The 72,089-nt window shown below is 43.6% G+C and overlaps 3 protein-coding genes and 2 pseudogenes across 4 annotated transcripts; 2 read left to right on the forward strand and 3 right to left on the reverse strand.

The window, feature by feature from the left end:
• The first annotated feature begins 1,441 nt into the window (after positions 1 to 1,441).
• Positions 1,442 to 5,848, forward strand: LOC136541778 (peroxidase 70-like; annotated as a pseudogene).
• Positions 5,849 to 23,953: 18,105 nt separating this feature from the next.
• Positions 23,954 to 27,139, reverse strand: LOC136494194 (uncharacterized). 2 transcript variants are annotated; one of them, XR_010768539.1, is made up of 7 exons: positions 27,017 to 27,139; positions 26,701 to 26,943; positions 25,361 to 25,648; positions 25,054 to 25,215; positions 24,539 to 24,622; positions 24,207 to 24,434; positions 23,954 to 24,107 (listed from the first exon to the last, which is right to left on the reverse strand). XR_010768539.1 is itself a non-coding variant. In XM_066490359.1 (6 exons), exons 1-6 carry the CDS (start codon positions 27,044 to 27,046, stop codon positions 24,327 to 24,329), a joined length of 915 nt encoding a protein of 304 aa, XP_066346456.1. In that variant the 5' UTR covers positions 27,047 to 27,139; the 3' UTR covers positions 23,954 to 24,326. The 2 variants fall into 2 exon arrangements, 1 of the variants encoding a protein (XP_066346456.1); XM_066490359.1 differs by having other exon boundaries at positions 23,954 to 24,434.
• A 5,606-nt stretch (positions 27,140 to 32,745) lies between these two features.
• On the reverse strand, positions 32,746 to 35,690 carry LOC136463579 (uncharacterized). Its single transcript, XM_066462569.1, has 4 exons — positions 35,471 to 35,690; positions 34,377 to 34,691; positions 34,068 to 34,154; positions 32,746 to 33,953 (listed from the first exon to the last, which is right to left on the reverse strand). The coding sequence occupies exons 1-4, from the start codon at positions 35,688 to 35,690 to the stop codon at positions 32,746 to 32,748; spliced, it is 1,830 nt and encodes a 609-aa protein (XP_066318666.1).
• A 14,056-nt stretch (positions 35,691 to 49,746) lies between these two features.
• LOC136494205 (protein SHORT-ROOT 2-like) lies at positions 49,747 to 52,055 on the forward strand. The gene has a single exon (XM_066490373.1). The coding sequence runs from the start codon at positions 49,896 to 49,898 to the stop codon at positions 51,753 to 51,755; it is 1,860 nt and encodes a 619-aa protein (XP_066346470.1). The 5' UTR covers positions 49,747 to 49,895; the 3' UTR covers positions 51,756 to 52,055.
• Positions 52,056 to 64,762: 12,707 nt separating this feature from the next.
• The window catches only part of LOC136541784 (mechanosensitive ion channel protein 2, chloroplastic-like), a 14,743-nt pseudogene continuing 7,416 nt past the window's right edge, over positions 64,763 to 72,089 (reverse strand).

A 72,089-nucleotide genomic window follows, 5' to 3' on the forward strand; every position in this document is an offset into this window, starting at 1 on the left:
GGCTTGTATGCATAGCCTACTACACGCCACTAAAACGACTCAACCCTACTAATTATGGTAGTGGCTGGTTTAATTGCTGTATTATATGTGTGTGTGTGTGTGCATGAACGATAGCAGCGCTACTGCAAATTAATCGATCGGCAATGTGTCATTCCTCCTCCTCCATGTCCTATCTATATGCATCTTAATTAATTGTTTAGTTTGTTTCATTATCCTTCTGTTTCATGTCATCTTCAATTTCCTATGGACTATATATACAGCTCCTCATCACTAGATTCGTCTTTGCTTGATTGCAACGCAAGAGCATGGCCGGCGTTTTAAGGACCTGTTAGTTTGCCAACATGGTAGCTCCTCGCATTGTAGCTCAGTGCATCAGTACCTATATATATCAACCAGACAACCACCCTGCAAGGTTGGGTAGTAGTGCATGCAGTTGGACAATGAAGGATTCTTTTTTTTCTTTTTAGTTGACAAGCATCATCTGATGAAGTATTGTGGAGAACCACCATTATATATTGAGCAAAACAATACAGATGGAGATTGCGCCGCGGGGGAGAAATCAGTGGGCAGCGCGCGGTGGCGATAGTCTAAGGTAGGTTTAGAACAGCAAAGCAGCACAGAAGCCATGGTTTTTTGGACTGGCATTTCATCTAACACCATGTGGGCGTCCCTTGAGGAGTTGCTATTCTGAGCTTTCTTCGGTGCCGTGCTGCCCCACGCCACTGGTCGGAGCCACGACGGTGCTGGGAGAAACAGACAGGGGTGCGTCCCTGCGACCGCGGTGGTGCGGAAGGTGCGAGGTGACGCGGGCGGCAGACCACGTGGAGGTCGCGGTTCGACCGGCGAGGTGGCCGTGCACCGTAGTGTGGTGGAGAGCACGTTGCAGGTAGTAATGCAGACCAGAGCTCTCTTTCCTCTCCCTGACGCTCTCACCTCCCGTGTAATGGCGGTCGGTCATCTCCGGCGACGCATCCCATCGTGAGCGCTGGCGTCCCCGGCGTGGCGTGGTCTGTCTCAGCCCCGTTGCACGTGTGGGGCCGCAGGCGTGGCGGCCTCGGCTACCGTCGCAGCGGGTGAGGGGCGCTGGGATGGCGGGGGGGGTGAGACCGGCGCCACGCACCACGCCCGCGCCAAGAGGAGGAAGGGAGGTTCGGACCGGCAGGCGGAACGCAGCCGTGAGGACTGGAGGAGAGGAACGCGCGGCGGAGAGGCCGAGTCGTCCATGAGCCGGTTTCGCGAGGATTCACGGCCGCCCGGGTTTAACGCTTAACGGGTCAGAGACCCACTATAACCCCGATCCGACGGTCCATATTGCGACTTGGCCAGATCTGACGGCTAGCGGGTTTGCGGGGTGACGTTGTCCCTATCCGTTAGCCCGCTTTTGGTGCAGGATTCGTTTTACGGAGAATGTGTTTTGTCGACCAGAAGGGGTGGTGCCATCTGGTGTCATACTGTCATGCATTATTAAGGAGGCTAAATGCCGATATTCGTTGTTGCCTATATCTATCTATAAAAAGAAGCTCTGGCCTCTTCCACTGCTCTGCAGTCTACTCCGATCCCAATTCCCAAACCAGAGTTATTGGAGGACGGTGCATACCATGACACCCCTCGACTGCGACATGGCTCCTGCAGCTTCTCCCAAGAAGCACCTCTCGCGGTCGCGGCCTCTCCCTCGTCACTGCTGCTTGATGACCTTGACCCTTGCACTGGCGACGACCGCCGCGGTGGCCAGCGCGCAGCTGTCGTCGGAGGACTACTACGACGCCTCCTGCCCCGCCGCCCTCCTCACCATCAGGACCGCCGTTTGGACGGCCGTGCTGCTGGACCACCGCATGGGGGGCCTCCCTTCTCCGCCTCCACTTCCACGACTGCTTCGTGCAGGTAAATCATCATCTCCATCTATCACCGGATCGTCGTCGTCTGTCCTGCCTAGCTATAGCTAGATGAATTCATAGTAAGTGTAGATTACTAGTAGCTAGCAGAGTGACACGGCGAGCTTCACCGCGATAGAAGTGTGTGGATCTACTACGGCTTTGTTTATATATGCACGTACGTACGGCCGGCAGGGTTGCGACGCGTCGGTGCTGCTAGACGACACGGCGAGCTTCACGGCGAGAAGGGAGCGGGGCCGAACGCGGGGTCGCTTCGCGGCTTCGACGTGATCGACAACATCAAGACGCTGCTGGAGCTGCTGTGCCCGCAGACCGTCTCCTGCGCCGACATCCTCGCCGTCGCCGCCCGCGACTTCCGTTGCACAAGTAAGCCGCCAAGCCACACCACCCGCTACCATCGATCAATCAACTGTAAATGAAGGCACACACCTCTGTAATTTCGCCTAAACTGTTTACATTCCACTGAGTTGCTTTAGATAAATTCTTTTTCACTTGCACATAATTGAGTCGGAAAATATGGGTCGAGCATGAATCTGTCAGCTAGCAGCCTATATATAACAGATGAACTGAACAGACACACAGATGATGCTCAGCTCTCCGATCGATCCACTTTCCCACACGTCGAAAGTAGAAATGAAATGCACGATTAGTTTATATCGATATCGATCATAGCTGAGGTCGATCGAACAGCTTAAAAGTGATTCTCTGAACGTGCTGGTGCAGCTGGGAGGACCATCGTGGTCGGTTCCCTTGGGCAGGAGGGACGCCACCACGGCGAGCGCGTCCCTGGCCAACAGTGACCTGCCCGGACCCACCAGCAACCTCAACGGCCTCCTCAACGCTTTCTCCAACAAGGGTTTGAGCAGCACCGACATGGTTGCCCTCTCAGGTACTACACATGCATGCACGAGGTAGCTAGAATGCATCATTTTTGACACATGTTACATGACTGCGAAGATTGAAATCTGGCCGATCTCCTTTTTCCTGCTTCACATGCAATGCATGCATAGATTAGCAGCAGGCAGGCAGGCTAAGATGGCGGATGGCACGTCCCATCATAGATCTTTGCTTCACCACACTGCATTCGGCGGTGCAGCAGATCATCCACAGCTAGCTAGCTCGAGCACATGGTATGTCCTAGTAAAAAATAAACTAAATTGCATGCACAGGCAATTGATATCGACGCGGCAGCAAACTAGATCGATCTTGCACTCGTTCCAGGCCAGGCAGTGCGACCAAATGACTATATATACTTATATATATGCATATAACCAGATCATCTATAGTCTTGCACTCGTATAGATACTGGAGCCCGGAATATAGTCATTCCTTAATCTAAGAACAGCTCTCAAGATCTCAAGTACGTACCGGTACGTACGTGCACACGTACGCATGGATGCCAGTATTTTGTTGCGTTCTGTTTTCCTTTACTCGGTAGCAACTGTCTGCTTCATCTCGACTTCATATGATTGTGCAGCGCACATCATCTATATGCATATTTAATATACATACATCGTACCAGCAAGGAAAACGCTAGCTACATGCATGACGATGCATCATTGTTCGTTTGCATGCGCGGATCAATTCAACATGGTGATGCATGGACGACGTACACTACCGCAGAGTAGGAAATTCATGATGGCCCAAAAACCGTCAGGAAAAGGCAAAAAACCGTCAGGACTGGTCGTCAGGAATCGACCGACAGGAACGACTCGGCAGGAAAGATGACTGTTTCCTGACGGCTAGCCGACATGATATATTTCCTGATGGCATTTCCTGACGGTTCTGGTTTGACCAGTCAACCCAGAAACCTGACTGTCAGGAATTCCCGACAGGAAATAGCAACCGACAGGAAATGTCTTAACCATTCCTGACATTCAACCGACAGGAAAAAATGTTCAGGCCGACAGGAAATTGAATTTGGCAGTATAAAATTGATATGCATGAGGGACATAATCTATCAGTTCTACAAATTGATTTGTCCACTCACAAGACACAGTACACATTGAAGCAACAAGTAATCCATCAAGAACATGTAATTCATCACATTCATGTGCCAAAATCCAAACACCAACATATTAGTACAAGAAATAAAGCAAGAAAGCTCTTATCAAATAATAAACTAACTGATTACTTATAGCCAGAAGAAACAAATCCTTGGTCCAGTTGATACAATTTCCACAACACTTAAATTAGCACAATATATTATGGGATCAACAGTTTGCTAGTTCTAAATCTAAACCAAAAAATAGATCTCATCAATTTTATGCAATTGTGAACATAGATCCCATCAAGAAAGGAAATAGATAGCAGATCTGAGAGGGAGAGGTTGGGAGAGAGAGATCACCTGAGTGGCGCGGGCGACGGGAAGCCCCTGGGGTCGGCGCAGTGGGTAGCAGTTGTATTAGGTCGGGGAGGCCCTTGGGGCGGCGTGCGGACATCGAGGAGCCGCTCAGGGAGGCGACGCAGGCGTCGAGGAGCCTCCCAGGGCGACGATGGCGCGGGCGTCTTGGAGCCCCTCAGCGTGGCGGGAGCCCGTTGGGGCGGGGGCGATACGGGTGATGGGGAGCTCATCGGGGCGGCGGCAGCTTGGCGTCGGGGAGGCCCCTGGGGGCGGTGGCGCGGGCGGTGGGGAGGCCCCTGGGGGCGCTGATGGTGCCAGCGCCCGAGAGCTCCTGGGGCAACGGGGAAACGCTCGAATTGGAGACGGGCGCGATAGAAGCTTGGTGGCGGCAGGTGAAGGAGATGGGGACAGGCATATGTAAGCTAGGGTTTGGTGATGTCTTATATTATTTCTCTTGTGGGACCACAATACTGTAGCGTGGGGAAAAAGGAGCGTCCTGAATTTTTTTCGCTAGGCCTTGCGCGCGAAATTTTGTTCGCCTCAGCCGTGGGGAGGACTCTTGTCGGTTGGGCCGGGCCATCGGGAGTCATGGGCCTGTTCCTGTCGGTTTCAATATTTCCTGTGGGTTTTCAGCAGCCGACAGGAATATTTTTACTCAATCTTGTCGGTTTTCAGCAACCGACAGGAGTCTGCTGAAGTTCCTAACGGTTTTAACAAAGCCGACAGGAAAAATAGAAGCTGACAGGAAAAGGCTCTAGTCTGGTAGTGGTACACGTCCTGTTGGTCTCTGTTCAAGCTAAGTCACCACCTTTCTCCTTTCTGCTCGCAACCTGGCAACAATTGGACGCGTAGGCGACTAGGCGTCACCTACCGAGTACTACGTGCATGATTATCATCGATCACGCGATCGACAGCCCAACTACCAGCTGCTTCTACCGCCATGCAACAATCATGCATGCACGCGACAGCAGAGCAAGATTTCCGTCTCCATGCATGATTGCGTTGAATGCCTCACCGCCCACGGCTCACCAAACGTTGCAGGTGCCCACACCGTCGGCCGGGCGCAGTGCAAGAACTTCCGGGCCCGGATCTACAACGACACCGACATCGACGCCACCTACGCGGCGTCGCTGCGGGCCAGCTGCCCCGCGCAGGCCGGCGGCGCCAGCGACGGCGCGCTCGAGCCGCTCGACGGCTCCACGCCGGACGCCATCGACAACGCCTACTTCGGCAACCTGCTCTCCCAGCGCGGCCTGCTCCACTCCGACCAGGCGCTCTTCGGCGGCGGCGGTGGCGCGACGGACGGCCTCGTCAGCACCTACGCGTCCAGCGCCGACCAGTGGGGGAGCGACTTCGCCGCGGCCATGGTCAAGATGGGCAACCTTAGCCCGCTCACCGGCACCGACGGCGAGATCAGGGTCAACTGCCGGAGAGTGAATTAATTAGCGCTCACAAACACATTGATTGCATTTGTGTGTATATTTTTTTTATCTTGCAAAGCGGCAGAGAATAATTGAAATGGAGTCTAAGCTCCTATGTATACATACAACTATTGTTTACTATTCAATATTATTTCGTGCATAGACGTCTGTATCTAATACTAAAGAGGCATAATTTCAGCCTAATTTTTCCGTTAGTTTTTCGTCTGGCATCTCTTCCTCTTATATAAGAAGGGGTGGAGACTTAGTCCGCACGGTACATAGCCTCGGCCCTTGGACAAAGAGAAGGAAAGAAAAAATCGGCCAAAGATCGAGATCGAATCCAAAAGATCTCTAAATTGAATACAAACATATCACGGACCAAATCAAAACTGTCTTTAGTGTCTTTAGTATGCAAATGTACACAAGCCCTACCATAAAACTGCATCACACAAACAACGTTCCTCTTGCATGAGGATCCGAAACTCATGCCACACGGACAACAGATCGACCATAAATTAAATACCGCTAGGCAATAGATCGAATCGAACTGTATAACCACTCGAAATCGAACAATGACGGAGTGCAAAGAAGGGAGGGAAGGAGAAATCCGTAACTCAAATCTTGCACAAGGATCTGAAAATCATGCCACAACAACACCAGATCGAGAGGGAGGAGAGGTGGCGCGCCGAACGAAGCTCGCCGATGTAGTGGGCGCTCGTGCACCGCCGACCGGCCTGCTGACGCCACCACCTAAAAGGTCCTAATGGCTAGAGGGGGTAAATAGTCTATTAAAAATTTGACAACAACACTAAGCCAAGTGGTTAGACAATTATGAGGCGAAGCAAATATTGCGCTAGCCTACTAAAGATGCAAGCCTCATATCCACAATTCTAGTTGCAATGATCTCTATTTCACACAAAGGCTACATCACTACTCTCTAAGTTAGTGATCTCTCAAAGACTAATTAAAGAGTCTCACTAACCAAACTAACAAGACACAAGCTAGCTCTCAAAACTAGTTATATACTAAAGAGCTTAACTACACTAGAAAAATAAATGCAAGAGAGATAGCGAGGGTTATACCGCCATGGCAAGAGATGATCAATCAATCACAATGAATACCAAAAGAATTCCTCAAAGACAAGATGACACAATGATTTTTTTCACCGAGGTTCACTTGCTTACCGGCAAGCTAGTCCCCGTTGTGGCGATTCATCCACTTGGAGGTTCACGCGCTAATAGGCATTACACGCCTAACCCGCAATCGGGTGCCGCACAACCAACACAAGATGGGGATCACACAAGCCACGAGCAATCCACTGGAGTGCCTTTTGGCTCTCTACCGAGGAAAGATCAAGAACCCCTCATAATCAGAATGATCGCAGCCGGAGACAAGCACCTTCCTCTACTCGACGATCCTCACTGCACCAAGCTGTCTAGGTGGCGGCAACTACCAAGAGAAACAAGTGAATCCCACAGCAAAATACAACCACCAAGTGCATCTAGATGCAATCACTCAAAGCAATGCACTTGGATGCTCTCCAATCTCACCAAATGATGAATCAATCAAGTAGTAAGAGTGAGAGAGGATTGGCTAGGCTCATTAGGGTGTATTCTCAATAGAAATAGCCAAAAGTATGAGCCCAAGCCGGCAAACACATATTTATCGACACTCCAAATAATAGAGTTGTTGGCTTTATTATTGAGCTGTCTGCGCACTGATCGGACGTGTCCGGTGTGGCGACCGGACGCGTCCGGTGGCTCCACGAGCCATGTGTCCCTATTCAAATGAGTTAGCCGTTGGCGTCCAACGGTCGCTTTTGCGCACTAAGTCAGCGTCCTATCGAGTCCAGAGAGCTCCTAGAGCCGCTCGGACTCGACCGGACGTGTCCGGTATTGAAGACCGAACGCAGCCCTGCATCCGACGCTCACACCCGCACGTGCCACCTGCTCAGACCAGACACGACGCTCCGCGTTAGGTCACACAAATGCACTAGGCGTCCGATCTCGTCGATTTTTACACAGAGAGGTCCAGAACCGTGAAAACCATGACCGGACGCGTCCGGTGCGGCCGACCGGACGCACCCCTACGTCCGATCCTTTGTGGATCAACTCCTGCATGCCACATCATCACGACCTGATGTATGAACAGTGAACTATCGGTGTCAGGTCACTCATCGAGCCAAAATACGATCACTTTTGCCGCTGCTGCTCAAGTCTGGGCCAAATACCGGACGCGTCCGGTCCCAATACCAGACGTGTCCGATCATCTCTGCAACACTTGCTCGACCTAGGGTAACACACCGGACGCGTCCGGTCCCAATGTCGGACGCGTCCGGTCACCCAGCGACTAGCGCGATCAACTCCTTTCTCAACACCCTTCTTCCATATTGCCAACCACAAAGTGTCTCACCATAGTGCACGTATGTTAGCAATTTTCACAAGTATTTTCAAGGGTGTTAGCACTCACTAGAATCTAAATGCATATGCAATGAGTTAGAACATCTAGTGGCACTTTGATAACCGTATTTCACGATGAGTTTCACCCCTCTTTAGAGTATGGATATCTATTCTAAATGTGATCACACTCTTTAAGTGTCTGGATCACCAAAATAAAATGGCCCTATCAAATATACATTTGCGTTAAGCCTATTTTGTTTTTCTCTTTCTTTTTTTTCAAGCTTTGAGCACTTAATCATCATCATGGCCTCCACCATCATCATGATCATTATTTATTTGTTCCACCACTTGAATTAGTACTAACCTATCTCATATAAGCTTAGAGCTAAAGATTAATATTTAGGGTTTCGTCAGTTCACCGAAACCAAGAGCTTTTACCACTGGACACCGGCGACTCTAAACGGAGGGGGCGCCGAGGTCACCTACTTGCCTCTGGATCCTAGTGCGTGGAGTGGGGGAGGAGGCGGAGCGGATGCTGTCGGCGTCGGAGGACGATGGGTGACGGGTGGATGGATCATGGCCGGAAGGATATGCGTGTGGATATATGCAGTAGAAAGATGTGGAGCAGGAGGTGCCACGTACGTATTATCTCCTCCTCTTGATTTTCCTGAATTAATCTCCTCTTGATTCGGCTTATGAAGCTATAGGCTGTCATTACGTCTCCTCTTGATTCAGATTAGAAGTAACGATTTCTTATTTTTCTATATGGTGTCATTACGTGTGGTGTCTAATTTTAGCGACAAACTAATAGTCCACACCTATTACCAGAGATTAACAAAAAATCCTAATAAAAATTTATTTGCCATGAGCTCCATTCACATGCATGTAACCAGAGTTGATTTAATACTTACTCCCTCCGTTCCAAATTATAACTCACTTTGCTTTTTTTGGTACATCGATTTTACCATGTATCTGAATATAATGTATGTCTATATACATAGTAAATTAAAAAAGTCAAAGTAACTCGCAATTTGGAACAGAGGGGGTACATGCTTATGTACATATGGTGCAAAATCTGATCGAACTAAACACATCACTCTCTCACACCCCCAACGCAAAAACAAATGAATCTCCCACGACCCCAACGTATTCGGATGCGTATTGAAGTCTAATTCTAAGATGAATTGGAATAATGACACACTCTCTCAAGGCATACAAGTTAGAGTAGCGTGTGTTTATATGTATCTTGCTGGTCTAATTCTAGGATAAATTAGAGTGACAATTGTTTAATAAATCTCTAAATTGCAAATTGGCTAGATAACTGAACAACAAGTTATGTATCCCGTTGCAATGCACGGGCACGTTTGCTAGCATATAATAATATATAGCTTCTGAACTAGACTAATCGATCCCTGTATGCTAGAGGAAGCGAAAATCATTCTCCTACACATAAACCAACTAGAATTCTCGTTACATGCATCTAGCCTTTTAGTAGGCTTTCGTCGATTGAATGACAATACGATTAAAAGTCTAATAAGTTTACTAAGTATTAAATAGGGATTTAATTACATAGACTTGGAAAAGAGAGTTGTTTTAGTATAGTTTGAAGTGTGTTAAAAGTTCAACAAGAAGGCAAACCTAATGGTATTCCATAGTGTGTTGAAATGGAAGTGAACTTGTGTGTGTTGTTGTGTTGGAAGATAATGGAACAATCTAGTTCAAGTACAAGACAATAATGTAAATTGAATTGATGAGATGACTTATGTGTCGTGGGATATCATTGCATCATATGAAGCCAAGCATATTTATGAATGATAAATGAGACATAAGGATATGCATATGGAATGGTCTCACTTTGAGAACTTGCTTTGGAAATTAATGAAGATGAAAATGGTTTTTATTGTTGTTGACACGAAAATATGGCAATGTGATCAACACGTAGCAAGCCGGAAGAATCTGCTTGATGAAGCAAGGCTAGAAATCCGCTTGGCTTCAAACACAGGACCGATCGGCTTCGAGGCAGGAGGCGTGCCAGTCAATTTGACCTTACAATTGATAAGGAGAAGATAATCAATAGTTTAAGATGGAACATGCCGGTGTTGCACTAGACAGTTCCAAATATACTGCTTTGAAAGCCAATAAATAAGGCCATCGACTAAATAGTCGATATCCAGCATATCCATGAAAGGAAGATCTTTAAATCAAGGATGATTGGCTAATATTAAATGATAATGACGTGAATCAAAATAACCGATGTTCATGAATCATGGCAGATTCATGGTGACTAATTAATCGAGACAAAAATAAGTACAATACACCCAATTATAAAGATCAATGATTTCATCTTTGAAAGCACAAGCTATCGGCTAAACAGTCGATTCAGATTAAAAGGGAGATTATAACATGTATGTAATCAACTATCTAATAAGAATAAATTTATAAACAAACTAGATTTAATCTATTAACATCATCAATGAGGTTCGACCGGATCGATTGTAGCTATGGTAACGATAATAAACTAAAACCAAAAAGCTTATAGATCTATCCATATTTTTGATAGTTTAATGGTACAAGCTATGGATGTGAAAGCATACGCAAACGGCTAAAATAGCCAATTTCAAACGTAGTAAACAAGCAAAGCACATGTCTTAACCATAAACAAACTCATTAATTAATAAATTCTAATCTAAAGTTCCATCAGTGAGGTTCAACCGGATCGATGCAGCTATGGTAATAACGATAAATCAAACTTTATCAATTAATGAATCTATCTAAAATTAATTCATGCCTTTGAAAGCGTACTATGTATAGTTCAGATCGAGATAAAAACAGCTGATCTTAACAGAACGAGTCATCAAATTTAAGATCTGATTGTGACAAAGCCAAAATACGACCAATTGACATGATATGATACCGATCTATCTCTATCTTAAACCGGATAAATTGTGATATCATTATAACTAATGAAACATTAATTATAATAAGATCGATAACTAGATGAATTGACCAAAAACAACAAGAAGAATCTTACTAATCTTAGTCAAATTCGGTAACTAGTGACCTTGCAATTAATATAAGATCGATAACTTTGATCAATATTAGTATCTACAAGAGATCAATCGGATGATGCAGGCCTTGCAAACAATGATACGAATCGATAACTAACTTATATTATAATTCACAAGAGATTAAACAGCTGATGCAGCCTTACAAACGATAATACAAGTCATGACGGTACTCACAGACAAGCCGGAGGTTGATCAACCGATGCAGCCCTGTTGTTGAAGAACTCACCGAGATCTATATTACTCCTACTCCTAAGGGTTGACGTGAAGCCGAAAAGTAAAGATTACAATTGGCCGCAACCCTTTATATTATAGGGGTGCCTGGTCTATGGCAAGGTTGGTAACTATACAAGAGTTCTATACATGTACATGCTAATTAATTCTCTCGTACATAAAGCCTAATAAATATTAATAGATTTGGCCATCAACTTTGATAACCTTCCATGATTTCTCCTTGGTTGCCTTCTCCCACGTGAACTCCAGCGCAAACAAAAAAATGTATAATCTCCGTGCAGCACATTACTCATGCACGACCAATCATATTTGGCTATGTATGTATGTATGGATAAACCGAACATGCAAGTCTAGTGTTCACATGTGCATGCATATCTCTAATCTTCTAGCTTTCCTTCTCTTTTCCCTTATCTTCACGTGAAGAATTCTTGGACACGAGGCTTCTCCCAAAATATATTAAATAATATCTCCTAACTAGTAAAGAGCTTCCTAGACGTCAAGCGTTTATCCCAAAATATACAGAATAATTCCTTTCCTCCCTTGCACGTAGATGATACACCGTGTGTAGCCTGGCAAATTAAAATATATTTTCTTTCCTGTCTCCTTCTTTGCCTCTTTGACCATTGATCAACGTTGTGCTTTGCTTGGACTCTCACTAGATTCATACTCCTAGTTTGATGCTGTATAACTTCCTATTTTGGCCTCCGCAGAATATATACAGGACACCGCCTGGTAATTTCTCCTGTTTGTTTTCGGCAGCTGTCCGAAATACCACGTATGCACGCTATCTGGCCGATTCTTTCCTTTCTAGGGTAAGCTTGCCAATTTTTGGTGTAAATAATTATTGATTCAAATCAACCTATGTCTGGGATGGCTTGAGACGGTGAAGATAGTAAGGAAAATGTTTTTGAAAGACCAAGCAAGAGTGAAGGGCAAGCGACTACTTGGGTGCTGATGGACCACGATATGATTGTGGTGAAGAAAAGGTACTTGCATTGAGTCTTAGCACTAATCAAGCTATGGGAAGGCACATCGTGAGGAGAATCAAATCATTATAGCAGGATTTATTGAAAAAGTGACTTGATGTCATAAGTGAACTCACTATGGTTGGAAATGGTTATAAATCACATGTTGAGGTGGATTTGGTCAAGAAGAATGAGACAAAGATTGTTGCAACCCTTGTGAAGACATTTTGAAAAAATGGCATATGAAGAGTCATGTAAGCTCAAAATATTGAAATAGATTTTACCTTTTATCTCGAGTATGAGTATGCTATACTGTCAAGAGGGATACAACATTAAGTGTGTTGACAAGTCTCGATGCTCAAACTAACTAAACCCAAGTGCTAACTTGAGAGAAACACTTGTCACAACACTTGCATATGGTGGTCTTAGAGCTTGTTTTTAGTTGGCACCGACAACCCTCTAAATAAGCTTTCCATAGAGTCAAAGATCATCAAAATCAGAGTTTGGAGTAAAAAGTTATGGCTGTTTTAGCTGAGCTATTCTAATTATTCCAAGTAGGGTCAGAAAGACCGATTGAATTTATTATCAAGCCTTGCAGAATTTGATTTATTTTCCTGATCAGAAATTCTAGTCAGGATTTTAGGTTTCTAGGACTTCTGGGTTGGAAATTCCAAATGAATTTTCGACCACAGAAATCGATTTATTTTCCTAGATCAGAATTTCTGATCCGGGTTTAAATTTCTGATTTATGTAACCTTTTCATGTGTAGTTGTCCTGGTTTTGAACTTACTCTCCTAGGGATCAAAATTTCTGATAGGGGTCCGGATTTTTTATCATAGGTAGAAAAGTGACATAATGGATAGCTTTGGGGATGTGTATTTGTACCCCCTTAGAGGATCTCCAAGAGCCTTTCTAAATTTCACTCTCTAAATCATCATTTGAATAGCTATTTACATAAAAATCGATTTCTATATCTTTTCACTCTCCAATAGTTTTTCTATATCTCATGCGCTCTAGAGAGTCATTCTTGTCTTCTATGTTTGGCTAACGAAAAATCTAGAATAAAAGATGGATATATTTGGATAACCATTTAGGGAACCTGTTGGAGGATAGTTTTTTACTAAAATCTTTAACCCTAGCATTTAGGAAAGATATAGAGATTCTCTTGGAGGTGCTCTACTCCCTTTCACTCCATTTGGCAACTCTAACCACGAAGAGGATGCTACCACGACTCCTATACTTCAAGGGGCTAGTGACTAGACAATCATCATTTGAAGAAAACTTAGCCCTAGAATCATCCGGTGTCGCTGTGGGATGGCATTCGACCATGCTGGCACGCTAGAGGTGGTCGATGATATACTGTTAGTGGGACAAAAGCAAGCCATCGAAGAAGCACATGACGGATATGCCGAGGAAGTGGTTTATGGTGATCTCAAAGTGAAGGTGCCCCGGGATGCGTTGCAGGAGGGACGTAGATGACGCTATTAGGATGATGTCATCGACATAGAGGAGGTAGGCGATACTGTCTCCATCTTTGTGTACAAAGAGAGATGACTCAGACTTTCAATGCGATGAAGACATTGTAATAGATGTATGTGATGAAGCGTTGGCACCAAGCACGCAGAGCCTGCTTGAGACCATACATGGACTTCTGCAGGAGACAAACATAGTCAAGACCATGAAGAAATGTGTTCTCATGTCGAGATGATGAATGGGTACCTGAGTGCAAGGCAACGATGCTAATGGCAGAATAGATAGTCGTTGGTATGACAACTAGGCTAAAGGTCTTGTCGTAGTCGATGTCATGATGCTAAGAGAAGGCACAAGCCACCTAGTGGGCCTTGTGACAAGCAAGTGTTCCATTGGAGTGGAACTTATGTTTGAAGATCCATTTGCCCATCGCAATAGTGGCATGAGGTGGTCGTAGTACAAGGCACCAAGTATTGTTGTGAAGAAGAGCTTGAAACTCGTCTTCCATGGCAGTGTGACAGTTAGGATCAACCAAGCACCCGTTTGGATGAATATGAGACCCAAATAGAGTTTAAAGACCGAAATGACACACTTTCTGAGTTTGAGGACCAGGATAACACACCCCCACAAGTTTGAGGACCGGCCATGAACTTTACTCCTCAATATATATGCATTGTTATGTATGATTTTGAATGATAAGCTGGCCTGATGAATTTTGACACAAACTATGGTCCCTATGACCATTTCCTAGGATGATTCGTGCAATGGGAAAGATGCTGATGCAGAGGTAGTTGATAGTGTAAACATGTTGATCTATATCTTGTTCTGTTGTTCAGATTTCTGTGAGAAGTATAACATCTTGTCCTAGTCCATGATTTTACATTTTACAACTGAACCGTTACTTCCCATTTACTTTCTTCCTGCGTTTTGTGTTCTAGTATTTTGTTTCTTTTACTAGCACTCTTTGATCATTTTCGTCAGATCAGGAAAAAAAGCTTTTCCATTGGCTAACAATTGTCGGAGACATAGAGGTTAACCATGCAGCCACTAACGAGTTGATAGCATCCCAAGATTTCCATTCATTACTTGATTTATCCTATGGCTCAGGCATTTCTCCATTGACAAAGACTTCAAGTTTCCTAGCTTTCAGCAACAACAATGCTCTCCTAGACCATGCCAAATATTTTTTTATGCCTTCCAACTTGATGTCGATTGGCATCAATTCCAGTTTTTGGCTTGTGTCTGAGCATGGCACGACTTCTTTACTCGACGATGAAGCTTCATCCTTCTTTGTCGTCAACAATTCAACCAATTTTCTGAGAACCTGCTCAATTCCTTGATTTGTTCCCGATTGCCTAGGTGCTCTAGCTAGGCTTCTTGTATTCACAAGTGCTTCAAGATGCAGCAGCAAGAAAGCAGCAGCACCTCCAGTCTTCTTGCCTCCAACCAAGATCCCCTTCAAATCCCATGCAACAGCCAAATCCACTACTAGGAACAGTACACAAGGAACCTGCTGCAATCCTTCCTCCTCGCTTGCACAATCTTTCCTGCACTGCTTTCTTTCGTAGTTTCTCCGACAACAATCCACCCATGCTGCTCCAATCGAGCACCACCACACAGGCCCTGCACACTTTCGTCATTGCACGCTCGTGCTTGCAGCCCAGCCGGACGTCGATGCGCCGGTGCTGCCTTGACCTACGGACTATGGTCCACTAGCTCCACCACGCGCTCCCGAAGTTCCAGAGCAGCGGTCCTTCTCCTCGAGGTACACCGCCCCGCCTCTGCTCCTTCACCACCTCACCTCTACAGTAGCAACACACGCGAGCAAGTGCTACTGCCGCTCCTCTAGCACTACGCGATGCACGTAGCAGCGTGCCTGCAATCACTGCTGTCGCTCCTCTGGCCTTCCATGATGCTCAACGGGACACTCTACGTACCGCCATCTCCATTGGCGCTCTCTCAATGGCTCTGACACCATGTTGACTCAGATGGGGAAATTTCTAGAATCTGTCAATGATCCCTTCTCAGCCCTTCACTATATCTTTTATGTCTTTTACAATATAGTTCTTGTAGGGTCATATAATTTACAAACACACCAATCTCCATATATAACAATAGTTTTTAAATCATGTAGGAAACCTTTAGCAATAAAATTGGAGATAATCATCCTACCTTGGTCATCCACATCCTTGTAGCTTTTTCTTCGGATGACAATTGATTGTAGTTCAACCTTAGTATGGATAAAACATTATCCAAAAATGCAGCATTGGCTCTGATGTCAACTTTAGCAATCGCTTCCCAATCAGCTAGTCTCTCCTTTGTGCTCATAAGGCTACTCATTACTCTCAATGCTTGAGGTAGACCATTGCACATTTCAACAATTTTCCTACCAAGCAGCACAAATTCTTCCTGGTCTTGTATCCTATGGGAAATGCCCTCTTAGAGAAAACTTCCCATGACTCATGCTTTGTTAGACACTGCAACTGATATGCTTGCAATGTACTCACTATAGAGGCTAAAGGCGTGCTCCTACTGGTGAGTAGTATAGAACTTCCAGGCCTAGAAGACGAGCATAGAGCTGGCTTTAAGTGTTCCTCAAGCAGAATGTCTCCAGCAGCAAAATCATCAAGAACTAACAACAAACTTCTTTGAGAGATGGATTTACCAAGACCCTTTTGCAAACTGTTGGTTTGGCCAACAAAAGAGAGAGTGAAGGGTGAGAGAAAGAGAGAGAGAGTTGAACTAGTGATCCAGCCAAAGGTGCCTCTCCACCTTTTATAGGAGAGGTGGGAGAGAAGATTCTCTTTATGTGTAGCACCCGATTTTAAGAACAAAACCAGATACGCACCATATGTGAGCCTAGGAAGTCAAATCTCATATATAGCTATCAAAAGACAATGCTTAATATAACGTATTATTACAAGAGATATAACCGTAGATAGCACACAGCGGAAAGACAACTCCGATCTTTAGGTGAAGACTCCAATTCCACTGGGACAACTGACTGGTTGATCACAAGCCTAATTCCTCCAAACTCTAGCAATATGGTACCCATCCGGGATTTTTATCTAAATATTTGAAAAGTAAAGCAAGCGTAAGTACATGTCGTACTCAACAAATATAACATGGGGTTCATGAGGCTCAAAAGGCTGACACTGGTTTAACTACGATTAGCTTTTAATGAGTCATGATTTTAGCAATTGGGTGGCAACAAGTTTATCCACAAGCCCACATAAACACATGATAATGTAAACATGAACAATGAATAGCATAAACAGTAATCATTAGTGAACATCTTTATCATCAGTGTTCATCATCTATTCCATAAGGGTCCAAGGCCGCTCGTGATTATGAGCATGGCTGTTATAACAGTTTTACACTCTGCAGAGGTTGTACACTTTCACTGTGAGTCGTGATTTACCCTTTCGCCCGAGGTGATCAGCCTCTTAACCCACTACCAAGGAAGATCGGCAGGGTTCACTATGAAGCCTTTCAAAGGTTCCTCTAATAAGTTACGGCCGCTAAGGATTCCCCATCAACCAGTAAGATCCCTCCCCCAAGGGATGACTAAGGAAACCAAAGTGCACTCCCTTGGCACGCCAAAATCAAACCAATTGGAGCCCCTCTTGCGCCATAAAGGTAACCACTAACAAGTTAGAAAAGATTCTCATACTTGACTAAAGCCAGAGCCATGTAGCCCTCACAGCTATACTGTATGTCCCGGATATTCGCTTACAGATAAGTCCTTAGGGAGAGAAATCTGAAGCATTTAGAAAGTAGCTAAACACTCCAGCCCTCTATTTCTAAGTTGCTAAAAAGTCATGTTTTAATATTTATTGCATATACCATTAGTCAAGTTACAAGATCATGACTTTGGTTGAGCACTAGAATCATACTATCTAATGCATAAACCCATAGGAATCAAGGTACAAGATAACAAAGTACTAGGAAATTCTTAGTGGTAGTCAAGGTTGACACATGCAGCATGAATTAAATGATTAAAGGTGTATAGGTCAACAAGGATGATCCCATGCTATACTTGCCTTAAACTCTGATCCTTCTTCTATTGAATTGTAACCTCAAAAAAACTTCTAATCACCAACTTCTTTTATATCACCAACACAAAGCTCCCCGACTGGACATGATCATAAAAGCACCACACAAGCATCCATGCAATCATACACAAAGCAAACAATAGAACTAAATTAGAACATTAAACCAACATAATAAAACAACAAGTAAAAGGGTTTTAAAGATGTTCTACATGTTACTACGAACACACAGACGTGAAAAAGCACTTTAATCGGAGCTATAACGAAAAAGTTATGAATTAAACAAGATTTTCTTTAATAAAATAATAGATTAAATCTAACCTTGAATTCCAAAAGTTGAAAATATATTTAACAGTAGGATGAACATGTAAATTACGCAATTACGAATCTAACGCAACTTGAACAGGTCAAATCAGAGTTGAAACAGAGAAGTTATGGCCTAAAGAAAATAGTGGCAAAACTGTAAATAGATGAAAGCGTATTTTAGATCTAACCGAAGAAACTGCGTTTTCAAAAGAAGAAAACGTATTTTGAATCTAACAGAGGGAATCTACGCTTTCCAGAAAGAGAACGTATTTTGTACCTAATCCGAAGGAAACTACGTTTTCAAAAATAGAAAACGTATTCTGGGGAATACACTTTGGACCATGGGTTTAAACAAGGAAAATTTTAGGGGCTCTTTAGCAAAGTTACCAGCTGAAGGGGTACCGACCAATCTCAGCCATTGGATCAAGGATGGGTGGCAGAGATTAGATGGGAGGAGATGAGTGAGGAAATGGCCGCCAGAACAGTAGGGCCGACACGGTGGAGCCATGGTCGGCGACCGCAGAGCTCATCGGCGTTCTTGGAGAAGAGCCTGCAAGCCATGACAGCATGAAGAGAGGGCATCGAAAGAAAGAGGAAGTGAAGGCGAGCTCACCTAGGGGGTTATTGTCGGCGGTGGAGGCACGGAAGAGGCGCAATGTCGGATGGGCAGTCGGTGAGCACGGCAGCTAGGGTTCTATGGTGGCGCTGCGAGCTCTAGCGAGCTTACGACTGTGCTAAGGGTTATGCGAGGGAAGTGCGGGCTCGGTATTTAAGGCCATGGAGACGTGGGGCGCACGGCACGACGCGAAGGCAAGACGAACGTGGACTCTGGAGCGACAGAGAGAGTTTAGGAAGGGGACAACTAAAGGTGGAAGACGACATCGCGCTGACACACAGGGCCTGTCTATCAGTGACACCAAGTGAAAGAGAGGAGAGCATGGGCAACGCGATGCTGGGCCAGCCCACGAGCGGAGCGCGAGGAAGTAGATGGGTTGCGCGAAGAGGAGAGCTAAAGCAGCCACGGGGAAAAGGAAAAGGCCAGTGGGCACACTGAGCTGCGGAGGAGACAGGAAGCAGGTTGCACAGGGAAAAAGTGTTGGGCCACTTGGGCCAGAAGCCGAGAAAGGGAAAGCTTCCTTCTTTTTCTTTTTTCCCAAGCTTTTTCCAAACTCATTTTCAAAAGCAATTCAAATCATTTTAATTTAAACAAAGTCACACATTCCAATAAATCCAATGCACCAACATGTATGCACAAACAAGTTGCTAAACCTTATAATCAATTTTAATTTTAATGAAAAGATTTGTTTTCCTATATTTTCATGAACACATAAATACAAAATTAAATCACTTTAACTCTATTTCGAAAAGAGCAAGTTTTAGGGTGTTACATTATGCCCATGATAGGGTTTGTATTTATAGAAATCACACTAGAGGCTATAAATGGACCCCTAGTGTGGTTTGTATTTAAAAAATGCCACTAAAAGCTACAAATAGCCCCCCCCCCCAAATATTATTTTGTGAGCCCTAGGCTATGTAATTGGGCCCTGAACATGATAATGGGGGTCCCCAACATATGATGTACCCCCAACAGTAGCCCCTCAGCTATTCGGTTTTGATCGAAAGTACAAGACCTAATAGTTGAATACAACAAAGTGTGGCCCAATTACAACTTAGACTCGACACATAACTTTTGTCTTTTCATATCTCTAGTTAGCCTTCGGTATGTCTTTGGCTAATCTTCGGCGGCTGTCTTCGCTCTAACGTCAAAGATCATGTCCTTAGTAGCTCGCAACTTTGACCTTGAGCCCTTTGTATCCAGTTTTCGCGATTCAGCTTTTGCCAAAGACACTGATGTAGCTGATGCGGGTGAAGTAGTTGATGTAGGCGAAGTAATATGTAGATGATCGCGATATGTCTTCAAGCTTTCACTCACAGGCGCCAGGCAAAGCTTTTGTCTTCGGGCAGATTGCTTGCCCAATGCGTTCCTCACCAACCCCTCTTGGCTGGTGCTTGAGCGAAATTCTCTCAAAGATGTTGGTGACGGTCATCCCACTCCAAAAATTGGGCGAAGGCAAAGTCAAAGATGTCAATGGGGACACCTTGCCAAACTGTTGATGAAGTTGTTGTTGATGGCGTCGATGTTGTTGGCGTGATCCCTTGTCAAAATGTTGGCGAGGGCGTGGTCGACAGTGCGGGAATCGGTGGCAAAACCCCTTGTTAGAAAGGTGGCAAAGGCGTTGTTGCCAAAGTTATTGTCGAACCCCTAGAGTTTATGGTCAAACATCTCTTGAAGATGTTAGCGGAAAAAAAATTGTTGCTGGGTAGTCGGCCCTATGGGGAATCCTTAGGATCCTGGTCCATTAGTACTGATGATGGAGGTGACGTTGTGCGCTCCTCACCAAAGTGTTTGTTTTGAGAGAAATTCTTTCATGTATTTTAATTCAACGTTTGCAGGCATGGTAGGTCTTGGAAATGTCATGAATGGATATGCTCCTAATCTGATTGGCGGCGAGAGCTGTGCTTTTGGATTATTCCAGTGGCAACCACCATACCCTTTCAGGAGAAAGGCGAAAGGTTGCAAAATGTGCCCCTCGACGCTGACTTTTAGATTGGTTCAATGCTAACGCTCGCACCTTTTCAGGCGAGTGGCGAAAGGTCGTGAAATGGGCTCCTCGGCGCTAGCTTTTAGATTAGTTTGGTGCCAACATCTCACACCTTTTTGGGTGAGGGGCAAAGGGTCGTGAAATGAGCCCCTTGATGCTAGCTTCTAGATTAGTTTGGTGCCAAGCCCTCACACCTTTTCGGGTGAGGGGCGAAGGGTCACGAAATGAGCCCCTCGGCACTAGCTTCTAGATTAGTTTGACGCCAACCCCTCATACTTTTTTGGGTGAGGGGCGACACGTCACGAAATGAGCCCATCGACGCTAGCTTTTAGATTAGTTGGACGCCAACCCCTCGCACCTTTTCGGGTGAGGGGCGAAGGAAGGCGAAAGTAGCACCTCGACGCTTTTAGACTGTTTCATGGCCATCCCCATGCCTTTTAAGGAAATGGGGGCGAAGGGAGACTAAAGGAGCCCCTCGGCGTTTTTTAGATTATTTCGTCGCCAAATCATAGTCAATGTCACCTACGCGAAGCTTCTTGCCGGGATGTTGGTGAAAGCTTGGTTGATGACACACGGTGTTGACTACGACACAAAGTTTGTGAAACATTGATTTGAGTTTTGCTGTTGTCGCATTTATTCTCAGCAACGCAGTCACTGAGCTCTTCTTATGTATATCGTTGTGTACATAGAGGTCGAAATGGATGTAGGCGTTGCTCTGCGACTACTGACTATATTAGTACATGTGCATTGTGCTTATGTAATCGATATCAATATGAAACATGCATTACTTCTTATGAACTAATCTCTTGGGTTTTCAATTGAAGTCATCTTCCACTATGTGTAACTTAATGTTTACTGCTTAAATTTCGCAGGAAGCCATGGAAACTATATGAGCAGAACTAGTTGATGATGGGCAGGAACCAATAACTAGTGCGGATGTTGTTTCTAAGGTCCTCTGCCTCTCCCAGGGCAAGGTCCACTCCTAGAGCAGCAGCACACCCTTCTTCTGAAGAATGCTGGTATCCCGACAAGCTCCACCAGAACAGAGATATCGGTGGAGAAAATACTTCGGGAACAGCTTTATGCTGAACAGAAAAGTTTCGCTGCCCTCATCGAACAAGTGGATGAACTGAAGAGGAAGACAGAAAAGACTAAAAGGAAGTTTGAGGACTTCAAGAGACAGCAACACGAGGAGTACAATAAGCTACGTGAGGATATCATGCGCTTCAGCTACTCTTCTGGTAACTCTCAGTCTTCAACTCTGTGTGGTTTGATGTGTGGACTCGTGTGCAGGTCTGTTAGTGGCTTACTACTGATGTGTGAACTGTAAATTGTTTTATTTGATTGCCAGGTTGAATAATTGTGTAGTCATTTGTTGAATAATTATATAGTCAATTTGTGCAACAGTGACGATCTCGAATTATTTTTATGATGAAATGATTGTTGAGCACGTGGTAGAACCTGGACATGCCACGTGATCAAATAAAAATATGACACGTAGACGAACCAGTACATGACACGTGAAATAGCCAGGACACGACACAACACGGGCTATTAAAAATGTGAGACGTGGAAGTAAGTCATCAAGCCACATGTCCAAATAAAAAAACGAAACGTGGACGGACAGCATGGTGACGCGTGGTTGAATAAGAAACGGACACGTGGACCAATAAAAATACGACACATGACTAATGAAGAATTGACACGTGCTCCAACGCCAACACGACATATGTGCCAATAAAAAACTGACAAGTGGAACAACAGGACCTGACACGTGGTCCAGTAAAAACCTAAAACATGACCCAAAGCATCTCCAATGCAACCGGCTATAATATGTACACATAGAAAGCATTTCTAATGAAAGCACCCGCTAGCGTGGCTGCCCCCTACCACGTATGCCAAAACAGTTATATGACAATTAGTTTTTCGTCACAGATCGAACCATTTCTATGATGAAGTTTTCGGATTGGTCATGCATGTACCAATATGATGCGTCGTTTTTTATGAACGAATTTTCGTCATAAATTCGTCATAGAACTAAAATTATGGCGAATTTCGCTTTTTGATTGACGAAAGTTGTTCGTTCGTATACGTGCAGATTTCTACTAGTGGGTCCAACCGTCAATAAAAAAAGCCAGCGACCATAGAGGCTCGGGGTACCATCAGATTAGTCCGATGACCTCCCAATGGAGCAAGCGTTACAGCGTTTCAGCGTTACACTGAAATTTACCAACAAAAACTAGTTCAGACAAAGCAAACTACAATAGACACATAAGATGTCTCCAATCTCACTCCTAAGCACGAGTCTACAACGCAGAACAAGTTTTCTTCACATGTAATTGCATAGGGAGAACCCCATAATACTGGAAGCTCTGTGCTAGATGTATTGAGATAGAAACTGCTGCTAGCTTTCTTTTCTCGTCTATGAGTGAGTCTGGGTTCCAATACTCATCATCCCTTTAGATGGACTGATAGCCCTTCTGCCCATACTTCCAAGGAAGTCCTGGACGTACAGAACCTTCACGAGCATACTGATAGCCGTTTGGTTGCATGCCTGGCTTAGGGAGCAGAGGCCAAGCAGAAACGCTGACCACCAACAGAGCAAAATGAACGCTTGAGATCGGTTGGCTGGGCCAGACAAATTCTCAGACCACTGCCATGACCTGGCCATGGGCCTATAATAGCTTTAGGGAATGGGTCGTGGTTTTGGCCTGCGTGCCTTTAATTATGTTGGGCTTTGCCCATGTAGGGAACCATATGTCCATATATACTCTTGGCTGCTGTGGAGATTATATGGATGATGAAAGGAACTAATCTACTACCTCCAGACCTTATGTTCTTATCTCCTTCCCCATTCTTCTTTAGAGAAGGCCCTGCCGATCTCACCCCGCCGTGCGTGTCACCGGCATTTACCTCAAGGGTGGTGACCACCACGAAGCAAACAGCCTATCGATGCCTCCATACTTCCGAATTATATGTAGTTCTGCTTCTGTCGCAGTTTTTTTCACACTGTCAAATGCTGCTTATGGCCCAACTGCCAATCCATGATGCTGGGAAACAAGGCCTCTTCTCTTTGAAAATAAGGAAACGTGCATACAGGGACATGAACAAGGCAACGTGTAATGAGATAGAAACTGCCGAGTCACTCTACCAATGGAAAACATCTTCATACATACAGTGACAGGAACAAGGCAACGTGCAATTTAGAAAGACAAGTTACTACAATGGCAAATCCAAGTTACACATATACAGATATACTATTGTAAAGTTGTGAACCATGTAACCTTCTATGCTATTGATAAATAGAGTTGTACTTGATTATGTACTCCATCATCCCAATGGATTAGGCAACACTCCTGCCATTTATTTAAAAAAAAAACAAAAGAGAATAAAGTTCCAGGAAAATTACTTTCTATTCAATATATATCCTTGCATTGATAGGATAGGCCATGTACCTTGAAATATCTAGATTCCATTGTTGGGCAGGGGAGTCAAACATTTCCCCACCAAACAAGAGTACCTATTATTCCAGGGCGCAGTTACACATTCTTTTCGCCAACTATCGGGAACTGACTCTAGGCATGAAGGGTGCCAACCATGACAGTTATAGCTTCTCCACGGATTCGGACCCTCTGAGTTTCCTCATCCCACTGCAGACATAGTGTTCCACTCCTTGGAGAGGCCTGACAAGTGACAACATACAGACAAGATGTATGTGATTATGACACGTTGCAATCTGGAGGATGCTATCAATGGATCAAATACTTCCAAAGCTTGTGCTCAATACCATGAAGGCTGTCATGTCATATTTACCCAGCTTCTGACCCCAGTAAGGTGCCAAGGAGCAGTGTACGCTAGCACAGACCGGGTCCTGACAAAGAAAAAAGGGAGAAAATGAGACGTTACGAAAAAGCTTTCTTTTCATCAGTGGCTTACATAATCTTCAAAGCTTACACAGTGCAGGAAGATATTATCTCTTATCACATCAATTCTTTGAAGCCATAGTAACTTAATAAGTGGGAACTAGGAACTGAATTCGTTCCTCAAGAGTGTATCTCATGCTGATACAGAGTTTGTTCATATATCTCACAGCCAATGCAGAGATGGTTGTGGCTATTCATGAAACACTTAAGTCTTAACTCAGGATGATAATATGGTTATGAATGCATCAGTTGACCAGAACCTGTTGATGTAAGATTCCTAATTCCAACATTCCTTTTGAGGACAGATGAAAGATTTGTTACCAACTGTAAGAGAGACTATCTTAGCATGATAGAACACATGTTTATATTGCATTATTACCTCATTTATTCCATATTTTGGGCTGAAGAAACGAGTGACAAAATCATAACTAGATCCTTCACGAGCTGGACCTGTAATGGCAATGCCTCTTCCAGGGCACTGGACTAGTTCAGCAATGTTAGGACAAACATTTTCAACTTCATCACATGAACTAACTTCCACCTGACGAGTCCAAAAAGGTTAAAAAAGTGCAGCCAACTATTAGAATGAAAGAAACAAAGTTGGAGAGCTTGCAGTTAAAACAAGAGTTTTGATTATGAAATGAAATGGAGATTGGATTAGTGGAGAGAAGGATGAAAGGAATTACAATGAGGTCAGAAAAAGCAGAGATGGCTTGCAGCTCATTAATGACAGAAGCACCATTTAAAGTATCAGGAAGTGAAAACACCTCTGCAGAATTGTATTTTACCACCGGGATAACAGGAAAATCCAATTCTACAAAGAACTTTGCATCGCTTGCATCCTTCGATCCAACAACTTTCTTAGCTGTTAGACGTCCAGATTTTGCCACAAACTCTATAGCACCACGCTCCACAAGGCCAGATGAGATTAGGTAGTGCGCAGCAGCTAATGTCCCATGCCCACAAAGTTCACTCTGCACAATTAATAAAGTCAAATATGATTTCTCCAATAGCGTCAGATCAAGAGTATAGGCCCTGTTTAGTTCCCTCCCAAAATGCCAAATTTTTCAAGATTCCTCGTCACATCAAATCTTTGGACGCATGCATGAAGCATTAAATATAAATAAAAAATAAAACTAATTACACAGTTTAGACGAAATCCACGAGACAAATCTTTTAAGCCTAATTAGACTATGATTGGACACCAATTGCCAAATAACAACGAAAATGTTACAGTAGCGTTTTGCCAAATTTTTCGGCAACCAAACTGGCCCATAATAATAAAAAGACTGCTTCTACAGAAGTACCAGATGGAAATTCTGTTTCATGAAAAGAACACTGGAATACAGGATTATGGTGGAAGCTTGATGCAACTTAGATGGCACCAGGAACTACAGCATTATCGTGTAAATGATCTCGAATTTTAAATTATTCAAGTGCCAAGAAAAAAAAAAGTCTCATTTCATGTTAACTGAAGGGGATAAATGACCATAGTGAGAAAATCTCTTCAGTAGTTACAAACAACTAAAGGGATATCAGAAGTTGCAAGGAAACATATAATGGTATAATAAAAGTTGCAAGAGTACTTATTTAACACTATACCATACCATATATCAGTCAGAAAGCAACAAAGTTCTTCTTTGAAAGAAACATATAAACATATGCGCATCCATAACATCTTATGAAGGCCACCCTTTGCAGAAAGAATGGATTATATTTCCTAAGTACTACATTGAAATCCGGCACAAGACACTAAAGTGAACCATCGGTATTGCACAATGAGTAGCATCCTAAACTAATCGAACAACATAAAAATGGCATAGTGTTACTCTAGGATGTTAACTACCCCGGCCACTACCTACCTGGTGTCATAGAGCTCTGCACCAATGCGAAATCCCTGCCATATTAGCTCATGTGGTTCGTGATACAGGCATACAGCAGCTCAGTGATTCCAGTTCACTCAGGCACCCTAATGCTAGCAGGTTCTAAGATAAGAAAGTGGAAATTTTGAGACGGAAGCAATCACCTCACGAACCGGAGTGAACCAGCGGATACGGAACTGGGGAGTCACAGCCGTAACACCACCCCCTGCAGCATCCGCACCGGCACCGGAACGGACCAGGAACGCGGTGATGGGGGTGTTGAACTCTGCTGCCACCGCCTGCATCCACCGCTCGTCCACATGGTCTCCTGCGGCGCCAGCGTCGTCCTCCAAGAGGCAGACGGCTGCGGGGTTGCCCTTGAACGGCTCATCCGTGAAGGCATCAACCTGGAGGGACAGATCATCATGTTAACAGAAATGGAGCGAGCTAGTTGGTGATAGAGAGAGCTTTGCGACTGACCACGGCGTATCTGAATGCTCTCTTCGGCATCTCGTCGAGCACCTGGGGGGACGGAGGCGGAATCGGAGGAGCTGAGGAGCTGGAGCAGTGAGAGGCAGGACAGGAGGAGGGTTTGACACTTCGACTAGTACACCTACTTTGTTGACCCTGAGTCCCTGACTTCATCATGGATACTTTTGACTAAACTTGGACGCCAGGTTCTCTAATTATTGTGTTCGAAACTATTACTAAACTACACCCTTTCTGTGTATTCTACGGTGTAATACCAAACTACCCTTCTGTATATTCTACAGTGTAATTGGTTGGTTGTATATGTCCAGCTAAACGCGTGGGACAAAGTTCGTTCTTATTGTTGGTTGCACTGTCTTTTTTTTTCTTTTTCTTTTTTTGCGACTGGGGAGATTCATTCACATTCATCAAAATAGCACCGGGATTACAATCTGCAGTCAACAGGTTCGCAATGCAAGTCAGGCTGTCGAGCCACCACCCGTTCTGTGCATCACCTGTGACCTGTTTAGCTAACATATGGGCTACACTATTACAATTCCTACTGATGAAAGAAAATTTAAAAGCTTGGAACATCAAGCTCAAATACTTGTTGGTTTCAGCCAGGGCAGTGTTTTTCTCGCACAACAAACCAGCACCAGTCGAGCTTATCAGCCCAGAAACCAACCACCGAACAGGTCGAGAAGCTCGTGCTTCTTGGTTGCACTATCTTTTGGGTCTAGCTTGGATAATGTAAAAATGACCACTCAGTGTACCTCTACGTGGATACGTCGATTTCAGACATTTCTCTAAAGCTAGACTCGCTAGATGCATACGCTTACTTAACTGATGATATTATTAGTGTATGATTAGTGCATATCAAGTAATTAATATTGATTCAAATATTCTTAATACATAATAAGATAAATAAGGACCTTAAGAGTACAATAACACAAAATAAGAATTATGGCCCTAATTTTTTTTTTTTTATTCATGCAACATATTTTCGTACGGGGCTACGGGCAATCAAACATCATTTCTTTTCAATCCAACTAAACATTTAGCCTCATTGAATTGATGTGAGATAGGCTAGGACAAGCAAATAACCAATCAGGTCCCTAGATTCATTGAACAACATTTGTCGAGACGGGAGCTGGCCAAATGGCTATGTTAAGAGCCTATTTGGATCAGCTAAGGTTATTAGTAATTAGTTGGTGCTATAAAATAGTCTAAATTAGATGAAGTCGGCTAGCTAGTTAGTCAACAACTGGTGAGAGGTTTGGCTAAAAAATACGCCCGTGTTTAAATACACTAGGCTAACAATTAGCCATATTCATCAACAAGCCCTGATGCTAAGCCATCCAATAAGATTTGGATAGGCAATGTGGTCGTATGTTATATATATGTATAATAACCCATTTGGATATTGAAAGTACTTGTATTTGACCTCTAGACTTATCGAATGTTGGTTTATTCTAGAAATAACTAAGGTAATATTTTTTCACATTTTTTTAGTGTCTATCCACATTCACGTTTATGGCAATTTTAAACTTAATATACCATAGGCACGTATAAAAGTATATGCATGCTCTCATAGCCTGACGGGCACAAAAAGTAAGAGACAGAGAGTCATGGGCGGACCCAAGGGCCGGCTTCGTGAGCGACAGAAGAACAACACGTGTCGGGCACGCAAAGAAAAGGCAGCACTGCCAGCACACGGTGAGAGAGATGTGAAACAGCCCTTAGGCTTTAGCCACGTGCAGCATGACAGAGGACAAATTTACAAGATCGACTAGTATGTTACAGTTCTGACCAAAAATCTATAACCTTTGCGTACTTTTCCACTTCCAGAACATTAATTTTTAATCGATATGTTCGCTGGTTGGTTTCTGTGCTGGTTTGGGCTGGCTGGTACTAATTTATTGTGAGAGGAAAACACTATTAGCAGGCTGGTTTGGGCTGGTTGAAACCAATAAGCGAACAGGGTGAATGTATGCTCATTCATATACGTATTTAATGTTAGCTTTATTTCTAAAAGTATCGTTGTTATCGACTTTGCTTCTATTGGTATTGGTAGTTGATGTATCTGTCCAAATTTGGGCTCTGTTTGGTTCGTGTCCGCACAGTGCTGCACCGCACCTTTCGTGCCACAGTTTTGGCACGCGTTTGGTTAGGTGTCGCACTTGCGGCGTGACCACAGCTCCTCCATAGTTCATTTCGGCGCCACAGTTTGCCAAAACGTTGGGCGAGCAAATCGAGCACCGAAGTTTTGGCGTCGCCTATGTTGCGGCTCGACGAGCGAAGGCATGAACCAAACGCGCCCTTAGTATTCGTTGTTATGTTCGCCCAGGCTCTAGAAAATCTCTGGGTCCGCCGCTAAGACAGACATAGAGGGAGAAAGGGTGAAGAAAAGGGCAAACACCAACGATTTTGTTAGCATCACATATGATATATTTTGTCTTTGATTGATGGCACGGCCGGTTAAAGCGAGATGGTTCCGCGCATAACACACGACACAAAACATGATGATGGCGATGGGTATAGACTGTAGAAGACTAGTAGAAGCAGCACTGAAGCAGGCAGGCCCTTGCTTGGATTCAAAGGAAAGGAAAGGAACGGCTGCTAGCGCTAGCGATGGCCCGGAGGATAGGATGGATAGCATCATTTGGCTATGGACAGAATGTGGCCAATTCCCGGATGCCCGCATAAATCCACTTTGGAGATTCTCTTCATGATTGGAACGTCGAGCCGCTCACTTTACTACAAGTTTTTTTTTTCTCTCCCAGCAAACACAAATGGGAATAGACCCGCCGTACTTGTGCGACGTCTACGTGGGCCCGGTTCTTGTGCTGAGAGGAACAAATTAAACGACTGTGAAAGCAAAACTTGGTGGTGGCGAGGTAGCTGTGGATGGGAATTGGACAATTGGTCATGGAAGCATGAATGGTTCAGAACTTGAGATGAGCCTAGCCTGTCCTAGAACGGGAAGAAAAAACTTGGTTTGATAACTTACTCGGCTTAATTCGTTACAACGAGGTCAATAATAGAGCGAGTGTTTGACTATAAGCCAAGTTATACGATGGTTGTCTCCTATTTGCCCGTAAAAAGATTTCTATTTCTTATTCCCCCTCACAACACTCGCTATTTTGGCCCACTACTGTATATGCATTTGTGCCAAGCTCATCTCTCTCCTCTCTTCTCTCCTTTACATGAGCATTAGCTTGGGCTATAAGCCCATTATTATACTTGCACTTAGTGGCTCGACTCGAACGTCTCATTTACTTTTTCTAACAAGCTGGCCAACGGTTTATCTCGTTTAGTTAACGAGTATGCTCTAGCTCGCGAGCCAAATGGGAGCCTAAAGAAAAACCATGTCCTCCACCATGGAAGTCACCAAATTAAGAAGCTGGTAAAAAGCACATGTTGATCAAACCATCAGCCGACGTAAAGTACACAATGGCACAAATACAAAGCAAAATTAGCTCTCTTACTCATCCTTATTTGTGTATGTATTGATTCGTTTGTTCAATTAGCCAAATGAGCCTAAAGAAAAAACATGTCTTCCATTACTTGAATTCCTTAAGGGCCCGTTCGCTTGCTCCAGAATGGCCCCAGGAAGAATTACCGGAAGGAATCATTAGTTAATTTATATAGCTTTCATTGGCCGGAATATTTCCTATGTGATACTGCCTTAAACGAACGTGCCCTTACTATGTTCTAGATTTTCATACCCAGCTTGTCAGCCAAACGAGCGGCCTCAAGCTGGCCCTCTAATGGGTAAGTTAATGAGCTGAGCCGAGCCGAGCCAGCTCATTAGCTTAACAAGCCAAGTTAAGCTGGAACGAGCCGAGCCGGTATTCACCCCTCCTGTCCTATAGTTAGTGTACGTACTATTTAATTTGTAACATTGTCAGGGTTCGAAATTTCGGCGAAATTTCGGTGGTGGACGAAAGAAAAATTCGAAATTTTGTAATACACTAATACATGTGTTATATAACTTTAGACTCGATTTTTTATCGTTTATATTGCATATTTTTGTATTCAATAGATGTGTAGTCATAAATCATACTAATATTTGTTTAGATTTAAATGTTTTTTTTTAGAAAAAGCATACTTCATGTGCTAGTCTCTAAAAAAAATTCGCCGAAATTTCGGCCGAATTTTGCGAAATTCGGTAGTTTCGGTGGTGGCCGAAATTTTTGCAATACCGAAATTGAAAACCCTGAACATTGTATTAGCATCGTATCATGATCACGTACGTTCACCTTGTGGAGCTGGTGCCGCACCGATTTCTTATTCTTACTATTACTCGTACAATATTTGTAGCGAGTACGAGTGTAGTCGCTGGCAGCGCTGCACTCAATCAACTCAGAGACGACGAGGACTAGTGTACTAGCAGCGGCCGGTCAACAGAGACCGTGAAGGCAAGCGGGACATGTGGAAGCTGAAGCAGGAGGCAGGCGGAGCTGCAAAGAAGACATCCTTCAGTGCCCTGTCTTTTCTCTAGTCCAGCCCGCGGCGCGGCCGGCACCGGACCGGCTCGGCAGCCGCCTGCCTGCACCGCACCAGACAAGGCGCAGGCGGCCGAGGCAGCAGCGCGTGGAGTGGAAAAGGACCGGGGCGGCCGGGCGGTGCGTGCGTGGCCTGCCTGCTGACACCAGACTGGTGCCTCCTTCCTATGGTGCTGTATGGGGTTTCCGGGTTTGCGCGCACGACACGGCTCGACCGATGCGATGCCGATTGCCGAGGGGAGGAGGACGGGAGGTGAATGGTGATGATGCCCTGGGTTGGACGCCCGCGCGGGCTGCGCCAGCTTTTGTCGCCGCTATGCCTCCCGACTGCCTGCCTGTGCCTCGGACTGGGAATCTCGTGTGATTCTTCTTTCCTTCGCTTCTCCCACGTCGATCGACGCCTCCTGCGTCTGCGTGCGTGCGTGCCGGCCGCCAGGACTGAAAAATAAACTAAAATACTGATTTGGTTGATTGTTGTGAGAGAAAAATACTGTTTACATGAACAGTGGTTCCGTGAGTGGGCTGGCCAGCCAGCCGAACAGTGGTTCACGTGAACAATACTACGGCCTGCTAGCTGCCTCTTCCGTGTGTCATCCCAAGCTGCCAAATTCATGCTCGGTTCGGTCGTCTACATACTGAAAAAGTTTGTTGTGCCTTTACAAGGGCTTGTACTAAGGATTTGTTTTCTCTACTAGGGAAAGTTGAGGATCGGGTGATCATGCTATAGGATTTGTATAAAGCAGGATTCTGGGCACAAGGGCAGTGATGGAGATTTTACTTCAATTTGCCATCGTTGATTTCATCATCATACGGAAAACATATATAAATAAAAAGGTGTTCCAACGTCCACCTAGACATTTTTCCTCTTCTTCTTTGCAGATTTTTATTGCTAATAAGAGTCCCATATACTCCTTCCATCCCATAAGTCGTATTTTATGATCCTTTAGAGAAATTAGTGTTACAGAAAAATGATGCGTATGCTACCTTACAAAAGCTTATCTTGCCATGTAGAGCATGTTTAGTTGGTGGCCTCGTAGATGCCTACCAGGCAGTGGCGGACCTAGGATTTTTGCATAGGGTATGCGTCGCAAAAAAAAAATTATACAATTCGGTAAACCATTTATAATTCAGTAAAACCATATTATAATTCGGTAAAACGACGTTAAATCTTAATATAAATTGTTCAAATTAAATACAAATACTTTGAAATATAACAATAGGAGACTTACAATATTACTTGTTTATCCACCGCTTTCTCAATGACATGAATGTCTCCATTATATCATCTTCATTAACTTGGAAGAAAATATCCCGCTCAATAAATATGACTAGACAATCATCCAAAACAGTATCATCTATCTTATTCCTTGACTTTGTTTTCACTATAATCAATGCAGAAAATACCCTTTCAATACTCGCAGTTGCCACTGGTAAAAGCAATATCAATTTGAGAAGCAAGTACACCATATCGTACACTTTGTGCCTTTTTGTTTCAATAAGCTTAACTGAGAGATCAACAATGTTGTCTAGACCTTGGAAGCTAGCATCTTGTCGCATGTCATCAATATAATTATCAAGTTGCAATTCCAGTTTTAACAAATCATTGTTGGAGAAGTCCTTAGGATAAAATTCAGCCAATCTATGTACCTTCCGTGCATCAAAAGAAGCAAAGAAGTTGGAAGGACTAAAGGCTGACATACAAGACAGTAGCTCCATATTGATCTCATCAAACTGATTATCAAGCTCTTGACTAATTTGATCAATGACACCAATGTATACTTCTCTTCGGAAATGGTCATCATTTGTTTGGTTTCGGGCACGAGCATACCGTGCTGATTTTCCATAAGGCACATAAGCACCATCCATAGCAGGAACTTCAACACCATGTTTAATACAAAAAGAAGTGACATTCTGAAGAAAATTATCCCAACCATTAAACCTTAACTCCTGCATTCTGCTCTTTGCCACATTAACAAGGGAGATTGCATTAAGAATATCTTGATCCCTTCTCTGCAAGCACTCAGATAACTCATTTGTATATCCAAGAATAACATACATTAAGTGCACAAAGAAAACAAACTCAAAGGTTTCAAATGCTCCAAGCACAAAATGTATCTTTGTCCAATCTTCCTTATATGCATTATCAGCACCAAGTTCAATGAGTACATCATGAATTGAGGAATATATAGTGATGATGCTACATATAGTTTTGTAATGAGAGCCCCACCGAGTGTCACCAGGCCTAGGCAAACCCATCTCTTGATTTAATCCACTCCCCGATTCAAGCTCACCACACTCTAGTGCTTTCTTGACATTCTCAAGCCTAGCATTTTGAAGCATATCATGACGCTGGCAAGAAACCCCAACAATGTTCAACAAGATAGATACTTGATCAAAAAAAGTCTTGCAGTCAGTATTTCCTTTGGCAACAGCAACAAGAACTAGTTGGAGTTGATGTGCAAAGCAATGAATATAATAAGCGAAAGGTGATTCTTGCATGATTAAAGTTTTGAGCCCTTTAATATCTCCTTTCATATTGCTAGCCCCATCATAACCTTGACCTCTAATCTGCTGCATACTCAATCCATTACTAACAAGTAAAACTTCAATTGCTTTCTTAAGTGACAAAGAGGTAGTATCATCTACATGAACAACTCCAATAAAGTGCTCACATGGCCTTCCAAGTTTATCAACATAACGCAAGCAAAGAGCTAGTTGTTCTTTATGTGATATATCACTAGACTCATCAACTAAAATTGCATAGGGCTCATCACCAAGTTCCTCAATTATTTTCTTTCTAGTTTCTATGGCACAATAGTGAATAATTTGCTTTTGTATTTTTGGGCTAGTCAAAGTGCAATTACCTGGTGCATTGTTCAAGACATACTTGTTCACTTCTTCACTATTTTCTACAAGAAACTTTAAAAGTTCAATGAAGTTGCCTCTGTTACTAGACTCTTCACTTTCATCATGTCCACGGAATGCCAATCCTTGATGCAAAAGAAACTTGATACATCTAAGTGAATATGTCAATCTTTTCTTGTAAAGACGAAGCTCCTCCTCACTCCACTTGTCAATGTTATAATCAATTGCTACCTTGGGATTCATAAAACCAATGTACTTCTCTTGAGCTGCTTTTTGTGCCCTAGAACCAAAATGTTTGAGAAGTGCTGTGTTTCCTATATTCCAATTATTCCATCCATCAACAATAAAAGTTTTTGACCCACTGCCCTTCTTGAACAAGTAGCAAATGAAGCAAAATGCAGAATCCTTCTTGACACTATATTCAAGCCACTCATAATTATACAACCATTGTATACTGAATCAACGAGGTACGCCTCCAATGTTTCGGTATGGAAAATCATGGATATAAGGTTTGCAAGCACCTTTAGTAATATATGCTCTACGAATTGCATCTTGATCATTAACAGGATAATCTTCAATGGGCAGCCTTTCACCTAGATCATATGGTAGGTGATTGATGTCATACGCCGGTGGCTTTGATGCGGGCGGTGGCGGTGATGCTAGCGGGGGCGAGGGCAAATGATCTGCAATTTCTTCAACTTGTACTCTATCTTCTTTTTTATTCTGCTCTTCCACAATATTTTCATCCAGAGGTGGGTCAATAGCAGCCGCCTTCTTTGCTGCTTTCTAAAAAAGGGATCGAATGTCTCCGTTTCTTTTCATAATTCAAGACTCAAGAGTTATGGAAAAAACAATTGCTAATTAGCAAAACTAACGATCGGAAGAAAAAACCTGGAACTGAGGAAGCACAGGGATGGACGGGGAGTATCACCTGAGGAACTGAGGAAGGATTGGCGATCACTCGATCAGTCTTGCAGGCGATGGCCAGGCCAGGCAAAGCGATGGGCGATGATCTGCTAGAGTGCTCGTAGGGCGGCGGCGGGCGCGCTGGGCACGGCACCAAGCGGTCGAGCTGGAGCCGGCGCTGGCGCACGCGAAGTCGCGAAGAGCAGTCTGGACTCTGGACTCCTGGTACGACGCGTCATAGTCTCGTACTCGTAGACGAGGCCCAGGTCCAGCGCATAGTCATGGTAGCGCGTGCTTGCCTGCTTGGGCCGAATGTGGCCCGAGCCGTAGTCATGGGCCCCGCGACCGATCCACCTCCGAATGAAAGCAGCAAAGAAGCCGTAGTCATGGACCGCGCACGCTACCATCTGTATCTCGTAGAGCATGATGTATGGTTGACAGGTGTAGTGGACTGGTGGCCCACAGGGTGGTCGGTGGACCACCCTGACCACCCACTAGGTCTGCCACTGCTACCAGGCAACATATCCTAAGTCATTAGACTGTCTCCAACAAGAGACTTATATGGGCACCCAAACTCAAAATAGGTAGTAAGAGACTCAAAATCGGCCTCCAACAGAATACCTATATGGAAGACTCATTTTGGGTTGTCTGGGAGACACAACCCAAATATGAATATCCTCTCTCCTGGAAACCTATTTGCAGAAAAGGATTCTCTTTTGGGTCTTATTGTTGGAGAAGATACCGAATGGGTATTGAACCATTTGCATGTAATGGTACCCAAAGGTCGAATGGGTCTTGTATTTTAGGTGTTGTTGTTGGAGATAGGATCGAAATTGATGGCCTAAGGCTGTTGCTTGGATGACAACCAAACAAGTTGTAATAACTGCACTTTTTGAAACTGAAAAGTAGCTAAAGCAATTAGTTCTAGGTGGGCCAAGAGCTAGAATGCCACGTATTATAGGGCAAATTTTAAATCCTAAAATGTCACTTATTGTGGGATGGAGGGAATATCTTCTACTCCCTCCGTCCCATAATAAATGCACTTCTAGAGTTTAATTTTTTTTTCAAAATAAATGCACCTCTAGACATAAGAAAACTAACTTCACTTGTCTTTTTCTACTCTCTCTCTTCCCAAGATATAATGATTACACCTTTATAGGGACATATATGTAATTTCTCACTAACCTTAATCCTGTCACCTATACTCTAGAAGTGTACTTATTTTGGGACAGAGGGAGCAGGCAGTTTAGAAATTTGGCCATTGTGGTCGAAGAGCTAGAATGTATTCCAGTTGCATCTAGAAAATGCCTCCATTTCTATACCTTGTTGGCAATTTGGCACGTCTCTAAAAAAATAGGTGGCACACAGCAAAACTCATAACTTTTTAAAACTAATATAATGCTCGTGCTAACGCAACGGATTTATCTTGAAGACGCACATGAAAATAACCAATGTTTTTTTCTATAGTTCAACTTTTACACAATATCTTTGAGCATGTACTCAACATGATTTTGATCGAGGTAAACAATATCATTATCATTTTGAGTCAGTGACGCATCGTGAAAAAAAACAGTGCCTTTGAGGTCATGGACTCGTGAAATATTGTGGCCAAAGAGAAGACTTTCCATCACCGTCAAGTCGATCTTTATCTCCGTGACTTGCCTAATTTGCTTATCCTGAATAGGCAAGTGAGTCCAGATGAAAAAAAAGCTAGAAAAACAAATTGAAATCAAACACAAGCTCGATATAACTACCTGATAGATTCCCAATATCTTAGCAGGGCAAGTTTGGCTTCCAGTGTCCAGAGAATGGTAAACGTGCTTAAAGTAATCAGGGGCAAATTGAATAAATGATGACTAACTCTATTTTCTTGATCTGCTTTATGATGGACCTGTCATCCATTGTCTTTGCAAAATAGGCCTTCCTCTTGTTGTTAACAAGAAATACAGATGATTGTTTCTTTCCTATTTTAAGGGGTATCACGCAGAGCTTGTACTTGCAGTATGGAATCTATGGTTAACTGCGCAAGAAAATATCCAAGCATAAATACTTTCTTCAGAAAAAGTATTGACATGAACAAGATATGGCTGCAAACAAAATGAAAACACAATGTTTACAGAGGAAAATTAAATGGAGACACCAAACAAATAGAAGGTGTTATGAAAAAAACAAGCATTAACGATTGTAAGTTATATCTACCAGTCTAGAAATGAGCATTTGGGACATTGAGAACACAATTGTAATAAATTCCCAGAGAGCTACAATAACCCTACACATGAGGCTACTACACGATCGCCCGAAGCTACAATAACCCTATCACATGAGTGCTCCTATCTCCCGCAGAACACATCGCTCATGAGTGTCAAAACCTAGATGCAACCGCACTTACATGTTCCTAAAAAATGATTCATTTACAAATTCCAATTCCAATCTGCTTCTGATAATAGTATCCCAATAGCAAAGCTAGCATTCCAATGTTATCATAAACCTTATCTCACTGAAAACGTTGTAAAAGATTACTGTAGAAGCATCAGTCAAACTTTATGCACAAATCAAATTTTGGATTAGTACCTGTTAAGTAAACAGCCTGAACACTTCTAAAAAGCAAAAAAGACAGTTTCCCGATAGCTAAAACACTACGGGAAACACGGGCTTTGCCGAGTGTTTCCTACTTTGCCGAGTGCCAAATGTCGGGCACTCGGCAAAGATACACTTTGTCGAGTGCCACACTCGGCAAAGCCAAACACTCGGCATATCCTTCTTTGCCGAGTGCCAGGCACTCAGCAAAGGATAGCACTCGGCAAAGCCTCCCTTTGCCGAGTGTCGGGCTCTTGGCAAAGCTAAACACTCGGCAAAGGCTAACCGAGGTGACGGCGGCCACCCACCGTTAGGCTTTGCCGAGTGGTCGCCGTCAGACACTCAGTAAAGAATTTTTTAATTTTTTTTAAATTTTTTGTTTATTTTCTTTGCCGAGTGCCCTGTCTCTAGCACACGGCAAAGACCCCCTTTGCCGAGTGCCAGGTCTGGCACTCGGCAAAGAATTTTTTTTATTTTTGTTCCCAGATTTTTTTTAGGGTTGCTACCGTGCTTTAAAGTACATGTTAAAATTTGGTTGAATTTTGTGACTTTTTACTATATTTTTAGAATTATTTTTGTTTTGTTGATTTATTTCGCAAAAAGCAAGTTTGGACTGCAGGTGCATCGAATAATGAAATCTAATCATTCGAAAAATGATTGTCACGCTAGTGAGTGTGTTTTGAGGCCGTATCCAGGAATTTGCAGGATATTTTTCACATCTTGTTAACGAAACATGAGGACAAAGTTGCGGCCAAAGTGTTTTTAAATTGTATAAAATTCAAACGAATTCAGAAAATCACGAAACTTGTGGATGCATCGTTATATAGCATGTGGAGCCTATGGTAAAAAGTTGAAAAAGTTTCATGCACGTTGTCACGTACGGTGCTTAGAAACCAGGACATCTCCCGCGTGCGCCCGCGCCGCCGCCGCGCCTGCGCGCGCTGCCCCGGCGCCCCGCCCCGCGCCGCTGCTGCACGCGCGCGCTGCCCCAACGCCGGCATCAAGCCCCGCCCCGACCCTCCCCACCGCCGATTTGCGCCGCGCCGCGTCCGGCCCCACTTCCCGCCGCCACGACCGGCGAAGAGCGCCGCACCCGGCCCTGTCGGCCGCTACCCCGCCACTCCCCGCCACGCCACGCCCCACCGAACGACCAGTGCAGAAGGAGGAAGAAGGGGGAGAGGAAGGAGCAAGGAGAGGAAGGAGGTTGCCTTCCCGTTCCGTTCCCAGCGCCATCTTCCCCGTGTTCCTGTCTCATCGACACCTCTGTCGCCAAGGTATAATGATGTGCCATTGTGATTGTTGGCCTTTGAGCCGTTGTGATTGTCGGCCTTTGAGCCGTTGTGATTGTCGGCCTTCGAGCCGTTGTGATTATCGGCCTTCAAGCCGTTGTGATTGTCGGCCTTCGTGCCGTTGTTTTTTGTAGGTTTTGGAAACCTCCCTGTGCAGGGGAGGTGCTGCCAAAATTTAGAATTGACCCAAATCTATTTGTTTTTCATATAGGTGAAGGAACTGTCTGAGCGGAGCCGGAGCACCTTGGCTACACCGATCATCTTCCTCGGCGTTGCGGCTCTACCTGCACCGCGTCGCCTCGCCACTGCACCGACTCGCCACCGCCCCGCTAGCCTGACTCCACCGACACCCTAGGTATAACCCCTCTTTTGCGTACCTTGGTCGTAGATCGCGTAACCAAGTTAGGCGTCTTCCGTCCGAAAGAGATACGGTTGGTGGTATGCATATCTTTGCATATCTACGGTCGTATCTTTTTCAGATTGTCCACGTTATTTGGACAGCCCGTGGATGCGTAGATGAGTTTAGTTTCCATGGTCCGCTCTGATCCGAGACAAAGTTTCGGCATTACCTCCCCGTTGTTCTCCAGATACACACTCTCCCTGCTAGGATGTGTATTGGGAGAACAGCGGGGAGGTGCTGCCAAAATTATGTCTGGGATAGGAGCAGACCATGGTAACTAACCTCATCTACGCATCCGCGGGTGGGATTAGGACCTATCCTCACCTATTAGACAGTATGAAAGTCGTGTAGATGTAGTTGATGGTTGCATTACTCGCTAGCATTTTAGAGGATGGATGACCGTCAGTGGATGTACACGGGCTAGAAAAGTCACATGGAGTACATAGATGAATGGTTTCGCAAGACCGAGGCTTTTTTGAACAAGGCATTTGGCAAGGCTTCGTCATCACATCTGCTAGAGCCATGTCCCTGCTCCAAATGTGCAAATAGGAGAAGGATAAACAGGGTCAACATGGGTAAACATCTTGTGAAGAATGGATATATGCCGGGCTACACCCGGTGGATCTACCATGGTGAAGCCCATCGTACAAGAGAGGAGGTGGTGAGACCACACGTCGAAGCTTTTGATGATGATGCCGGTGTACCAGACTTGTTAGATGATGTTCACCAAGCACTCGGTGTTGACGAACGCGAGAAGGAGGAGATGGAGGCAGCCACAAAGGCTTTCTACGAGATGATGAACTCTGCTCAGAAGCCCCTTTACGATCGGTCCTCGGTGTCTGAACTTGACGCCATTGGACGCTTGATGGCGTTGAAGTCCGAGTTAAACATCAGTTGAGATGGCTTCGATAAGATGTTGATCGTGATTGGCACCCTACTTCCGGAGGGCCACATTCTGCCAAAGAGCATGTACGATTCACAGAAGCTCCTTCGGGCACTTAAGATGCCGTATGAGCAGATACATGCTTGTCCGAAAGGGTGTGTCCTATTCTGGAAAGAACATGTGGACACAAAGTACTGTCCAAAGTGTGAATCGTCTAGGTACCTAGAGACAGACTCTAGTGATGGTTAGAAGAGTCAGACGATAGTCCTAGTGAAGATCATACGGCGCCTTCCGTTCCTATCGAGGATCCAATGGCTATTCATGAACGAGGAATCCACGAAACAGATGACATGGCACAAAAATGGAAAATGGTACAGTCCAGAGAAGATGGTGCATCCAGCCGATGGTGAAGCATGGAAACACTTCGATGACATATATCGTGAAAAAGCTGGAGAGGCTCGTAATGTACATGTTGTGTTGGCAACAGATGGGTTCAATCCTTATGGAATGATGGCTGCCCCATACACATGTTGGCCCGTGTTTGTTATCCCCCTCAATCTCCCCCCCGGTGTCTCCTTTGAACGACATAACATATTCTTGTCGTTGATAATTCCTGGACACCCGAGGAGTAATATGGGTGTGTTCATGGAGCCGGTGATTGATGAATTGATCCATGCTTGGGAGGTAGGGGTATGGACATACCAAAATGCATGTTTGGTACCAGTACTCCATGCATGACTTCCTGGCGTATGGGTTATTCAGCGGTTGGTGTGTTCACGGGAAGTTCCCATGCCCAGTATGCAAGGAAGCTTTGAGGTTCATCTGGTTACGGAAGGGTGGCAAGTATTCATCGTTCGATGCACATCAGCAATTCCTCCCTTCTGAGCATCCATTCAGACAAGACATCAAGAACTTTACGAAAGGTGTCGTAGTGACAGACCCTCCACCACGGATGATGACTGGTGCCAAGGTTCATGCGCAGATAGATGCCCTCGTGTCCGCTCCAGATGGTGGGTTTGTGGGATATGGTGAGCAACATATGTGGACACATAAGTCAGGCTTGACGAGGCTCCCCTATTTTGATGACCTTCTTCTGCCACATAACATCGATGTAATGCACACCGAGAAGAATGTCGCCAAGGCACTTTGGGGAACACTCATGGACACTGAAAAGTCTAAGGACAACACTAAGGCTAGAGTAGACCTGGCAACGTTATGTGATAGATCAAAGCAAGAGATGCAGCCTCCTAGAGGCAATAAGACATGGAGGCGGCCTAAGGTCGATTTCATCTTGACCAGGGATCAGAGGAGGGAAGTACTTCAATGGATCCAAACGCTAATCTTCCCTGATGGGTATGTAGTGAATCTGAGGAGGGGAGTCAACTTAGGCACTCTGCGAGTCAACGGGATGAAGAGTCATGACTTCCACATCTGGATTGAGCGGCTTCTTCCAGCGATGGTTCGAGGCTATGTCCCTGATCATATATGGCAAGTGCTTGCAGAGTTGAGCTATTTCTTTCGCTAGCTTTGTGCAAAGGAGCTTGACCGGTCCGTCGTTCGTGACTTGGAAAAAGCGGCACCTGTGTTGGTCTGTAAATTGGAGAAGATCTTTCCACCCAGCTTCTTCTTGTCAATGCAGCATTTGATTGTGCACCTCCCCTATGAGGCATGTATGGGGGGCCCGTGCAGGCCCGGTAGTGCTATCCAATCAAGAGATGTCCGAAGACTGTTCGAACAAAATATAGAAATAAGGCCAAAATTGAGGCTTCCATTGTAGAGGAAATCGTTAGGGAGGAGGTGGGAACCTTCACATAGAAATACTACAAACCGAACCTCCTTCCTAGCGTGCATAATCCACCCCCTCGTTACAATGCTGGCGAAAATGAATCGAAGCTCAGCCTTTTCCAAGGGCAGCTCGGAAGCGCAAGTGCATCGACCACTAAGCAATTGAAAAATGAAGAGTGGCACAGTATCATGCTGTATGTGTTGACCAACCTTGTCGAGGTGCAGCCGTTCATTGGGTAAGTTCTCAACCCCCTTGTTTCGATACGCCGTCACACTATTTCGCATCCAAACCCCTTATTTCTCTTTGGTACAGGGAATTCACTCGTCAAACCTGGCAAGGACGAAGGGATCCAACTCCACAGGAAACTGATACCCTTCTTTCAAAGGGTGCGGGACCAGGGAGGCCCGATTTCATTTCTTGGTTCAAACAGAAGGCCCAAACTGATGTTACTATAAGTGACGAGTTAAGACAGGTTGCAAACAGCTGTACCATTAGGGTCAAGTCATTTAACGGCTACGACATGAATGGATATCGCTTTCAAACAACATGCTACGAGCAGAGTCGGCCCAATCGAAAGACCACAAATAGCGGAGTTTTAACACCAGGCACTGATGAGGTCCAATATTATGGAAGAATTAAGGAAATCTATGAACTTTCATTTCATGGTTCCAAAGCTCTTAATCCTGTCATATTCAAATGCCACTGGTTTGATCCTAGAGCAACGAGACGAACCCCTAATCTTGGGCTAGTGGAGATTCAACCAGATTTCATCTACCCAAGAAAAGATGTCTATATTGTGGCTCAACAGGCCTACCAGGTGTATTATATGCCATACGCGTGCCAAGACGAAGAGCTTAAGGGTTGGGCTATTGTGCACAAGGTATCACCACATGGTAAACTACCTGCCCCAAACGATGAAGATTACAACTTCAATCCAAGCACATATAAGGGAGAGTTCTTTCAAGAAGAGGGGCTATAAGGAAGCTTTGTGATAGACTTAACCGAAGCGATAGAAATGGAAGTAGACAATGAAAGGGTTGATGATGAGGATGCTGGAGATGAGGTCCAAAATGTGGATGACCTACAAATGCTTGAGCGATTACGTTTAGGCAATGACAATGAAGACAACATTCCTCCTTCAATTAGTGTTGATAATTTGGACAATGTTGATAGCGATGATGAGACCTATGATCCAGCTAATCCAAATAATGACAATTATTTCTAATAAATGTAATACTAAAGTTGATTATCATTTTGCATCTATTTCTAATTAAGTGTTTTGTAAGCATGAATATTATTTCTAATACATTTTCTTTTTTTCAGGTGATTCAACAAAGATGGTGGGTGGGCGTCACAGGCCCGTCAGGTCGCTTTACCAAGTGGGGGAGGAGGCCGAGGGGTCGAACGTGAGGAGGAGGAGGAACCCAAGGAGCAGGAGGCCCCCGGCACGTCTCCAGGTGTTGGAGGAGGCGGAGCCGGTGACGCCCGTGGAGAGGGCGCACGAGGAGGAGGAGCAGGAGGAGGAGGAGGAGGTTTCGCAGACGCCCCCCGAGGGCGACGAGGAGGAGGCATCCTTCGATGAGCAGGAGGCATTGGCGGGAGGCATGGGTTCCTCTTCCTCTGCTCCGAGGGTGTACCTATGAGGTCCCGCGAGCCTCCCTGCTTTTCCGCTTCCTCACTGCCGCCCAGTGATTCGCCATGAAGGGCAAAAGTAAGTAAACTTGACATTTTATTTGCCCCTACTTCATATGATAAGTTCAAACAAAGATGAACTACTAATTTTTCTTAATCACATATGCAGGAACTGGGTGGTTGTGTCCGGTGCTGGTGCACGCACCCCCAATGGCATCCTAGGTCTTCTATGCAGGCAACACTACCCCGGTGTCGTCACGTACAAGAACAACACGTTGGCGGCCTGTTCGTTTGACCACTACACCATCGCCGCTGATACGGAGCCATACCCCAACAAGGCAGCACGGGTCATTGGGGAGTTCTGGGTAAGTCTCCTCGCATAGCATTGCTTCTTTCATTGAACTTTTTCTTTAAAAATATCCATACAAATATCGTGTTTGTCTGCAGGCTTATTTCAAATGCGAGGAGGGATTTGAGGGCAGGAAGGATCAGGTGGCGACCAAAGCCTGCAAAAAGCTCGTCATCGACATGATTCACGAGGCGAAGATCCAGGCCGTTGTCACCTACTACGGGTCGAAGCTTGGACAGAGGGTCAAAAAGGCCGACGCCAGAACCATGGACCTGACCCGGGAGCAGTACATTGAGGTACATGAGAACATCTAGATTGATTTGTTTTGAGAATAAGTAGGTTTAATTCGATCATCTTATATGTCAATTACCAGATGACATGCAGATGATTCCCTGGTGGTGCGGATCGTATCCCAAGGCGTGGGAGAAGATCGTGGACAACTGGTTTATGGAGGGGTATGCCTCGACGCACAACGCTGCAAGGGAACGGCGTTTGGAGATGCAAGGACCAGCACACCATCAAGGCAGCCGCAACCTCGCCAGATACAGAGACGCATGGGTACACGAATTCATTTATCTATTCTGATGCTCAATTATGACTGATTTCTAATCTTCTTGATGTCTTTCTCGTAGAGGGCAGCACATCAAGGCCAGGAGTGCTCGGACTTCCAGGCATGGTGCATGTCCCACAAGGGAAACGCGACGTCCGACGTCTCCTTCAGCCTGGAGGACGGGCCCCAGGAGTACACGAACCCAAACGTCCACACCCGCATCAGTGAGTACACGTCGGCGGCAAGGTCAGTCCATGGGCCAGACTTCGACCCGTGCACGCAGGAGATTGATACGGAGCTCGTCATGAGGTTGGGAGGAGGGAAGAAGAACGACCGCATGTGGATTGCCGATGGCACAATCGACTCGACCGCTGTCCCCGACCTCTCCACGATCTGAGCCCGAAGCACGAGCGAGAGCCCAACCATACGCACACGGCCGACCATTGCACAGCAGCGGGTCGACGTCCTCAAGGTAATTTCAGTTTGACTCGTCGTATATTGACTTTTACACACCGTAATTAGCTATGCATTACTAAAACATTGGAGTGAAATATTGCAGGCCCGGCTCGAAGAAGAAGCTTGGCAGCGTCAAGAGTTGCAGGCGCAGCTGATGTCCCAGCGTCAGACCTATGAGAGTAGGTTGTCGAGCATCATGGGCTTTCTTCAAAGCCTTGGGCAACATATGGGTCTTGCTGTGCCACCTGAGTTGCTCGCTCCACCACCTCCACCTGCAGCCTCACCCTGGGATGGACCTACACCTGTGAGTATGAAAGTTAATTGTAGTCTCTTACATGCAAGTAATTTCTAATTAGCTAGCCAAGTACATGTCTAACACATAGAATATATACTCCTTTGTGCAGCCTTAGTCGGCGGGTTCCAATAATCCGCCTAATCCTCAGGATCCGTATCAGTCACCGCCCGATCAAAGGCGTATTTGGTAATGAGTTTGAACTTGTCCATGTTCATGGAATTGTGGTAATAAACTGGATGTTAGATGATGAACAGCTTTTGAACTTGTGAATTTCGATGTGATATATTCAGACACTTATGTTTGTGACTTCTAAATGGTGTTTGTGATATGTAAGTGATGAATGTGTGATGAATGTCATGGATTTGAAGAATGTGATGAATATCTGTGAAATTTTCTGTTTGAATGTGTGATGGAAGTGTTGGAATGTAAAAACAAGAAAAAAAAGGCAATTATAGACGCTTTGCCAAGTGTCACACTCGGCAAAGGCCTCTTTGCCGAGTGCAATGGCCACTGCTTGCACTCGGCAAAGCTGGCAAAAACTGGAGGAAAACACCAGATTTCCCAGCTTTGCCGAGTGTAATTGCAAGGACACTCGGCAAAGCTGGGCTCTTTGCCGAGTGTCAGGCCACAGCACTCGGCAAAGGGGAAGGCTTTGCCGAGTGTCACCGCAGACACTCGGCAAAGGGACTTTTTTTAAAAAAATAAAAAATTCTTTGCCGAGAGCCGACACTCGGCAAACAATTTCGGCAAAGCTGGGCTCTTTGCCGAGTGTCAGGCCACGACACTCAGCAAAGGGGAAGGCTTTGCCGAGTGTCACCGCAGACACTCGGCAAAGGGACTTTTTAAAAAAAAAATAAAAAAATTCTTTGCCGAGAGCCGACACTCGGCAAACAATTTCGGGAAAAAAATTATATAAATTCTTTGCCGAGTGTCGTCCTTGAGACACTCGGCAAAGCAACCGTCATGATAGCGCGCCGTTAATGGCTACTTTTCTTTGCCGAGTGCCCGACAAATGACACTCGGCAAAGAAGGCTTTGCTGACTTTTTTTCTCCGAGTGGCCTATGCCGAGTGCAGCGCTCGGCAAAACCTTTGCCGAGTGTTTTTAGGCCGGCAAAGTCTATGTTTCCAGTAGTGAAAGCAAAATGACAAAAATCTCAAATCACTTCTAAAAACTAAACTAAACGCATCTCAGAGCCTGTGAACATCAGATATATATACATGCCGGACGAAAGCCACTTCCTTAGCATCAATATCGTCAATAATCCTGTATTTCATGAAAAACTATCACATACTGTACAGCCTCAGTGCTCAATCTAGCGAAAGCATGAAACACTAATCTCGAGTTCGCGAACCTTTCTAAATAAATTGTAACAAAAAAAGAACTGCAGCCCGCAGGGCAAAGGCAGGAGTATTAACAGCACAGTAAGTGTCATCTTCTCTACACAACTTTTTTAATGACCTAACTGAAGTTGTAGTACTCGAAGAGATATGAAACTTTGTAGTTGACGATTTTTTTCATTTGAAATCATTAAGGCCTCAAAATTCTATTTTAAGATTAACAATTTTATTTTATTTTTTCAATTTTTCAAATGACCTCAGACGGAGGAACAACTTAAACTAAAGTTATAGTACTTAAAAAGATCTAAATTTTTTTAATCCATAGTCTTTTCATTTTAGTTTATTTAGGATCTCAAATATGCATTACAATTTTTACTAAAGTGAATAAAAAAATAATGTATCAAATACTTAAGACGTAGTGGTTAAGGAAGTAACGTGCGAGGCATGCATTTGATGCCTTGTGTCGATCCCTCGTGGTCGCATTCGCGTGAAAAATTACGCAACTTGTGCCATGCGATGGGCGGTTGGATAGTTGGAGTCTCCCGGGTTAAAATATTTTTTTTGCTATTGTTTTGTCCGATTCAAAAATCCTGAAAAAGTAATTTTTAGAAGCGGATGGATTTGGACTGAATCTAGAAATCGATCTCTACAGGTGCCAGAAACCTAGAAATGGTTTATATGTCCATATATTCAATATAGGTTACCGGATCGGATTTGAGTGTTGACAACGTTGAATGGAGACAAAGTCACCGTTAAATATGTAGTGCTCGATGAGATATATAACTTTGCAGTTAACGACTTCTTATTTGAGATTGTCTATAGTGTTAAATATACTCCCTCCGATCTAGCTTATAACGGATTCACGTAAATCAAGAGTCAAAATTTATAATCTTTGACTAATAATTTAGCCAATCTTTTTAACAATTGTAATACAAACTTGATACTATTAGATTTGTAATCAAATGTACAATCCAATAATCGTAATCTTATAAACAAAAATAATATAATATAAAATAAATAAATGATCAAACTATAATTTGGAATATTATAATATTTAACTATGCCTTATAAAATGGACCAGATGGAGTACAATATAAGATTCATAAATGTGTTAAAAGAATAGTATTAGTTATATAGTTACAAGTGTTGTGTGTTGTGTAGCTCGGATGATGTGAACGTTTGAGACGTTGAGGTCTAAGTTTGAATCCTAGAAACACAATATTTTTTATCACTGCTGGTTCGTGGCTAGACCCGACAATAATAGCATCCTATTGCTGCTAGGTCTACAACCAGCAATGATAGGGCAAGCCCATCACTTTCGATTGCCTTTTCTTTCGAATCTGCATGAATCTGTAGTAATGTTCTATCTATATATGTTTTTGGTATTAGATCATTTTTCTATTTCTACATTCTGAAGTGACCCTGAATAGTTAATTTCCTAATTTTGAAGGTAGTTTGAAGATCATCATCCTCCATAGATTTATTCTCATCATCCTCCATAGATTGATTCTTCATGTTTTCAAAAGAAGAGAGAGGATGCATATTATGCGAACTTAAAAGACCACTTATTTGATTGATTTATTATCTGAAACTTAGATCAATTAACCCACGCCTTTTGGCATGCCTTTTCCAACATATTGTTTTATCTTTGGTTGAAAAAGTATATTAAACGCCCTGTTCTGCAGCACTGCTTCAGCAGTACTTTTCAGCGAACGAACAGTGTTTTTCTCTCACAACATTTCAGCATAAGCATCAACATTAGCCAAATTTCAGTGAAATGAACAGGGCTGAAATGCCGCATGCTCAGCTTCATATTCATTATTCAAATGTTGTTGTAAATATCACATGAAGAAACAAACGAAGTACAGAGAACATACAGTGATTTTCCTATTCTTGTTGACAGTTACAAAATAGCGCTGAGCTAGCTGCTGGTGATCAAGTGTTAATTGTCAGGTTGTATAACTAATGGAGCAGTTTTTTTAATAAGGCCAATGAAGCAGGTTGGAAGGTAACTACTGCAGGAGGGTACAACATTTGACCCAGCGCACTCGTCTCTCTATCGTCTGCTCTGCTGAACGAACGTTCTGGTTGGCTAAACCCTGTGACTTTTCACCCGTGTGGGTGTCGTCATGTACATATCAGATGTTAATACTCCCTAAGTTCAAAAAAAAAAAAGAATATAATTAGTACAATATCATGTTTTAGTATCTTACAAGTTTGCTGAACCATATAGATAAAAAGTATTAATATTTATGATATCAAATAAGTACCATTAAATTAATATACAATGTATTTTTATAATAAATTGATTTAGAGTCATAAATATAAATACCATTTATTAGAAACTTAGCTAAACGTGAACCATTTTAACCGGTGTGCGCAATTTATAGTTACATTCTTCTCTAGATGGAGGGAGTAATAAGCACTGTAATTTTGTGGTGACAACTTTAATCGTGCCTGTACTGGTACTATATATATTCTGTGGAAATGCAATAACGGTGTTGGGATAAAGACACGGCTGTGGGGTGGGCCAGCAGAATTTTTCAAATGCATCCAATCGTCGCTATCTTATCTGCATCCGCCTGCGGCCTGCCTTTTGCGCACAATCCTACTGTCACGACCACTTTAGCCGGCCCTTTACTTCGCCAAAGTTGATCAACACCCAGAACTAAAGGCCAGCAAGAGGATGAAAAAGCTGACGAGGCACTACTCCACCTCAGCCGGTAGTAAAAAGGTCCAAGAAAGAAGAGAACAAGATGAGCAAAGCATGCGCTTTAGTTTCTGCCCTCACCTCAGTCATCTCATCGATCGCACAAAAAGCACCCAAAATTTACCTTATCTATCTATCTATCCAAGAACAGTGGTAGCAATAGTAAAAAAGAAAAGTGGTGGTATGGTAGCCAGCATGCATCCCCTCCTCCTTTTGTAGGTTATAACCACAACAAGGCCACCACCAGATTGCTGTGTTTGTGTAGCAACAACAGCACAAGCCCATTTGCTGGCACTACACCGTGGTATGCATGTTGTTGGCTCCTGGCGCGCCGGTGGTGGTTTAGATGGATACACTGTTTACGTTGGTTAGCCTCCACCAGCATCACCAACAGGCAGCAGCAGCAGCGTCCTCCTCGCCGGACCAGCACCACCAGTCCCCCTACAGCTCCCGCTCCACCACGTCCCGCAGCAGCACCACCTCCACCGGCTCACGCTCCTCCCCTTCCTCCTACCACACCCACAACCACCACTACTACTCCCACTCCCACTCCCACTCCCACTACAGCAGCAGCGGCGGCTACTACTACGACAACCCTGCCGGCAGTGGCAGCGGTGGAGGATCCGGCGGCGGCTACTACTACGACCACCACCAGCCGGCGCCGTACCAAGAAGAATGCGGCAACGACCACCGCTTTTACATGGATGAAGACTTCTCCTCCTCGTCCTCGTCGCGCCACTTCCAGTCGCGCGCGGCCCCGCCGGCGGCGCCGCCCTCGTCGTCTCCCGCGCCCACGCCACCGCATCAGCAGCCCGCGTCCACGTCGTCCGGCGCCGCCGGTGGCCACCTGTTCGAGGCGGCAGACTTCTCGTTCCCGCAGGTGGATATCGACCTCGACTTCAGTTCCCCCGCGTCGTCCTCGGGAGGCGGCGGCGCCGGGCGGTGGGCCGCGCAGCTGCTGCTGGAGTGCGCGCGCGCCGTGGCCGCCCGCGACAGCCAGCGCGTGCAGCAGCTCATGTGGATGCTCAACGAGCTGGCGTCGCCGTACGGGGACGTGGACCAGAAGCTGGCGTCCTACTTCCTCCAGGGCCTCTTCGCGCGCCTCACCACCTCCGGCCCGCGCACGCTGCGCACGCTCGCCGCCGCGTCCGACCGGAACACGTCCTTCGAGTCCACGCGCCGCACCGCGCTCAGGTTCCAGGAGCTGAGCCCCTGGGCGTCCTTCGGCCACGTGGCCGCCAACGGGGCCATACTCGAGGCGTTCCTGGAGGCGGCGGCGGCGGCCGGGGCGGCGTCCTCTTCCTCCTCCTCCTCGTCTTCGCAGCAGCCGCCGCGGCTGCACATCCTGGACCTCAGCAACACCTTCTGCACGCAGTGGCCGACGCTGCTGGAGGCGCTGGCCACGAGGTCGTCGGACGACACGCCCCACCTGTCCATCACCACCGTGGTGCCCACCGCCGCGCCGTCCGCGGCCGCGCAGCGCGTCATGCGGGAGATCGCGCAGCGCCTCGAGAAGTTCGCGCGCCTCATGGGCGTGCCCTTCACCTTCCGCGCCGTGCACCACGCGGGGGACCTCGCGGAGCTGGACCTCGACGGCCTCGACCTCCGCGAGGGCGGCGCCACTACCGCGCTCGCGATCAACTGCGTCAACGCGCTGCGCGGGGTCGCGCCGGGAGGCGCGCGGCGGCGTGACACGTTCGTAGCGTCGCTCCGCCGGCTCGAGCCGCGCGTGGTCACCGTCGTGGAGGAGGACGCCGACCTCGTGGCGGCATCCGAGTCGTCGTCGGCCGAGGAAGCAGCCAACACGGAGACGGAGGCGGCGTTCATGAAGGTGTTCACCGAGGGCCTCCGCTTCTTCTCGGCGTACATGGACTCCCTGGAAGAGAGCTTCCCGAAGGCGACCAACGAGAGGCTCGCGCTGGAGAGGGCGGCGGGGCGTGCCATTGTGGACCTCGTGTCCTGCCCGGCGTCGGAGTCCGTCGAGAGGCGGGAGACGGGGGCGTCGTGGGCGCGGCGCATGCGGTCGGCCGGCTTCTCTCCCGTGGCGTTCAGCGACGACGTGGCCGACGACATGCGGTCGTTGCTGCGCCGGTATCGGGAGGGATGGACCTTGCGAGAGCCAGGCGCGGACGACGGCGCGGCGGCCGGGGTGTTCCTCGCGTGGAAGGAGCAGCCCGTGGTGTGGACGAGTGCGTGGAGGCCATGATCGTGCATCAGAGATCGTGCTCGATCGGCAGAACAGCTAGCTATAGCAGCATAGCGCATGCATTGCTTCGCTTGCATTGATCGTGTGAGTGAGTGGCGGCAACACGTACTAGGAGCAGAGGTAGTGTGCTTTTTTTCACTTATTAATTGGAGGATGGATCTTAGCACTGTTTACCACATTACTTAGGTTTTTCCAGGGACGTAAGTATGTAGGGATCGGAGAAGCTAAAGATCAGATGTTTATTTTTTTAATTAGAAATTTGGGAGGAATTAATTGATCGACATTGTTTAAAGATCGGAGCAGCATAAACGCATGCATATTTGGGCGTAAGTCTGTAGGTTAGTTCTTCATATTCTTCTCTCCACGCATTTTTGCAGCCAGAGTAAGTTGCGTTGGTATCATGGTTTCATGTGTTATACTTTAGTTCCTTTATTTTTCTTCTTTTGATTTATAGTACTCTCTCCATTCACAAAAGTGCAATTTTCGTTTGTCGAGAAGTCAAACTATTTGAACTTTAACTGAGGTCATGTAAAAAGATTCTATAAGATTCTTATACAAAAGTACCATTAGATTAGTTATAGAATATATTCTTATAATAAATTTATTTGGAGATATAAATGATGATACTGTTTACTGTAAACTGAGTCAAACTACACGAATCCTATAATTGCATTCTTTAGTGAATCCTGTAATTGCATTCTTTTGTGAACGGATAGAGCATCTTTTAGTTTTTTACCGGTTAAAATTGACTCTTCGATCAGTCGTGCATGGATGGTTCTCGTCATGCCATTCGTTTGGACTGATGCAAGCAACCCGTAGTTTGTCGCCTCCATCTGATGTGTTTGGCAGCTGAGATCCTGTTTGCCGAGTCTTGACAAGATTTGCATGTAATGGACGAACAATTGCACGGATTACTTCTATTATTCTATACTTTTCAAACATCGTATCTCATAGAAACTAGGGAAAATAAAAATACTATGACAATTGGACACGTGCCCTTAAACCCGACTTGATCCGCTTCTTTTTTCATCCGGAACATTGTTTTTCTCTCACAAATTCCTCCAGATTCATCCAGATTCCTCCAGAATTCCTCCAAGCGAACGGGGCCTAACTTGTTCCTCATTAGCATTTCTCTCCTCTAGCATTTATATATATGTGCATGGTGCATGAGATGAAAAACGGAAGATATATATATGTGACACAATGGACTGCTGCCCAGGATTGTTTTAGGTTGCTATAACTTTAGTTGCAAGGATTCTCTCGTAGGCACGTCATATAATTCTCTCCCTTTTAATGAAACACGTTCTTGGGCACATTCATGAAAAAACATACAGATCATACAATTATATTAGGTACAAATAAAAGAATATTAAGCCTGGTTCATATATATCATGGTTTATATCCATGATTATGTTACGCGATGGGTTACCCAAAAAATTCCATACATACGCAATGTTCTTGGAGCAAATTAACCGAGGGTACTTATGTAGTTGTGCCTTTGACAAATGGCACCTATATATGTTTGCCAAGGACTAATTAATATAATGCTTCGGTTGCCAACAGCTAATATATAATCATCTGTTATCCTATTTTGTTTGTGTTGTTGGATCTTTCAATTTTGTTCTGTATAGTCGAGGATCTTTTTGAGTATATTGGTAGGGCGCCTATGCTGGCCTTGATAATATATATATATATATATATATATATATATATATATATATATATATATATATATATATATATATATATAGGGAGAGGCTATTCAGTAGCCGGCTACAAAATAAGTTATTCTGTAGCCACCTCCATTTACTATAAATTTATATACTAATTTACGATAATGTCAATACATATTTACGATAGTTGGGTTACTATAACACATGGGGATATTTACCATAACGTTATATTAAACAACTTAGTAAGGAGTTACTATAATCTCGTAAATTAACATAGTAATTATCGTAACTCAAAGTGGCTACAGAATAAGTTATTCTGCAGCCAGCTACAGGATAGTAGTATATATATATATATATATATATATATATATATAGGGAGAGGCTATTCAGTAGCCGGCTACAAAATAAGTTATTCTGTAGCCACCTCCATTTACTATAATTTTATATACTAATTTACCATAATATAAATACATATTTACGATAGTTGGGTTACTATAACACATGGGGATATTTACCATAACGTTATATTAAACCACTTAGTAAGGAGTTACTATAATCTTGTAAAATAACATAGTAATTATCGTAACTCAAAGTGGCTACAGAATAAGTTATTCTGTAGCCAGCTACAGGATAGTAGTTCTATATATATATATATATATATATATAGAACAACTACTCTATAGCTGGCTACAAAATAACCTATTCTGTAGCCACCTTGAGTTACTATAATTACTATGTTAATTTATGAGATTATAGTAACTCCTTACTAAGTGGTTTACTATAACGTTATGGTAAATATCCCTATGTGTTATAGTAACCCAACTATAGTAAATATATATTGACATTATCGTAAATTAGTATATAAAATTATGGTAAATGGAGGTGGCTACAGAATAACTTATTCTGTAGCTGGCTACTGAATAGCCTCTCCCTCTATATATATATATATATATATATATATATATATATATATATATAGGGAGAGGCTATTCAGTAGCCGGCTACAAAATAAGTTATTCTGTAGCCACCTCCATTTACTATAATTTTATATACTAATTTACCATAATGTCAATACATATTTACGATAGTTGGGTTACTATAACACATGGGGATATTTACCATAACGTTATATTAAACCACTTAGTAAGGAGTTACTATAATCTCGTAAAATAACATAGTAATTATCATAACTCAAAGTGGCTACAGAATAAGTTATTCTGTAGCCAGCTACAGGATAGTAGTTCTATATATATATATATATATATATATATATATATATATATATATATATATATATATATATATATATATATATATATATATACACGATATGTAAGTTATTAGTACTCTTAGTTAATTTGCTCCTTTTAGGTACTGATGCATACATCAAATAAGAGTTGTTGAAGACTTGTATTCGTTGAGATCTGTTGGTTCTGTCTCTCAGAGAGTTGCTTATATATATAAGGGTAGGGGGTGTGTATGTATCCATTGGAGTGGATATATATTCATATATATATGTGTATATGAGTGTCTGTATCAGTACTACTAATATCCATAAAAAAACCATTATGACACTAACCAGCAGCACCATTTCTGTTACAAATCACAACAGTAACACAACTGAATACTTATAATTTGAAAATAATTTATATATGCATCTGACCATAACAATCACAGTTGTTAGAGTCAAAGTCCATGTTTTTTTTGCATCTTATGGATGACCTTTAATTTTCGTATGGCTATACTAATGTTAAACATAGTATGTGTTGTCAGTTAGACTTTGTAATAATTTTGGACCGATATCTCTTCCTTAAAGGGGTCCGAAGCCAGACTTTATCCATTACTATCTAAAAAAATAACAATCACATGTTTTATGAGTTCCAATTCAAAATATTAGCATGGTAAGAACGCCACCTAGCTAAGTCCCCATGCATATTTGCATGCAATTATTTATGAGCTGAGCGGCCAACGGCTTTAGCACTGTTTAGTATGGCCCACTACTAGAAAATGATTTTAGGAGATAGGATCAAATCATTTTTTGGAGGCAGCCATATCTAGCGACCGTATCCATAAATAGTCAGGGGGCTCTAGGGAAACGTTTGTCACCGAAAACCATTTACGGAAACGGGTGTCCTAAGACGGCTGTCTTCGAAAATCATCGATCAACGGAGGCGTTCGTCTTAGAACGTCCATCTCCATAAATCGATTTTCGGAGGCAGGCACCTTAAGGCAACTGCCTCCATAATCGATGATTTTCGGAGGCGGTCGTTCTAAGCGTCAGTCTCCTAAAATCGATTTACGGAGGTAGGCATCTTAAGATATCCGTCTCTATAAATAGTTGCATAAAAAATAATTCATAACATTTTTATATAAATTTGGATGAAGACAAACTTTATATCAAATTGTAGCTCCTGACGCGATCCAAAACTTCGTAGTTAAAAAGTTTTTGAATTAAAACCGCTTAGGGTCCCAAAATATTATTGTAAGTTCATAGATTTTAAATTTTGAAATTATCAAAAAATCTCGGATGTTGACATGGTCTATACTAATAAAGTTTTACTTCTCAATACATTCTACAACTTTGTAGTTGAAATGTTTTTTATTTGAAGTCGTTTAGAGTTCCAAATATGTGTTCTAAGTTTATAGATTTTAAAATTCAAAATTTAGAATTCCTAAACGACCTCAAATGTTCACATAGTTAATATCGAAGTTGTAGTGGCCAACCTGAGCTACATGTTTTCTGTTGATAAGTTTTTTGTTTAAAGTCGTTTAGAGTCTCAAATATTAATTTGTTTTAAATTTACATATTTTGATATTCAATTTTTTGAATTTTTCAAACAATCTCAGATGGAGAGATATCCTATACCAAAGTGTTATAGTGCTTAACAAGATTTAAAACTTTGTAGTTAAAAGTTTTTTCATTTAAGTACATTTAGTAGCAAAAATATTCGATATAAGATTTTGAAATATTGATATAAAAGGATAGCATGTCATATATAACAATAAATGGGTGTGTGGTGTAGTGGTAGAGAGGTGTTATTACGGAACCGAAGGTCACCAGTTTGATTCCCTGAAGTGTGGATGTGTTAAGGCGCATGCCTCCGAAAAGCCAGATTAACGGAGGCACTGTCATGGAGGATAAAAAATGACCGTCTGCGAAAATAATTTATGCGATAATGGCCGACATATTTTCTAGTATGGGTTTTGCTACAAATCCTGTGAAATTCCTATGGAATGGCTTGTTTCAAAGGAATTTTGGAGGAAATCTACCATGGGTTTGAACCTCATGAAAAGTTTCTTTTGTGTCAAACACACTCTCCCATCGAATTCCTTTGTTTTTCCTATGCTCCATCTAAAAACATTTGATTTCCCCATTTCTATATTTTTTCGATTCATAGGATTCAAAATGTCAGGGCACTCAATTCCCACGTTTTTTCTCTATTCTTGTATTTCTAGAATCCTATGTTCCAAAGAGGCCCTGATACTTAACAGATTGATCACCTAGTGTATAGTAAAAACAGTTAGGTTTCAATTGTTTCATAGGAAAAATGGAGAGGAAAATATGAGATTGGAAATCCTATATATTGGGATTGCTAGGTTCCTGTTTTTTGTGTCACAGGAACAGTGTATAGGAATATTTTTTTCGAAAACGTAGGAAAGCTACGCTTCATTATATTAAGAAAAAATAGGGGGTAAAAAACCCTTAGTACAACACATACCCACACACCCTTATTTTTATCTCATAAGATACATTTGCGCCGGTAAAGAAAGAAAAAGTGACCCTGCACCTACATACAACAAATCAACTAACAGCTTGGGCGGGGACTGTCAAGTGGGATAGCCCACGAGCCCTTGCCATTGTCCACCGTCGACGCTCATCACCGACCAACTTCATGGTTTTAGCCAGTGCCGGCCCTAAGGGTAGGCCACCAGGTGCGACGGTCGAGGGCCCAAGCGGAGGAGGGGCCAAAGCCCAGGTATACAAACCCTCAGGTCATATAGTCTATTAGGCATTAGCAAACTAATAAGAAGAGAGACATAGAACTGGCTAGGCGGTCCAAAAAGACAACATTGACATTTCTTTCCTAGTTTCCTTTCCCCACGACCCTCGGATAGAGAGGAGGCGAGGAGTCACGCTGCACACAACACACTCTGATCGTGAGTTCAGGACGTGCGCCTTACACGCGCGGAGCTGGCGAGCCACGCCGCCGCGAAGAGCTAGACTACCGGAGACACGGACACGGCGCATGAGGACAGCGACCAAACAGGGCTCCACGACGACGACATCTTGATTCTTTACTTCTTATGAATTGCGATCACCGATTAGTTGTTTAGGCCCAAGGTTTTTTTTTCTTTTTTTCTTTTTAATCTAAATTAATTATTTGTATAGTATTCCAGACTTCTAGTACTTTGTACCCATATAGTCATATTTTTCTTCTAATTTACATGTTAGAATTTTATAATGTTACCTAAGAAACATTTGTCATGGGTGAGAAAAGAAAACGAATATATTATTTTTTTAATCTATATTATTTCTCGATAATTATCATACATCTACAAATATATTCCTTAATCTATATTGTTCCTCGATAATTATCAGACATATTAAATTAAAAATATGTTATTGAATTTGCTTTCGTTTTACAAGTAAAATTAGCGCCTATATATTATAAGATTTTATATAATTTTATATATAATCAAGAGGGGCCGTTACGACGAGATCGCCGGATGACCCTTAAAATCCTAGGAGCGGCACTGGTTTCAGCTATGTTAGGAATTGCTCCATCAAAGACGCAACTATTGCGATGATTCCAAATTATCCATGCTCCCAAAACTATTAGGGAGTTGAAGCCTTTTGTGTTAAACCAGAAGTTGTTGCACTTGCTTTTTCCCACCAATCATCGAATGAAGTGTCAGATGGTTGTGGAGCTAGAGAGTGGAGACTGACCTGTCTCAAGATATAGTACCAAAATTGCCTTGAAAATACACATTCGATTAGGAGATGATCGATGCTTTCGTTGGCTTGATCACAAAGTGGACACTTCTCAGGATGAGGCATGTTATCAAAGTTTTCTTCGCCTTCTATTTTGGAGATCTATTTTGGAGAAAAAAAATGTAGGAAAACTTAGTGTGCTTCCACTCAAAAGACCTCTATCCAAACAAGCGTTCTTATAGGATTCCTGCATATGTTGTTTTTGCATTCCTAATAAAATGGCCGTCACATATGCGAGTGCATAGAACGAAGCGGCACAGCGCGCGTTCCCATACAGCCATACAGGCAAGCAGAGGTACGTGCATGAAAAAGACAAGGTGTGCAAATAAAGGTCCCCATCCGCAATGGGACATCTGATGGAACAAAAAGGGCACTCCAATATACTATATGCATAAGAGCATCTCCAACCGTAGGAGAAAACTCCAACCCAAAAACTAGTTATCGGAGGAGATACAAACGTGTTTTGGGGTTTTAAAGGTCTTCTCTCTAACAGAACGAGAAAATACAACCCTCAATGAGAAAAATATGGGATTGGGGGAGGAGAGCTCTCCCCTTTATTTGAGGGCTGTGAGGCTAAGATTTGAGGGACTGAGAATTTTTTTTTCTCATTGAGGTTGGGTTTGAGGAACTGTTGAAGCTACAAAATCTCTAAAATAACAGTTTTTTCTTATTAGGGTTAGGAAAGAGGGAGCGGTGGTTAATGGAAAGTCACCCCCAATAATATGCAAGTGATAGTTGGAAAGGTAATGGTGCCTTCCATTGATGGATGGGCCAGCCACACGGTAGAAATAGATGGCAGTGTCGTTATCGCGCTGGGGAGACGAGAGCGAGAGAGGGCGAATCTATCGAATCTCATCTAGTCGACGATCGAACGCCGGCCGCTGGAATATAACAAAAGGAGGTGCTGGCACTGGCACCGGCACTGGCACTGCACTGGCACCGGCACAGCATAATTCCTAGCGTGAGTGCATGGCACTGCACTCTGCATGCCCACACACGCTACGTACGTACCCTCTGCCTGCATGCGCGTGCACCGTGCAGTGAGTATCGAGCCCACTAAAAATCTTTTATTTCACCCTTCCTCCCGCGCCAAAGTGTCAGGACGCCAAATTACACTCCAGTCTAGGTGTTTTCAGATGATACCTCTGATTGTAAGCTCTAAGAGTCCGTTTGGAGGGGCTTCGGCTGCTCGGGCTCTGTGAAGAAGCCGTCAGAGCCTCCAAATCCCAGCTCCGTCAGATTTGCAGTGCAGTTTTGAGGGAGCCTGAGCCCTGCTGGGTACAGTTTCCGACAGTGTAGAACAATGCCCAACAGTACCAAGGCAGAGGAGCCGGAGCGCCTGGAGCCGCGCCAAACACTGCCTAGCGTCTTCAAAAGTCTTTCTAAATCTCACTCTCTAAATCATTATTTAGAATGACTCTCCAAGAGTCTTTTATATCATGTTTGCACTCTAGAGAGTCATTCTCGTTTTCTATATATCTTTGGCTAGCGAGAAATTCAGAATAGAAGATGGTTATATTTAGACAACCAAATAAACAAGTTGTTGGGGATTTTTTTTCATCAAAATCTCTATTCCTAGCAATTAGGAAGGATATATATATATATAGTCTCTTAGAGTTGCTCTAACTCGAAGAGACTCTATATATCCTTCTTAATTGTTAATTAGGAATAGAGATTTTAGTGCAAAAATATCCTCCAACACCTTCTTTAATTATATATCTAAATATAGCCCTCCTCTCTATTCCGGATTTCTTGCTACCCAAAGACGGAGAGCGAAAATAACTCTAAGAGACTCTCTATAGTGCAAAGATAGCCTCCAACACCTTCTTTAATTAGATATCTAAATATAGCACTCCTCTATTTTGAATTTATCACTGGCCAAAGATGGACAACAAAAATATAGAAAATGATTTTTATCTAAATGATTCTCCAAATAATGACTTAGAAAGTAGGTTTTAGAGATATTCTTGGAGATGCTTTGAGCCAGAGCTTACTATTGCTTCTGTATATTACTTTGTCTTATTCTTAATGAAAAACATGCTTAGATAGATATGAAAAAACTTTATTCACAATTTGAACAAGTGACGCATGTCTCATAGATTTTAATCGACTGGATATTAGACCTGATCATGCCATTGCCACCCAACCTGGCCTCTGACTAAAAAAACTCTCATTTGATCTCACCCGCCAGTGTGTCAGGTTAAGTTTAGGTCATGATTTTTGACTCAGATCATGACCCAACCCAAAGTAGAAAAATCCAAGTAATAGCCAAACTCATTAGCGTGTCGGGTCATACTCGAGCCAAAGATTTTAATCTGACTTTTTTCCGATCTAACCCAATTCCAACTTGACTTGGCATTTGATCAGGCCCAATGGGCAAGGACAATATAATGCTACGAACAGCAAAGAGATCGATGCTGGAGGGCACAAGGTGAAGGTGACCAAAGCGAAGCAGGGAAGAGAGGAGGAAGCCTTGTGGCATGGGCGCCCCAAGCGTGGATGGTTTATATTAGCTGCATGTTCTAGCGAGGATATTATATATATTTTAGGGCGGGTAAAAGAAGGCTACAAAGCTTCTTATGCTGACATAATTATCTGTTATCATCACTAACAAAAAGCTGCAGCCGGCGGCCCGGAAAATTGGACCCGCCACGGCACGTCAAACGAATAAGGTGTGAAAAGTTCACATCTTGGATGGCTCTGCCTACATATAGTGTATATATATCCCGTGCGAACCATCATTAAGTACATGGTGTGTAGTTGCCAATTTGCCAATTGTAAAGGCTCCCGTACGTGTAAACTAAAATGAATCTAGCAACCAACCAAATATGGACAATGTTCGTATTTATTTATATATCGAACCCTCTTTGTCTCAAAACTACGTCCACAACAGCCAAGCATGCTGAGTCACAGACAAGGACACCGTGTCTAGTGGAAGATATAATGGCCATAGAAATCCGCATTAAATTGCCAGACTTATAAGATATCCTTACATTTGGATACTTTGAAACTTTGACTTGTAACAAAATTAATTAGATTTTTTATATTTCAGGACCAAAAAAAAGAAACACAATAGCCTCTCATTGGTTTGGAGATAAACTCGGATGAAGTGGGATAAGATAGTCCTGTCCTGGATTTTTGGATGCGACCGTTCCACCTTTTAGTGTTAGTTGACGGGATAGAGTCATCCTAGTTTTCTGTTTGGTTGAATGGATTGAGAGAATGGCTAACTTTGTGTTTTGAAATTGTTAACAAAGGCATCCATGGACCCATCTGTCATCCTCATGTACTTCTCTTTCTTTTCGTCTTCCCCGATTGCTTCTTTACCGCTCCGCTTTCATTTAACTTTGTCCACCACTACCGCCGTCGTCCCCATGGTCCCACACCTAAGGTCGTTGTGCTCCCTGCACCCCCACGTCAGAGGTCAACACCCAGCTAGGCCGGAGGTCTCCCCCTGCGGATCTCGCCTAGACCAGGACCAAGGCAGGGGCGAGTAGGCCAAGGGTGGTGGCACCAGAGCGGGATTTTGAAGCGACAATTTCGCCTCTCCCATCAATAGTTTTAGCGAAAGCATTTACATCTCGACCCAAGTAAGCCTCGCTCACGAGTATCTGAGCAATTCTTTCTCTATCTTTTACAAAACTTCCCTCTTGTATCATCAACTCATCGCCCATTAATACAATTCCAGCAATTTTGGATTCCAAATTCAGAGCAATACCTCCCATCCCTTTTGCAAATTCGGCTAATTCACTAGACATTATTTCACCAAGACCTATAATATGAGCAATCCCATCTCCCACTTGCACTATGCAACCGATATTTCCAATCCCTACTTTCCTATTGTTCAATACGTTCGTGGATAATTTTATTAATTTCATCGACCCAGAAGGTTGCCATTATTGTTTCTTTAATATTTTGGAAGCAAGGGAGACAGGGTGCCCTCACGGGTGTAAGCAGAGAAAGGGGCGAGGATGGAGCAGGAGTTAGGTTGGTTTCAGCGTGGAGATCTGTAGGGTGAGGATGGTGGAGCCAGGGCCAAGGCAGACGCCAGTGGCCGTGAGCTGAGTGGAGCAGGCGAGGGAAGAACACAAATGTGAAAGGAGGACGAGAGACGGGGTTTTTTTCCTAGGGACGAGCTCGGCCTCAGATCTCACTGAATATATCAGGTTGGATATTCCTGACTCCCAACCAAACATCTAAAAAATGGGCTCATCCCGTCCCTTCCCACCTCATCCCTAGAACCAAACACACCATTATTTATATGGAGAAAATAACATAATGATAGATACAGAGAATACATATGTAGTGCTCATATGAAATTACGAAAAATTGACGGGTACTAATAATTAATGATCGTAGGTGAAAGAGCAGCTAGCGAAAAAAAGGGACTAAATGAATGTTCCGCGAAAATGGATATTTTATGGAGGAAAATATTGCTGCCTACTACTAGAGGACGCCCTTTCATCTTTCTAGATACAAATCATGCTACGTACTGTTACCGGGCAAGTGTAGCATCAATCATATCACCATGAAGGTAAGGGAGGGCTCGCTTTCGAGGTTCTACCTCGCACTAGGTAGCAACAACAACGCGATGTATCGCTGGCTGGGTGCCCAGGTGGGCTAGAGCTTGGACCACGATACCCGGCCGGGATGCATGGGAGCCCAGAGCATGGTAACAGGAGGTAGTGGGAGCCCCTTTTTAGGTTTATTTGAGAGATCGAGATGTTGGGCACCTGCAGGGCATGCACGCATGCGTGGAGATGGAGGAGCTAGGCTTGGAGAGAGAGACACTGACAGACACAATGCAAGCAACTTGGTCCTTTCCTTTTTCACCCACAAGGATCAAGATGCACTTTGCCCAGCAGGATCTCTCTCTCTCTCTGTTATGGCGCATGGGCTTATTTGCTGCTGCTAGCCTCCTTGGGCCCATCGTCCACCACGCACCACCTTCTTTCTTTGCGCATCGGCACTGCTTATTTTTCCTTTCGTCTGTAGTGTGAGTGAGTGTGACCCACGCCATGCATCAGTGCATGCTTGTTTGCTTTTGCAGTGATATGCATGCATGGTGTGGCGGTGCAGTAGTAGTAGTAGACTAAAGGCTACTACATTTAACGTGCATGTGGCCCTATCTAGCTGTACAAAAATGCACGAGTAAGTTGCCACTTTTGCCCAGAACCTAAAATAAACATAAAGACATACTTGCACAAAGAAGGGGAGGAATTGCAATCCACCCTTTACTGTTAAACTGGAGTTTCAGTATCACAAAACAAATGTTGCAGGCACACGTTTCTGCACACTAGATATGGTGAGATGGAACATGCAAAACTTCCACGTACGTACTGGGCCGGGGTCGGAGAAAGTGAAGTTACAGCTGGCTGGCTAGGCGAATGTGTTTTCTTGCGAGTTTGCTGAAGCTACGGATGTTACAGTATTGGATTTTGCAAGCGCATTGCTATAAAAAAGAATGTAAGATATATACGGCAGCTAGACACGCAGTAGTGATCAAACAGATGCACAAAGGCACAAACAAATACTTTTAACTTGTATGCACGAGAAAGAAAAGGCTGACATCGTTATAAAGCTCAAGAGGCGGATCACACTTGTTCAGTGCAATTTTCAACTCAAGTAATAATGGGGACCACCGGATCGAAAAGAATCAAGGACGTGACGCCTAATTCAATTAACGAGGATAATACCATACCATCCAAAAGAGAATCGATGCCATGTCAAATGGAAACGGCGGAGCAGCGCCCGGTGAGGTAGCCAGAGGCCAGAGAGCAAATGCGCTTCGATAATGTTGTACCCCTGCACTGCAGCGCCACTCCAGTCCCTAAACCTCCAACCTACCTTAACTTTCTTCGCCAAACTTTCAATTTATTATGGAAACCTTTCAAATTGACTAAAACTCATTCGATTTAATAATAATAAGGCAATTAAAACCATTTATACGAAATTCAAAAACCTCTTAATTCCATGCCAAAAATGTTTTACACCAAACGCACACAGGCACCTCAACTCAACCCTCACCCTCGTCTTGATCTGCGCGCCACCAGCGGTGCGCGTCTTTGGCCACGCTGTGGAGCCCTGAGTGCCGGGGGCTAATTGCGATGGTCGTTTGCCGCCAGCCAACTGGCAGAGGTAAACTCAAATAAAATAAAATAAAAAGACAGAGATGTTTCAGCTCGAAGCAGATTGCATTGGCAACAAAACTAACGTAAGCCAAACCTGGAAACGGAGACGACAGTTGCAGCCGCGCATGCTGAATTGCCGATGCATATGCAAGAAGCCACTTAAATCAGAAATAGCAGAATCTATACAAAAATGCTTGTTGAAGCACTTGCTTCTTTCAAGCCTATAGCAATAAGACTGATATATTTCAACAGATAATGTTCCCTGAATCAGCATCAGTGGCAATTTACACCTTAAACATAGAACACTGATTGATGTGTGGTAGATTGCATTTGCACAAGCGCACAAAAAAGGTAGGCTTGGTGACAAATCTTCACAAGGATTACACTTTGAACTCGGATGACCTATCGAGATTCCTCTGAACGGCTTTTTTCTTGACCCCAAAGTTTTGGGCTTTGACCTATCTTATCCTTCGGTGATGAAGCGGCCTCTTCGGTGTCCAGTTCAGTCTCAGATAGTGATAGATAAGGATTTCCTTCTTCAATAGGCAGTGTCCTCTTGGAGCCCTCAAGGGCTACGCCCAGAACAATGTTATCTTCAAAAACTGGTCTAGATTCTTTCTTTGGATTAGCCACCGAGACTGACCCATGGCCTTGCCGCTCAGTGGGCTCTGGTTCACGTGTCTTCCCTTTACCAGCCTTAGAAGTTGACGTAGCAGGATCTAAAGACGGTGTTACTGGCGTCACATTATCACTCTTAATGTTCTTCACCCGAGCATCTTCAGGTACCACTTTTTTCTGTTCCTGCTTTTCAGAGTTGCTTAAACTAGCATTTTCAGGTGAAGCGGACTTGGTCTCTACCGAGCCATTTGTCTTGACTTTCGGCTCCTCACGTGATGATACAGGTCGAGGCTTGGGTTTGTCATCACTGATCCTTGCAGATGTATCAATCAGAAGTGGACGGCCACGGACGCGACTATACATGTCCTCTCCAAAAGGAATGTTATCAAAGTCTGCATTACCATATGATTTCTGAACTGTTCGAATTTGGGTAGCAAGCCTTGCTTTGTGATGCCCAACTATTCTAAGAAGATCCAACATAACAGCTTCCTGTGTAATTTGGAACACAGAAAACCCATGTTAATTATTTTTTAGTATGGTTTTTTTAGCATGGTGTGATGCCTCCTAGTTTAAACAAAATGCAGCCTAAAATCAAGCTGAAATTTTTCGATTCAAATGGATGTCATGCCAAAATGGCATCCTAAGCTTCTCCAATGAAAATTTGAATAGTTTTCCCATGTAAGGAAGTCCAAAATATTGATGCACAACAGGTCAAAAGCAACCAGATTAGTTCAGAAACCCTTGTTATAATCAAGGTTCAATGGCAGAGTTCAAGTAAAACCACATGTACTGGGCCCAAGATTCAAACATTAGGAGTTTAGGACATGCTAAAGTAGTCATGCAGTTCTATGCCCATTTATTTAAAATTTTCTTTTCTTCGAAAGGAATATGTACGGTTGAATGGCTAAGATTTAATTTGCTTTTTTTTTCAGTCATCTTGGCAACTGCTCAGAACACTAACACCAGAATGGAAGGAAACTGTAAAATCTAAACTAAAATACTCATAGTTCTGAAAGTTTCAACATAGTGACATTCAATGGGTGAAACTGTGAAAATGCTTTACTCTATAAGCATTCCTACTCACCTGAGTAATTTATTTGAACAACACAAGCTAGAAAATAAGGGTCCAGAGTGACAGACCATATATTTTCAGCAGACACCATAGGCGAATGCCAACATAACATGTTCCTAGGCTTTCTTGAAAGACAAATATCAAACAATGGAAAGGCATATTACCTGGACATTGAGATACTCCTCAAAATGTGATGTCTTCACAAAGCAGGATACTAAAATCTACAAGAAACACACAAAAAAAGGAATGAACTGAATTGGTGGCCAATATGAAACTCAAAAGCAATAGAAGGGAAGATAGTCTTGTATCCCAAAAATGTATACAAATAGATAAATATGCATGAAAGCAGGATATTGACACCAGTCGAATGCAAACAAGTGCACAGCTCAGTGTTTCAAAAAGTACTAGGCCCTAGGCAGGCGGTTGGGATCTGCCTAGCACCCAGGAATTGCTAAGCGTTTATACATTTTATGGACAGTCAGATTCATTCCATGCTAAATAAAGGAAATTTAGCGTACCAAAACAAAAAAAAATGGTGTTATCAGTATCTATGATTAATATCACCATAGTTCATCTTCTTTTCCAAGTAGAGGTATTCACACCTCGCTCCTTAGGAGTGCGTGGGTATGTGTTGTAAGGGTTTCTTTACAACAACAACATAGCCTTTCAGTCCCAAGCAAGTTGGGGTAGGCTAGAGTTGAAACCCACCAAGAGCCCCAAGTCATGGTTCAGGCACTTTAATAGCTACTTTCCAAGTACTCCTATTTAAACATAAATCTCTAGGTATATCCCAAGCTTTCAAATCTCTTTTTATTGCCTCCTCCCATGTCAATTTCGGTCTTCCTCTACCTCTCCTCATATTATTAACTTGGCTTAGGACTCCACAATGCACTGGTGCCTCTAGAGGTCTCCTTTGGACATGGCCAAACCACCTCAACCGATGTTGGATAAGCTTTTCTTCAATTGGTGCTATCTCTAGGCGATCGCGTATATCATCGTTCCGAACTCGGTCCATTCTTGTGTAACCGCAAATCCATCGCAACATACGTATTTCTGCAACACTCAGTTGTTGAACATGTCGAACCTTTGTAGGCCAACATTCTGCTCCATACAACATAGCCGGTCTAATCGCCGTTCTATAGAACTTGCCTTTTAGCTTTTGTGGTACCCTCTTGTCACAGAGAATGCCAGAAGCTTGTCGCCACTTGATCCATCCTGCTTTGATTCTATGGCTAACGTCCGCATCAATATCTCCATCCCTCTGTAGCATCGATCACAGATACCGAAAGGTATCCTTCTTAGCCACTACTTGACCTTCCAAACTCACATCTCCCTCCTCCTGTACAACTCCGCCAAAGTCGCATCTCATGTATTCGGTTTTAGTTCTGCTCAATCTAAAATCTTTAGACTCAAGGGTCTGCCGCCATAACTCTAGTTTCCTATTTACTCCCGCCTGGCTTTCATCCACTAACACTACATCATCAGCGAACAACATACACTAAGGGATATCGCCTTGTATGTTCCTGGTAACCTCATCTATTCCAAAGGCAAAGAGATACGAGCTTAAGGCTGACCCTTGATGAAGTCCAATTTTAATCGGGAAGTAATCTGTGTTATTATCGTTTGTTCGAACACTAGTCACAACATTGTTGTACATGTCCTTATGAGGGTCACGTACTTTGATAGGACTTTATGTTTGTCCAAAGACCACCACATAACATTTCTTGGTATCTTGTCATAAGCTCAGAAGCACGGACACGGCAGGGAAGGGGTGTATCCCGTATCGGATACGTATCCGATACGGATGCGCCTGGGATACGGCCCGGATATGTATGTTATTCTCTGAAAATGCAAGGACCTGCTTGATTTGGATCCAAATTCTTGGGATTCAATTTTAACATGCACTAAACACCAATTATTCCTAGAGAATCCCCCTCGTCTAAACAATCCTTAGGGGCTGTTTGGATGACAGGTTTTAGAGCTAAAACACCGGTAAATTGCATTCCCTGTTTTTTTAACTTGTGAGCCTGAAAATTTGTTTAGATGAATGGTTAGCACACTGAAAATTTAGCCTATACTGTTGTAAAAAATAATAGTCTCTGGAGGTTAGGAAATTAAAACGACAACTATCAGGAGCGCCGCCCATTCCCTCGTCCGTGCACGCTGGAGGCGACAGCTAGCCAATCGATCAAATTCCCAATCACCGCCATCACTGTTGAAGCCTCAATCCACGGCATGTTGTCATCTCAGCCTCCACCTGCGCTGCCTCCACACACAAAGGGCATAACGCTGGTGAAGCGACTTGCATTGGCCATTGGGCACCCTGAAGCGCTCGCCAATCGTCCCAAACAATCTGCACCTTAAGAGCTCCAATCTGAATTATTTAGTTCCAAGTCCAGTTTGATGCTTTAATCGTTTGTTGCGCCTGTAATCAAGATCTGGATCCCTCTTGACAGCTCTGATATGAAATTTCTTTAGTCCCAAGTTCAATTTAATGGCTTAATTGTTTGTTGCATTTGCAATCAAGATCTTGGATGATTTGGGAATCCATCTTGAGAGCTCCAATCTAAAATTTCTCTCAACTCCAAGTTCAATTTTATGCTTTAATCGCTTGTTGCATCTGCAGTCAAGTCTCTGTATGATTTGGGTATCAACTCGGGCACAAAAGGAAGCGCTGATGCAAAGGACTGAAGATTGTTCGCTACGGAGTCTCAGCGTGGTTGCTCTCCTCAGTTATACTAGCTATGCTAACCTACCTACCTACCCCTCCCTTGGTACTGATTATTTTGTAGTAGTTGCAGAACATGGTACCATGGCATGACCTCGGCCTCAATTCATATTGCCAGGGCCTCAATCAACAACTGCACTGGAGCTCAAGCTCGTTCTGTGTGGCATTTAGCTCATTTAGCTCGGTGGCAGCAAGCTCGATTCTGATGGCAAGGATGTGAAGCCTGTGGCTGAGAGGATCTTGAGCTAGGTGGCAGAGAGCTTATCTGGGCATCATTAAGTTCAATCCAGGTGCTTCCTAACAGCATTTACCCAAATGACATTCTACAAGTCAAAAAATTCCGGTTGTATCTTGTGCACAGAATATTATAACTGGAAGCTGATTCCGGGTGTGAAAAATAAACAAACATCCAAACAGGACCTTAAGAAAATAAGGCCAACATATGATCCATGTATTCATGTGGTTATGGATAATTCAAAACCAACTTGGTAGCTGCTTGAAAGTTAGCAACCGACGCCAATTCAAGACCAGATACCTATAGGCTACAGCCATCTAGAAACTAGCATCCCATCCAGCACAAGTTCTCAGAGTAAAACACAATGAAATGATTCCGAAGAACCAGGTATTTTGCATAGTTAACTAGCTAAGGTAGGTTTTATTAGGTAACATAAACGTAAAAAAGGCTAAATTTACATTAAACATCGGTGAAAAGGCCAATGGTAATAATATAGGGGAGGTCTTTGCCAGACAGCTTAATAAGGCTATGCCTAAGTGTTGGAGTATAAGTGAATTGCATCAGCTTAAGCTTTTGAGTTGAACTGGTTGGTGCATGCAACTCAATATGGTATCAAAACCAAAGGTCTCGAGTTCAAATCCTAGTTAGCGCAAGTAAATAAAATAATTGTTGCTCGCTCCTATTCCACGTGTGAGACCTGCGGGAGCCTCCACATGAGGGGGGAGTGTTGGAGTATAAGAGCAGCTCCAGTGTGCCAGAGAAACGAACCGAGGGGAAAGAGAAAGCAGTGAAAGTTCGCTTCATACGCTGGAGCAACCGAACCGTAGGAAAAGATTCCTTGGTTCGACGCAAGGGAATAGAATATTGATTCTGCGCATGCAAATGAGCGAGCCCCCACTCAAATGTGCTGTGATCTCTCTTTTTATTTATTGTTTGTTGTGGACCCCATGGAGAGAAAAGTGGAGCTTACACTGGAGCATGCTCGGTTCGTTCACAGAGGAGTGGAATCTTTGCATGTGTGGCCTGACAGTCGCAGTTCGGTTCGACGCGACACTGGAGCTGCCCTAAGTGAATTGTCCACCTCACCCCATCAGCTTAAGACTTTGGGTTGAACAGGTTGGTGCATGCAACTCAATACTAAAAAGATGTACCAATGCTGATCACATAGATCTTAGCGAGGACTGATTGTGCAATAGTACTTCAACTAAAAGATGGAATTACTCGATGTAAGGAATTACCATAAGTGCTTGATTTTTTGGATCAATTTTCTCAAAGAATACTCTTCTGTGCAGCTTTTGTTGTTCTATATGCGGATTTTTTGCCAACACTTTCCTCATGTCAGCAACTATAGTCTGCCAAAGAAAAACAAAGATGTATGGAAAGATAGAGTTTTAATACACTGGAAAAAAATCGAACAGATAAGAGAAGGGGATTATGTTAAGTAATTCCTTGTGGTACTTACCCCAATTTTTCCGGCATCCATGTGGCTAATAGCAAGATAGGTCTTAATACGCCAATGGGTCCTCTGAGTGTTATTCCTTAATATAGAAACTGTAAACTTATGGTTAGGAATGTATATTGCTTCTCGATCAACACCTCTAATGATTGTTGGAGACCACAAACCAACATGCTGAAAATCAAATCAAATAACTTCAAGTTAGAGAAATGATTCAAAGTATTGACCAAATCTTCCATGGGAAAAACTGATAGTACATACAAATAAAACCTTAAAGCATGTTACAAATAATATCATAACTAGATGGTGTAGTTTTAGCCCAAAGTTAAATCAAGGCATACCTCAACAGTGCCAGAGACATCAACACCATCTATATTTGCATCAATCCATTCATTGACTACAAATGGGCGTGTAGCATTGATCATGATACTCGAGAGGAAGTTAGTGAAAATCTGCAACAAATTATGATAGATATTAGCACCACAGCACAAATTAATCATATCAGCCACATGTTTTGTAGTACCTCACGACCAGCAAGTGTAAGCAACACTGTCCCAAACCCTCCAGCAGTTATCCACTTTTGGGTATTGAAACCCAGCAACTCCATAAAGAGAGAAAAAGCAGCAATCCAAACACCAGTATAAAGAGCTTTCATGGTAAAATCAAACCCCATCTGCCAGAAACAAACTTACATAAGTAATACTGCAGTTTGAAGGAAAAAATGTACTAATATTATTCTATGTGATTCAAATATCAGAACAATATCTTGACTTCATTACTTATTTCTAGACTTGGTAAGGTTAAGTAACAAATGGGCCCTCAGAAGTTTAGCAAACAGAGAATTTAGGGCTGCTGCCAAGTAACTGTTGGGCATCAAATTATGTGCTTCCAATAAACCAATCATTCAGCAAAAGTTTCAGTCTCTAATTCCATATTAAAAACTGAAGAAAAGAGTGGGCCAATAACTTCCTCAATGTACTCACATCCAATATATATTTCAGTCCCAAACAAACAGTGCCAACTGCACTAAATCTGGGATAAATCCATGAAACTTTTAGGTTCTAGCTGCAAAATCCAGAAGAGTAGAAACAACAAAATACTACACTGGAGGAAGGTAGTGTCGATTAGGGCATTCAGACACTATACATTGGAAGGGCTATTCTAAACATACATTAAATATATTTTTTAGACAGATGCTAGACAGATACGCTAGGCTTGGCCTTGTTGGCTGGTCCTGCTGTAGGGGTATGGGCCTTGAGCCTGTTACAGATTCTATAGATTGATTGCTGTCATAATAATCAAGGATATCCGACAGTGGTCATACTTCCATAAACCACCCCTAGATCATCCTTGCTTATATATGTACATGTACCCCATGGTCCCATAATCAATCTACTGTTTTCCCGTGCAATTCCATTGCTTTCAATA

Source organism: Miscanthus floridulus, chromosome 1 (assembly GCF_019320115.1).
Source record: "Miscanthus floridulus cultivar M001 chromosome 1, ASM1932011v1, whole genome shotgun sequence".
Taxonomy (NCBI): Eukaryota; Viridiplantae; Streptophyta; class Magnoliopsida; order Poales; family Poaceae; genus Miscanthus; species Miscanthus floridulus.

Excerpts from the sequence above, each read along its gene's own strand:
- LOC136463579 (XM_066462569.1), bottom strand. The coding sequence starts at position 35,690 with ATGGTAGCGTGCGCGGTCCATGACTACGGCTTCTTTGCTGCTTTCATT. Across the intron at positions 34,692-35,470 it reads ACTGCTCTTCGCGACTTCGC|GAAACACAGCACTTCTCAAA; the intron begins GTGCGCCAGCGC and ends ATTGGAATATAG. Across the intron at positions 34,155-34,376 it reads TGTCTTGAACAATGCACCAG|ATGATACTACCTCTTTGTCA; the intron begins GTAATTGCACTT and ends TTGTTCATGTAG.
- LOC136494194 (XM_066490359.1), bottom strand. The coding sequence starts at position 27,046 with ATGCCGAAGAGAGCATTCAGATACGCCGTG. Across the intron at positions 25,649-26,700 it reads GGTTCACTCCGGTTCGTGAG|AGTGAACTTTGTGGGCATGG; the intron begins GTGATTGCTTCC and ends TTAATTGTGCAG. Across the intron at positions 24,623-25,053 it reads CAAAATATGGAATAAATGAG|GACCCGGTCTGTGCTAGCGT; the intron begins GTAATAATGCAA and ends TTTCTTTGTCAG.
- LOC136494205 (XM_066490373.1), top strand. The coding sequence starts at position 49,896 with ATGGATACACTGTTTACGTTGGTTAGCCTCCACCAGCATCACCAACAG.